General features: G+C 34.5%; 1 protein-coding gene across 2 annotated transcripts; it reads right to left on the bottom strand.

The window, feature by feature from the left end:
* Nucleotides 1-23457: 23457 nt before the first annotated feature.
* On the bottom strand, nt 23458-60143 carry LOC148956895 (uncharacterized). Of its 2 annotated transcripts, none has more exons than XM_089096686.1 (11): nt 59992-60143; nt 54252-54485; nt 47317-47485; nt 44521-44643; nt 42517-42636; nt 38527-38655; nt 34812-34969; nt 31661-31805; nt 29687-29830; nt 26593-26712; nt 23458-23634 (listed from the first exon to the last, which is right to left on the bottom strand). In XM_089096686.1, the coding sequence occupies exons 1-11, from the start codon at nt 60069-60071 to the stop codon at nt 23515-23517; spliced, it is 1542 nt and encodes a 513-aa protein (XP_088952812.1). In that variant the 5' UTR covers nt 60072-60143; the 3' UTR covers nt 23458-23514. The 2 variants fall into 2 exon arrangements, with proteins under 2 accessions (XP_088952812.1, XP_088952821.1); XM_089096695.1 differs by having other exon boundaries at nt 34848-34969.
* Nucleotides 60144-72089: the final 11946 nt, after the last annotated feature.

Raw genomic sequence — 72089 nt, 5'->3', positions numbered from 1 at the left:
ATAATCAAACACAAATTTTAAAAAAATTTACCCCTTTGTTCAAAAAAAGAGACCCAAGTCCTAAAATTGGTCTCAATCAGGAACCCTTATCGCTATCTAAATTCAGAAAGTGCAAAGATTTTCAAACAGAGGTGTTTATTGTTTAAAGTTCAGGAAAGATCTGCCCATTTCATATGAAAACATTGATTGAAAACAAAACTAGTCTTATCTAGGCTCTCCGCCAAAACAGGTAACTAGACTTTTCAAATATCACAGGAACTACAATCTGAGAATATAAATATCACGACGTGAAAAAAAAATGATAAACTATCCAGTTGCGGATCCAGAGGGGGGGGCGAGGGTTACCCCCGTAAAGTAGTCTAAAGTAGTGTAATTTACCTAAGAACCGCAAGTTTGCATTAATTAAACTTGCTCCTAACGTAAGTTTGTCGGATCAACCTACTTTGCGCCCCCCTCCCCTAAAAAAATCCTGGCTCCGCCCCTGAAACCATCACACCTATTCCACCAGTTATTAGAATTAAAACAAATTCCTTATTCTCACAAATTTCATCAACCCCCCGCCGCCTTTTTTACAAAATCCTACATAGGCCAATCATTTGAGTCCACTATATGTAAATAATATATTAACTCATAATTTTTATATAAATTAAGTCATACCTGTGAGATGGGACAGTTGCAAACCACTTGGCCGGCTCACCAAGTTTTTTTCTGCTTTTGCAATTTCGAATAATGCACTTTCTAACCATTTCTCATTGATTAACGCAAACCACAGATTAGATAATTATCTAAACTGTGACGCAAACACACTGATCCATAACTGCACAAAGAAGTGGGAGGAGCTTTTTGTTCGCACCGAGAACGAAGACCAGAAATGATCTGCGCTAAGCTTACTGGATAATTATCTAAACTGTGATTCTGATTAACAGATAATTCTCTTGGGTTTATTTGTTTCTGTTGCCTTTGTTAATGCCGTGGGTGGCATTTGCAAAATGCAATGCCGTGGGAAATTCATGCAAATGCAATGTATTGCCAAATGCAATATCGTGGGCGGCATTTGCATTGTAGTAAAATAGTTGCAGGCATGAATATATAATGATTTGGATCTAATGGGCTAGATACTGCTTGTGATGGACGTCGCCTCTTATTGATAAAAGACTATCACCAAATGTCGAAAACCATATGGTGACCAAAATGGGCCAGGATTACAAAAGCCTCCATTTAACTGCAAGTCCCATGGAATTCTTGATGTTCGATTCTAAGATTTACTATTCCCTGACCTGCAATGGTGGAACCAAATTCTTTTCCTGACACAATTAGTAGGAGGGGTCAATTGATACTGTACGTACAAGATTACAGCCAATTAGAGGCCTACAATCCCTGTACGAACAAGACCACATCCTCTTTCTAGGCCAATCAGGGAGTCGGAAATGACATCACTTGATTTTTAGGTATTATGCGGGACTCTAAAGAGATAGAAATTCCCTTTCAATAAGGCTTCATTTTCTTTAGGCTTAGCGATAAATTCAGAAATTATTATTTCAAAGCCTTAATAGTGTAACTAGGACAACTTAGATAATTTTCAGAAATTCAAACGAGATACAATGAGATTAAGACAGATTAAATATATTTAACGCAGGAATTGTTTCATGGAAATTTTAAATATGACAGTGCAGGGATGCCAAAACAAATGAACATTCAGAAATTACGTTTAGGGGATTATTTGGGCGAAACAAATTAATCGAAATTTTAGGGATTATTTGGGCGAAACAGTTTGAGACATTTCAGAGAATGATTTGGGCGAAACTGTTTGAGACATTTTAGAGGATTATTTGGAGTGAAACAGATTGAGACGGATTGAGAGAGATTAAAAGAGATTGAGAGATTAAGAGAAAGTAAAATCATGAACCTGCAACAGTAAAAATACCAAATCATAAGTTTCAAACAACACACACACGACATGAGAAGAAACATAGAACAAGAAGCAAGAAACGATGACTTTCACACAAGTAAAATCATGAACCAGCATATTTAAAAATACTAAAACATAAGTTTCCAACAACAGACAGATGACACGAGAAGAAACCTAGCACAGAAAGCAAGAAACAGCAGACTTTCACACAAATAAAATCTTGAGCCATCATGATAAAAATACCAAATCATAAGTTTCCAAAAACACACATACGACATGAGAAGAAACCTACCAAAGGAAGCAAGAAACAACAGACTTTCACACAAGTAAAATCATGAACCGGCAAATTGAAAAATATCAAATCATAAGTTTCCAACAACACACAGACGACATGAGAAGAAACCTAGCAAAGGAAGCAAGAAACAACAGACATTCACACAAGTAAAATCACGAACCAGCATAAGTAAAAATACCAAATCATAAGTTTCCAACAACATACACACGACATGAGAAGAAATATAGCACAGGAAGCAAGAAATAACAGACTTTCACACAAGTAAAATCATTAACTAGCATAAGTAAAACACCACATCATAAGTTTCCAACAACACACACACGACATGAGAAGAAACCTAGAAAAGGAAGCAAGAAACAACAGACATTCAAACAAGTAAAATCATGAACCAGCATAAGTAAAAAATACATATTCATAGGTTTCCAACAACACACACACGAAATGAGAAGAAACATAGCACAGGAAGCTGGAAACAGCAGACTTACACAGAAATAAAATCTTGAACCATCATAAATAAAAATACCAAATCATAAGTTTCCAAAAACACACACACGACATGAGAAGAAACCTAGCACAGGAAGCAAGAAACAACAGACTTTCACACAAGTAAAATCATAACCAGCGTAAGTAAAAATACTAAACCATAAGCTCACTTTTTAATTTTCAAAAGAGATTCAAGGGCAGACCCCCCCCCCTCCACTCTAAAAACACACACACGACATGAGAAGAAACCTCGCAATGGAAGCAAGAAACAACAGACTTTCACACAAGTAAAATCATGAACCTGCATAACTCAAAATACCAAATCATAAGTTTCCAACGACACACACACGACATGAGAAGAAACCTAGCAAAGGAAGCAAGAAGCAACAGACTTTCACACAAGTAAAATCATGAACCAGCGCAAGTAAAAATACCAAATAATAAGTTTCCAACAACACACAGACGACATGAGAAGATACCTAGCAAAGGAAGCAAGAAACAGCAGACTTTCACACAAGTAAAATCACGAACTAGCATAAGTAAAAGTACAAAATCATAAGTTTCGAACAACAAACACACGACATGAGGAGAAACCAAGCAAAGGAAGCAAGAAACAACAGACTTTCACACAAGTAAAATCATGAACCAGCACAAGTAAAAATACCACATCATAAGTTTCCATAACACTCATACACGACATGAGAAGAAACATAGCACAGGAAGCAACAAACGAAGACTTTCACACAAGTAAAATCATGAACCAGCATATTCAAAAATACCAAATCATAAGTATCCAACAACACATACACGAAATGAGAAGAAACCTAGGAAAGGAAGCAAGAAACAACAGACTTTCATACAATTAAAATCATGAACCATCATAAGTAAAAAATACCAAATCATAAGTTTCCAACAACACACACACGACATGAGAAGAAACCTAGCAAAGGAAGCAAGAAAAAACAGACATTCAAACAAGTAAAATCACGAACCAGCAAAAGTAAAAATACCACATCATAAGTTTCCAACAACACACACACGACATGAGAAGAAATATAGCACAGGAAGCAAGAAATAATAGACTTTCCCACAAGTAAAATCATGAACTAGCATAAGTAAAACACCACATCATAAGTTTCCAACAACACACACACGACATGAGAAGAAACCTAGCAAAGGAAGCAAGAAACAACAGACATTCAAACAATTAAAATCAAGAACCAGCATAAGTAAAAATACATATTCATATGTTTCCAACAACACACACACGACATGAGAAGAAACATAGCACAGGAAGCTGGAAACAGCAGACTTACACAGAAATAAAATCATGAACCATCATAAATAAAAATACCAAATCATAAGTTTCCAAAAACACACACACGACATGAGAAGAAACCTAGCACAGGAAGCAAGAAACAACAGACTTTCACACAAGTAAAATCATAACCAGCGTAAGTAAAAATACTAAACCATAAGCTCACTTTTTAATTTTCAAAAGAGATTCAAGGGCAGACCCCCCCCCCCTCCACTCTAAAAACACACACACGACATGAGAAGAAACCTCGCAATGGAAGCAAGAAACAACAGACTTTCACACAAGTAAAATCATTAACCTGCATAACTAAAAATACCAAATCATAAGTTTCCAACGACACACACACGACATGAGAAGAAACCTAGCAAAGGAAGCAAGAAGCAACAGACTTTCACACAAGTAAAATCATGAACCAGCGCAAGTAAAAATACCAAATTATAAGTTTCCAACAACACACAGACGACATGAGAAGATACCTAGCAAAGGAAGCAAGAAACAGCAGACTTTCACACAAGTAAAATCACGAACTAGCATAAGTAAAAGTACAAAATCATAAGTTTCGAACAACAAACACACGACATGAGGAGAAACCTAGCAAAGGAAGCAAGAAACAACAGACTTTCACACAAGTAAAATCATGAACCAGCACAAGTAAAAATACCACATCATAAGTTTCCATAACACTCATACACGACATGAGAAGAAACATAGCACAGGAAGCAACAAACGAAGACTTTCACACAAGTAAAATCATGAACCAGCATATTCAAAAATACCAAATCATAAGTATCCAACAACACATACACGAAATGAGAAGAAACCTAGGAAAGGAAGCAAGAAACAACAGACTTTCACGCAAGTAAAATCATGAACCAGCATAAGTAAACATACCAAATCATAAGTTTCCAACAACTCACACATGACATGAGAAGAAACCTAGCAAAGGAAGCAAGAAACAACAGACTTTCACAAAAGCAAAATCATGAGCTAGCACAAGTTAAAAATACCAAATCATAAGTTTCCAACAACACACACACGACATGAGAAGAAACATAGCACAGGAAGCAAGAAACAACAGACTTTCACACTAGTAAAATCATGAACCAGCATAAGTAAAAATACCGAATAATAAGTTTCCAACAACACACACACGACATGAGAAAAAACCTAGCAAAGGAAGCAAGAAACAACAGACATTCACACAAGTAAAATCATGAACCAGCATAAATAAAAATACCAAATCATAAGTTTCCAACAACACACACACGACATGAGAAAAAACCTAGCAAAGGAAGCAAGAAACAACAGACTTTCACACAAGTAAAATAATGAACCAGCATAAGTAAAAATACCGAATCATAAGTTTCCAACAACACAAACACGACATGAGAAGAAACATAGCACAGGAAGCAAGAAACAGCAGATTTTCACACAAATATAATCATGAACCATCATAAATAAAATATCAAATAATAAGTTTCCAAAAACACACACACGACATGAGAAGAAACCTAGCAAGGGAAGCGAGAAACGAAGACTTTCACACAAGTAAAATCGTGAACCAGCATAATTAAAAATACCAAATCATAAGTTTCCAACAACGCACACAGGACATGAGTAGAAACCTATCCAAGGACGCAAGCAACAACAGACATTCACACAAGTAAAATCATGAACCAGCATAAGTAAAAATACCAAATCATAAGTTTCCAACAATAAACACACGACATGAGAAGAAAAATCGCAAAGGAAGTAAGAAACACCATACTTTCACAAAAGTAAAATCATGAACTAGCATAAGTAAAAATACCAAATCATAAGTTTCCAAACAACGTACAGACGACATGAGAAGAAACCTAGCAAAGTAAGAAAGAAATAGCAGACTTTCACGCAAGTAAAATCATGAACCAGTATAAGTAAAAATACTAAATCATAATTTTCCAACAACAAACGCATGACACGAGAAGAATCCTAGTAAAGTAAGCAAGAAACAACAGACATTCACACAAGTAAAATCATGAACCAGCACAAGTAAAAATACCACATCATAAGTTTCCAACAACACACAAACGACATGAGAAGAAACATAGCAGAGAAAGCAAGAAACGAAGACTTTCACACAAGTAAAATCATGAACCAGCATATTTAAAAATACTAAATCATAAGTTTTCAACAACACACAGACGACATGAGAAGAAACCTAGCACAGAAAGCAAGAAACAGCAGACTTGTACACAAATAAAATCTTGAACCATAAATAAAAATACTACATCTTAAGTTTCCAAAAACACACACACGACATAGAAGAAACCGAGCAAAGGAATTAAGAAACAACAGACTTTAACACAAGTAAAATTGTGAACCAGCATAAGTAAAAATACCAAATCATAAGTTTCCAACACCACATACACTACATGAGAAGAAACATAGCAAAGGAAGCAAGAAACAACAGACATACACACAAGTAAAATCATGAACCAGCATAAGTAAAAATACTACATCATAAGTTTCCAACAACAAACACACGACATGACAAGAAGCCTAGCAAAGGAAGCAAGAAACAACAGACTTTCACACAAGTAAAATCATGAACCAGCATAAGTAAAAATACTGCATCATATGTTTCCAAACAACACACAGACGACATGAGAAGAAACCTAGCAAAGGAAACAAGAAACAGCAGACTTTCACACAAGCAAAATCATGAACCAGCATAAGTAAAAATACCAAATCATAAGTTTCCAACAACAAACACACGACATGAGAAAAAACCTAGCAAAGGATGCAAGAAACAACAGACATTCACACAAGTAAAATCATGAACCACTATAAGTAAAAATACCAAATCATAAGTTTCAAACAACACACACACGACATGAGAAGAAACCTAGCAAAGGAATCAAGAAACAACAGACATTCACACAAGTAAAATCATGAGCCAGCATAAGTAAAAACAACCAAATCATAAGTTTCCAACAACACAAACACGACATGAGAAGAAAACTAGCAAAGGACGCAAGAAACAACGGACATTCACACAAGTAAAATCGTGAGCCATCTGAATTTTTTCAAAGAAAAGAAAAAAGTTATAGTCCAATTCTAATTTTTTTTCAAAGTAAATAAAAAATCTCCGACTTTTTAATAAACATTCTAATCGTTTGACATGCTAATGTATCCTAAAATAATAGAAATATAACAAAGTAATGCATAAAATATTTTTATTGAAATAATAACATGTAGAATATTAACATAAAAATATGTTACAGACATTACTATACATTATTAACATCATTGAACAACTTTGGACATTTTGAATCTGTTCCATAAAATCATTTATCATGTTCTCTCTTGATACTAGAGTTACTCGTTTCTCTTAGTTCATAACCACTAGAATAATCATTCATCCATTTTGATTAATATACAATTTTTACTGGGATGTCACCTACTGGTTCAATACACGTTTCATCCTTGGTATTATTTGATTCATTGACTATATTATCTATAGTAGTAATAATGTTAACTTGTGCTTCATTTTCCATCAATTTATCTTTATATTCTTTAGTGATATTGTCTGCCAATGCTCTTTTTATTTTTCCCGCAATTTCATTGTCTATTATCACCATTATTTTTTACAGAGGTAACAGTTCTGGCACGTTTACAAGATATGATTGATGCGGCAGTAGGCCTTTCTTTTCCTCTTTGCTTTCATTCGAATGCTAACACTGGAAAGATGTCGTCGTGTGTTGTTGGAAACTTATGATTTAGTATTTTTAAATATGCTGGTTATAGTATTTTATATAGTATTTATAGTATTTTAGTATTTTTAAATATGCTAAAAATACAACATCATAAGTTTCCAACAACACACACACGACATGAGAAGAAACATAGCAGAGAAAGCAAGAAGCGAAGACTTTCACACAAGTAAAATCATGAGCCAGCATATTTAAAAATACTAAATCATAAGTTTCCAAACTACACACAGACGACATGAGAAGATACCTAGCAAAGGAAGCAAGAAACAACAGACTTTCACACAAATAAAATCTTGAACCATAAATAAAAATACTACATCTTAAGTTTCCAAAAACACACACACGACATAGAAGAAACCTAGCAAAGGAGGCAAGAAACAACAGACTTTAACACAAGTAAAATTGTGAACCAGCATAAGTAAAAATACCAAATCATAAGTTTCCAACACCACACACACGACATGAGAAGAAACATAGCACAGGAAGCAAGAAACGAAGACTTTCGCACAAGTAAAATCATGAACCAGCATAAATAAAAATACCAAATCATAAGTTTCCAACAACACACACACACGACATGAGAAGAAGCCTATCAAAGGAAGCAAGAAGCAACAGACATTCACACAAGTAAAATCATGAACCAGCATAAGTAAAAATACCAAATCATAAGTTTCCAACAACACACACACGACGTGAAAAGAAACCTAGCAAAGGAAGCAAGTCACAACAGACTTTCACACAAGTAAACTCATGAACCAGCACAAGTAAAAATACCAAATCATAAGTTTCCAACAACACACACACGACATGAGAAGAAATCTAGCAAAGAAAGCAAGAAACAACAGACATTCACTAGTCCATTCCAGTTCCATTCCAGTCAAAGAGAAGCAATGAAGTTGCTAAAGCCCTTGAATCCATCTTTGAACACGATTCGTATAAAAAAATTCAAACGGACCGTGGAAGTGAATTTGTTAATCCACATGTAAAAAAGGTTTTATTTAATTATAATAAAATACTCTATCATAGTCATAGTCCTATAAAGGCCGCATTGGTTGAACGTTAAATACGAATAATTCAACTCTTAATTTCAAGATATTGTACATTGAAAAATACGGCTGTTTTTATTCATGATTTAGATAAAATCATGCGAATTTATAATCAACGTCCTCATCAATCTTTGTTCAATAATAGCCCTATTAAAGGTCATCATAGTGACAAAACACATTTCCTTAAACAATATTCTAATGAAAAAGCGAGGAAGAAAAAATTTAATGTTGGTGATACTGTTCGAATCAACCGTACAAGAAATGTTTTTGAAAAGTGAAATTACTTGTGGTCCACTAAACTTTTTAAAGCGTCAAAAGTTTTGGACACTAAACCTACAAGGTTTCGGCTTCTTTATATGAAAGATGGAGAGATTCTTGGCGGTTTTTATGACTATGAATTACAGAAAGTTGGAAATAGTGAAATCTATCAAATTGAAAAAGTATTAAAGGTTCGTACTCGCAAGGGTAAGCGACAGTTTCTTGTTCGCTGCCTAGGATACAACTTTGATTTTGATTCGTGGATACCCGCTGAAGACGTTCATAATGTCAGAAGGTATTTATGTGACATTCATGACCAATATTTCTGATCCTCTTTGTGACGATTTGAATAGAACGAGCGATTTTTGGACAAAACTCCCCCCCCCCCTGACATTAAATTTGAAGGTAATGAAGTTACTCTTGTAGATTGTATTCTTAAAAATACATATGAAATCCTAAGAAAGGATTGTACATATGATATAAAAGTTAGACCACTCGATCGGCCAATTGTTAACAATTGGCCAATATGTATTTGAAATATGAATTGATATGAACAATATGTGATTGAAAATATCAATTGGTTTGAATATCCCTTTGTCACATTATCATATAAGGAGTTTGGGAGTATGAACGAATTGTGTCATGCTATAAACAAAAAAAATCATATCGTAAAAATGCTGCCTATCAGTTCAGTTATTCAAAGGAATATGGTAAAATCTATATTAGTTCATCCATTGACAATGAAAAGATTACTCTAAGCGATAATCTAAGAGAATTTATTAGTTTCAAGCATAATAAAATCAATGGTAAAAGTGCAGGAAGTGCTAGCGGCATGAATCGTGTCATTTTCCCAGAGTATCCAACCGCCTTCTCCTCGGATAGTTGTATATTTCTTTACGAATCCTTTGTCGAGAGATCAAGAGTCGGTAATACCAATGTCCCCTTCCTACTTCTTCTTGAACAAAAAATCTCTAATGACCATGTTCACCACTACAATATAAAGCACTTTCAATACGTTCCAGTCAACACTGCGTATTTGAAGCTCTGTCAGTTAACATTAGGAAGTGAATTGGGTGATCCTCTAGCAATAAAAAAGGTTTCACTGTAATTACAGGTAATTTTCGACCCATTCTGTGAAATTACTAATAGAACTCAGTTTGTTCGTCCTGATACTGATTGCTATGTTTCTACTCTTGGACCACGACAGTTGGGCCATGGAACGGACTATTACAGGGCTTGTTCGTCAATGTCCGGGTACGGTCTCGGCAATTGGTTTGCTAAGCTGTTTCGCTCTGTACTACCCTTGGCTAAAAAATATATTGCACCGGTTGAGACAGATTTTGTGTCCTCTACATTATATAATTGGGGCTCTGGGAAAGATATTCTAGAAAGTGTTTCGCAAAATCTCAGGTCAAGCGAACGATCCCTTAATGAGCGATTGAAACAACGCGGAAAAGGTTTAAAGAGGGTGCGAAATACCACATCACTCATCAGTCTCAAGTCATCCCGGAAGCTTAAAGCATCAAAGAAAATAAAAAGATCCAAGAAGGATTTCTTTTCCTAGGAAAAAATGTCATATCTATCACATAAAGACTCTCACCCTTCAGTCACATTATCTCTAAATCTTTTCGATACGGAGAATGTAGATGTGAGTGTTAAACATGGATAATATGAACAATTTTACCCGCAATAACCGCTCTTTTAAAATGTCCATTTTCAAATTTATTCCAATGAAGACTACTTGATTGATTTGACTTCAACATTTTTAGATTTAAATGTCATTGTTAAAAATCTAACAATGAAAAACCAAGTGCAGCCGAGGGATTGTCGTACGAAAATTGTGTACAATACAGTTTATTTCGACGGTAAGTGTCTACATAAGTAGAACATTGGTGAGCACGAGCAATAATCTTTCAAATTTTTCAAATTAAATACAATTCATGTTGATGACTCCAATTTCTTATGAGCAGTTGAGGGGACAAGCACGTGGTTATGAATATAAAACAGATACTGGCGTCACTAATATTCTTAGAGATGCGACAACTAACGATTTCCATTTAGTTGGGAAACAAAATCATGAGATATTTAATATACCTCAATGGCTGCCTCCCAATCTAAATATTGATATAAAACTATAACTTGCACCGTCCAATTATATTATGCGAAAAGTACTGGGCACTGCACCCGATATAAAAGTCTCTCTCACGTCGGCAATATTCCCTGTAAGAAAACAACAAGTTATGAGTTCTGTTGCCTTGGCAATTGAAAAATTAAGATCTGCTGAAAATAACATCAAATTGCTCGTGCCTCATACAATCAAGAACCAACGCCATATTGCTACAGGTGCGCGTACCTATACCGATTCTTCATTTTTCAATGGCGAAATTCCTTCAAAACTGGCATTGGTTTTTGTAAAAAGTACTAGTGATGTTGGATCATGGAAAGATTCCCGGCATAAATTTGAACTGTTTGGACTTTCATCGCTTGTGTGTAAAGTATGTGAAATCCCGCTCTACAATTTATCCTTTGATAAATCCTACAGAGCCCTAGATGAATTGACAATACAATCCCTAGATCACGATTTTCAATTATTCGAAAATGGTATGAGTGAAGAAATGTTTATTAACATTTCTTCACTTATCAGGGCATCATTGTATTGGATTTGTCCGGTATTGAGGATATGAGTATTGTCCGGCGGGTAATGTACGTTCAGAGTGTACCTTTGCCGAGCCATTGGAGGAAAGTATTGAATTGATCTCTCTAAATCAATTTGAAACCTATTGGCAAATTACCCCTGGCGGCAGTGTTTTATTAGATTTGGCAACATGAACACAAAACAAATACTCAATATACAAATACTCAATATTCAATATAGACCCCTACATGTCCGAATATAAATCGTATTGCATACCTTCATATATCCTAGACCATATTCAGCATGTTGACAATACCATTATTATTGTTAATAGCAGTCCAGCAACGGTAAAGATGGGGCATTGGTTATGCATCTTTCAAACGAGAAAGAATATAGAATTTTTTTTATCCGCTTGGTTTAACATATACATTTCACAAACCTGACATTAAAAATGATCTTGAGGAAATTGGATACTCTTATATTCAAAATCGGAAGCGGGTACAAGATCTATCAACGAAAAGCTACGGTTTTCATGCCGTATTATATTTTTTTTTCGGAGTTGTGGACATACTTACATGGAAGTCCTCAAGATTTATGGCAAGAATCCTCGATTGAACGACTTTCTTGTTGAAAATACGCTTTCCAATCTCTATAATATAAATTTCGGTGCCCTAATAGTATAGTGCTTTAAAAATGTATCTAAATTTGTTTATTAATAAAATTTGTGTGTATACAAAACATTGTGTCCTTAAGATTTCTTCTTCTACGTATAGATAACCATCAGAAACGATAAGTGCTAACAGCTCGTCAGGATTCAGCTTGTATTCATCTTGAAATGCAAAGTCATGGTCACATTTTCTACAATATAGTATCACTTTATTTTTATGAATTTCTTTATAAAGTCAACAATACTACTCTGATTCATTTAATAAAATTCACGTGTTTCAATTGACTTATTTGAAGCAATGTCACATACAAAATTCTCAAATGACGAATACCTGTCTGTAAAAGCTAAATAAAAGTCTATAGTATTATAATCAAAGCAGCCAGTATCTTTACAGCGATGTCGTAAAAACCAGACTCTTTTATTATTCCAGCAATTGTAGTGTAGACCAGGTTCTTCTTCCCAAAATAAATTAAAGGCACGACGATACCAGTCTCTTAATAATCAACTGAACTCACGCTTAGGGTTGTTTGCAATCAGGCCAGGGTAAGTATTTTCCCATTGATCACATTTATCATAGTGACAATTGGAGCATAAGTTTCGTTTATTATGAGTGACAAATCTCTTAAAGATAAGAATTGCAGTCTTTAATTTGCACTGCATATCCTCTATGCAATTTACACGGATTGCATAATTTACACTTTTCATTAAAGTCGTCAGCAAAGGTACAATTCTCACAGGGTGACCAGCTGCCCAATGTATACAAGCATAATGGGCATGTGTAAAAAAATTTTCAATGTTTACTGTCTGACTTCCAAAAAGAAACTGACTCGAGATCAATAAAAATGTCTCCTAGGAGCGTCACAAAACATATTTAGACATGTTAACACTCTCACTCTGTTAACTCTCACTCATGTTAACACTTTTAACACTCTCACTATCAAATACAGACTAACCGTTTTCTGTAAATTTTTCTCTTCAACATATTTCACCAGCGCATTTAATCCGTCTTGTAGTCTATGTACATGCACTATATTCCATATATAAGCCCGAAAGCATAATTGTTCTTCCGACTTGAACTTGCTTAATGTTATAACATATCAAGCATACATCTTGTCCCATTCTAGGGTTAGCCGGCAGTCCATTGTAATTTCCACCGCCACCTTAGGCACCCTAGGTCCCATCTCATCAACTCTTTCAATATTCAATAATTTGTAAGCATCCATTTCAATGTTAAGTGCCCCACTTCAAGAAAGAAACTGAATCTCGATCAATAAAAATGGCTGCTACCACCTGGGAAGGCATGTTTAGACAAGATTTTCCTATAAAATGGCCCTCTGAGGTTTTTAATAGAAAAACAACATGGCGGATACCACCTGGGAAAACGGCTAGACACCTATAGCGGGGGAAACACCTTTAAATTCGTCAATACTTGTATAAGGGAAAAAAAACATGGATGCTATCACCTGGAAAACAGGACTCTCGCAGAAATACAAATTGGTGTATCGTGACGAAACATCCGCTTGAAATACAAAGGGGTTTGTCGTGACGAAACATGCGCTTGAAATATACAGGGGTGTGTCGCGTGACAAAACATGAGCTTGAAATCCAATGCTATTTTCCATATCTGTGTGCTTGAAATCCAATACTATTTTCCCTGTGTTAATTTTCCTATTATTACTACTTTTCTATTATCCCAACCCCATTCCAAGTAATTATATTGTGTCATAACACCAAGGAATATTTCCAGGGCTATCACAAGAATTTTGCATAGAAAGAGGGATGCAGTGACGTCAGAGGGCATACGCTTGAATTCTATGGGAAAAGGGATAGGGATGCGTTTAAAATCCTGTGTTAATTTCCTAGGAATGCGCTTGAATATAATTTTTGTCAAGGACTTGATTTTTCTCTTCAGTTGTAGAAAATTTCTAATTGGAAAAAGTTTAAGTTAGGTAGCTTTGCGATGGAAGTGGATAGAAGACAGCCAATTTGCAATACCTCGCTCTTTTTGCTAATTTTTTTTTAGTACTTTCAAAAGAGCTATTTATTCTAATTAAACGGCTTTTGTGATTAATGGGTCATTCTGAAAGAATTGGAACAAAATTCGAACTTTAGGGTACAGAGCGAGGTGTTGACGAGGGGGCCAAACCCCTCATTTACGTAATAATTTCTGTTCGTTTTAAGTTTTAATGTTGCTCCTTGCTTTCAGTTGAAAAAACTGTTTTTTATTGTTTAATCTCAGGAAAGGGCGATGTTGGACAAAGTGAGTATTACAAATTGAGTATATATTATTTTTCAGTACTTTAGATTTGAAACTGTGAGGTGACATGGCTTTAAGACTGTATGTAAGGAGTGACTCGAGCTAATATCATGAAACTCTAAACAAAGGATTTTTTTAAACAGTATATACATAAAAGAATTATTTTCATGATAATTCTGGACATATAAAGTTCTTAAGCTTAAAGTTGCCTGGGGAAAGCTGCGAGTCTGAGATAATTAACCCGAGTTTAGAAGGGGGGAATTATAACCCAAGGGATCTAATTATCTTGATGAAGTTCATACTATCAAATTTAGAATTCCATTGTTAAGATATCAAATCCCTATTATTTTTATTTTTTTTTAATGTGGACTGTTGCTGGTTTTTTTTTCAGAAAACAGTCATGGATGCGTGTTCATTTGCTTTTTCTCCATACCTGAACATATCCAACCAATACTCCTAGAAAATCATGCAAATCAGCTACTCAAGATACCTTTTTCAGAAGCTGGAAAATGAGCCAGAATAGAGTTTTCTGCCATTTAATGGCACAAAACTTTAACTTTGCTACAAAGAGGGCAACCGAAAAGTGACGGCAACTATATCAGGGTGTTATGATTCAGGATGATAATGAGATTTAAAATTGATTCAAAATTACTGAAAACACACATATTGAGATTACCATTTTTAGAAACAGTAATATCACGCCTTTCATTTCCAAAAGAATCATATATTCTATATGGAATAAGTTGATTCACTAAGTTGACTAAGTTTTTAAGTAATTAACTAAGTTGATTCACTTAATATTTGATAAAATCATGAATAGTAATGTATAATTGGGGATTAGCTAATATGCAGGAGGGCTGGTAGGTCATAATTTTACCATAATTTTATCGAACCTAAAATGAATCTACTAGGTTAAATGAAGCTTCGGGAGGATTTCAATATTAACTGTTTATTTTGTATGGACTATGTGTACCAATTAGGAGCGAGTGGCCACCGCACAGCCTTCTGAAACTGGAATACTCAACATTGAATTTTTGGAAATTTAAAACTGATTGACGATCTTGATATATTCAATCAATAGCTTTGTCTCCTTCTTTCGGAAAAAAAAATGCTGTTTTATGCCACAAGATGGTTGAAAACAACACTTCGTTAGTGTGGCACAGTCTTTTTCGCTACGTAAAACGGGCACTGGAACATTTAAAATGAGCCTTATCACAATTTTCTAGCATCGTTGGTTTAATAGGATCAGTACAGAAAAAGGAAGATGAAAAAAAAAAGAAATTGTTCTGTTAAAAACGGATAAAAAAAAAATGAAAAAGGAAAATTTTCGCATTTTTGTGGATAGGAGCTTGAAATTTCCGCAGTAGGGTTTTCTGGTATGCTGAATTTTACAGTGTGAGTTTAATGATCACTTGTTCTTTGGATGTGTTTTTTCCCTGTTTTGAAAACCAGGCAAATTTTTAATAGTATCGAACTACACTTTTAGCTCTACCTTCTTGACTCTATTCTGCCTAAAGTTTGTATGTATGAGTTCAGTGATCATTTTTTTTTTTTCGTTTTTTGATGGGTCTGAAAAATGGGATGGCTCAGAACGGTTTTAGGTGGTTTGTTCTTTTGATAAACTAATTCTCACTTTTTTAACTAGATTTTATCTAACTTTCTTCATCTAAGAGGTGGTAATCAGTTCCAAGACCAACCAATGGCATGGGCACCCATAAAGGGGTAAGGGGGGCAGTCTCCCTCCCCCCTGGCTGAATGACGCTGCTTTATATTTAAAAAATTTTATTTTTTAGATTTCTGTTATACAACTAGACCCCGGCGCCATGCCGATAAGGGAAGGTCGGTGGTGGCGGGGGCAAAAAATAGCAGCAATAGCGCGCCGTTGCCGCGATCATTGTTGACCGAAAGCCTTTTTGTTTTGATCAGTCTTTCTCAAATCCCAGATTTGATTTACATCAGATTTGGGCCTATTCATGAGCTGGAAACTTTGCAAGTCGCTGGCTGGACGCTGGTCTTCTTCGTTATTCGTCAAGAGAAGTAGAAATCTGATAGAAACGAAATGGCTGTGGTATTTCAGAACCCTTGCATACTAGTTGAAATATCCAACAGCTTTTTATTATTACGTCAGCTGTATTAAAAGGTCGTCTGTGTGACTTCAATCTCTTTTTATCAAAACAATAAAGTGTATTATAGATTATTTTACAGGTAATTATAATTTAGAAATGATGAAATATTAGCTAAAATAAATTATATTAGTTCTGTGAGCTGGTAAAGACAGAAAGAGCTGCAAGCTGGATTGACATATGACGAAGAAGACAAAAAAATAACAGCCGTGAAAAAGAGGGTAATGTCAGCCAGTGGACAGAAAAGAAACGAAAATGACAGAAGTATATATTTTGTCAGAGACTTCCGCCCAGCCGTATTTAGTGCTAAAAAAAAGAAGGAAAACTAATTTTTTGACGTAAATCTAACAGAGCAGAAGAAATACTGAATCCAACAAACCAAAAAACCAAGCTAGATTAATTGAAAGACTGGCAGAATTATCTGTACTTGTTAATTAGCCAGAACACACTCAAGTTTTTTTCCTGAATGTAACATCCGAGAAAACCGGTTTCATAGCCGCAAAGACAAGTGACAGGTGACAGAATGCATTAGCAAGTAAGTATAACGGCACTAGAGGCTCCAGGCCCAAACCGGCGGTGCTGATCTCCGTTTCGTGGCCCTTCAGCCAGGAGTTGCAATTGGGTGGTGGCGGCCAGCCATCCTGTGCTTCCGCAAACCCCTCCTGCTTATCTTCCCCAGATTCCTCCAGGTACTTATTTAGAGCTGGGTCGCCTTTGACTGAGCTTACTGAATCACACCACTGACCTCCCCCCCCCCCCGTCTCAAACTAAATATCCGACCACGCCAGGGATCGAATCCCCCCTATTTTACCCTTGAAAAATTCCGGATCGTCATAAGAAGGGAAATTGTAATTTCTACTCTTCTTTTGAAGTCAGAGGCAATCGTATACCGTTACCTATAGTAAAGACCTCAAAGGGTTCAATGTATTGATATTTGTTCATTTATTTTATCCTAGAGGCACTTTATGTGTAAGGGATGGGCGAATAAACTTGGAGGGGGCTCAGTCAATTGGAAATCGAAAGTTCTAGCGCCCTTTTCTATGATTTAGCCTGATTTTCAACCGTTTGGTACCGAATGAGTTGTTACGGACTTAAGTGCCTTTAAGAAATTCTTATTCTAGTTTAATGATCCTTGTGTTTCAGCAGTTGCTTTGAAGGAATCTTCCATAGACATATAATTAGTTCTAAGAAAGAGACGACAGGAAATTGGAGACAAAAAATGATACATAATCCTCAGGGCCGTATCCAAGACTTTCGTCTGGAGGGGCTTTGGAACAGGCAGTCACCTAAATCAGAATCTGAGTCTGAAGGAGAGGAGCTAGACTTACCACGGTCTTGACTAGACTTACCACGTTGTAGACGGTCTTGATGACAATGAAAGTGACTGAATGTTCTGTTATTATGATCCAGTGCTTAGTTAATCAAAGTGTTACAAAACACTTTGATTAACTGTGTTTGGTGCTTTTACCAATACATGAAAAATAACATCGATATTTTTCATACTATCCTAATACTGAGGTATAACCCTAGGCACAAGATTACCAAAGGGATAAACTAGGCTGTTAATTAATTTGATGAAACTCTAGATGAAGGGATATTACCTTTGTTAAGCCCAGGAAAATCAGAATCATTAAAAAATTTCATTAAAAGCTGAAAGTGATGCATAAAAAAGAAATGCTCAATTTGTCCTTGTAGCTAGAGGGCAACTCTAAAACACCAATTTTACCTATTTCCTAGGAGTACCATATTTTACGCTATTTACCTTATTTTTACCAATTTTACCTTATTTTACAAATTTTACTTACCGAGTTTTCATTTTACGGTAATTTTTAATTACAATAATAGCCGCTTACTATATGTTATCTTAGCTTGCCTTTGCTTCTTATTTTCGCATTAAAAACAGGTAAATACCACCTAATGGATTACTATGACCAAAGGGTATAGTTTATGACATTAAAGAAAAATCAAACATTCACAAGATTAAGTTAAGTTCCTTACGGCTGTTAAAACAGCATTGCTTTTATGCTTGGACTTAAGTTCAGAAAGATAAAACAAAATTAGTCGGAGAAAATGTTATATTTTCAATTTCAATACATTAAAAACCAAATTCTCTGAAAAAAAAGAGTTAAAAATGAGTCATTTCACATAATCAATAACAATACCGAAGAAAACAGAAAACTAAACGTAATGGAAACCTTAGCACTAGAACGAATAAAAATCCAAAACAACTAACTCAACAGACAATGCGCCAAGAATTCGAAATAAGTTAAATTAAGATAATAACAGTTTATTTACAAATAAATTTTAATTTATATTTCAAGTTTCTTCCAATCTAATGAGATATTTTCTAAAAGTAAGTCTTTTTTCTTCGATTTTTTTAGACTATAAAATAGTTGAACTAATTTCAGCAGCAGAACACAGGCTAGGTGAAACACAAATGGAAAATATAAATTATGCCCATCAGTCAAAGAATTATTATAAGCCTATGGTCAGCGAGAAATAAAAACATAAAAATAAATAAATAAAGTAGCACTTCTATTTCGACTTTTACAATCAACAATATGTGCTATTATTTTGTGTGATTTTCCATTTTTTTGCCATGGCCCAAAGCGGCTTTTATTGCAATAAATCTATCTATATCTATCTTTCTATGGTTTTTGCTGGGTACGAATTTTTTTTCTTCAATTTTTTTTTCTCGGTTCGGTTTTCTGTACTCTTCAAAAATACAGAAGACAATAGGAAATTTTCGCCCCTTCTTGGCTTCCCTGTGCACTAAATTCATAACTGAAAATTTGATCCATTTCTTCACAATTTTTCCACCACCATGATTTTTCATTATTTTGTCTTCAAATGTCTTTAACAGACCACAAACATATCATTCAGTACATTCACATATTAAATTGAGACACATTGCAAAGGCAGATCATGCACTAAAATACAAAAGAAGAAAAAAATAATATCATTGTTCAAAGGAAAGAAAAGGGAAACAACATAGGTAAACTAAAGGACCGAATTTCAGTCAACCCTGGAATAGAAGAATACTGTAGGAGCATATCCTTAAAACAAGGGTACATTATTTGTGTCCGTCAAGCAAGAATGCAGTTGACAATTCGAAAAAGACATTCGAAAAAAAGACCGAAATTTTTACAATTTTCCATATAACTTTTTATATTATTTGCATGATTTAACACCTATAAAAACAAGAATACACGGATGTAAGCACATGAAGAGCGCTGAATCAACGTTGTTTTTGTTCTGTGAGAACATAAAGAAAAAGACATTAACTATCGATGCAGTTTCTTTTTATCTAGAAAATTATACGTAAAAGCACGCGGAGAAGAATTTCAATTCTAAAAATGAAAATTATTTTTATTGATGGAAAGCTAGAAAAAAATCAGAGTATATTTTTTCAGGACTTTGCTCCTGAACAAGACATAATAGTCAAAGTACTAGAAAGCTTAAGAGCAGTGAAAAAGTTTCGGCAAACCTAAAAGTTTGTTTAACCTAACATTAACAGGAATGATTATACAGACTTTTCAGGAGCCATCTATAAAATTTTTGTGCGGAAGAAACAAGTCAAAACACCATAGAATACAAAATAAAGGCAATTCTCAAGAATACGCCAGAATAAAACCAAAATTGCATTGCCAAAGAAAACTCGTTCGAAAAATCTGAAACAGGTTGCGCAGAGCTCACAAGTAAAGAACTCGTTAGGACATCAGAAGGATTCCTTAAAATGGGTTACCAGATATTCTATCTCGTGGCTCTTAAGTATTTCAGGGTTTATCAGCTCCCTCTACTAAAACCCAAGCAAACATGCTTACTAGATGTAAACACAAATGCAAATCAAGTATTATAATAAAAAGCTGAAAAGTAAGAGTCGTTCTGAATAACAAGTAGTCCCACTAAATCTTCCATAAGATGATTCTACTAAAACAGCTGGCCAAATTTAAATGGGCCACTACTCCAAAAACAGTAATTCATATTTGTAAAGGACATATTAGGACGAGAATAGACACATTCATTTATATTTTGGGGTACTGTAAAATACTGGAATCTATATTGCTATTGGACTACAAAAGGGCAAGTGAATTAAGAAAATAAGACTCCGGTTTAGACTATTAGTTAGTGAAGTAGCAAGTTGGTGCGTCTACATACGTCCTCGACCTGAGGCTAAGTATTTTTGCCCCCTTCTCCCCTTAAATTAGATGCTCCAACAGATCTTGACACTCCTTAAACGAACATCTAAATTTTCTCACATTCCCTCTGTTCAATTCATCTATTAAAAATAAATAAATTACATTATTGATGATCACATCCTTAAGGGGATACGATAAAGTTATTTGTAAGAATTCTATTGAACTTCTCCACATTCGTAGCCATATGAAATTAAATATAATAAGATCGCAGATCTTGTGGTTTACAAGGCAGAAGAAATTCCTAACCCAAGGATTTTTATGATCTCAAGTTTTGGAGTTGTATCTATAGCTTCTATACCTTTTATAGTTGTATCTATACAACTATACAACACGGTATAGTTGTATCTATACCTTCTATACCTTGTTTATTTATCATGGTTTTCTATATGCTCAATTTAAATATAAATATTGAACCTTGCTCTAATATAACTCAAACGCTAAGATTATTTCCCTTTTTCGGATATTAACAGGGGATTTCCAGCCAGAAACAGCAATCTATACTTCAGAATACTCATTGAAAATTTTTCTTTTCAATGAAATCACTTAGATGATGAATCGAAGTTTAAGATTCTAGAAATCCTTGTATTCTTTGATGTCTTTACAATTTATTCCTTGTTCCATGATGTGGAAGCAACGCCATCTAACTCAAATATGAGGATTCTGAAGAAACATCTTCCCTGCTTTCTTAAATGTGAAGAAGGGCTATTAATCCGCCCATCAACTCGAATTTATACAATGAAGTTTATTAGTTCGTATAACAGTGCTTTAAGAATGAAAATGATTCACAAAAAAACCCTACCTCTTCAATTTTTTAACAGGGTAGGGGTTGTAAAATCAATAATTTGTATTTTTACTACAAAAAAAAAAACTATTTAAAGGATAGTAATTTCCACGGTTCCTGAATTTCGGGATTCTAAAACTCCTTGTATTTTTATTGTTTTCATAATCTATCCCTTATCCCACGACTTGGAAACAACATAGTATAGCTCAATGATGAAGATCCTAATGAAATAACTTTATTGCTAGCATCGTATTCACTAGACTTACAAATGTTAAATGAATTCAAAAGGGAGCAAAAATGAGCAATAGACAATAATTGAGAGAATGAAAGATGAGAAAGAGGTGAATACCCCCCCCCCCCCCCCACCCGAGCACCTAGAAACCTTTTAATCGTATGAAAAGATCAAATCAGAATCTTGAATTGTAAATTTTAAATCTACATATGTACCTAAAACTTTAATTCCAGAATTGGGAATCTAAAAAAAGTCAGATCTAAAAAAAGGGTTCAAATCTAAAATCTTAATTAAAAAAAAAAGGGTTCGAAACTAGTAACCGTATTTATTTTCCGTTGTGTCTACGAAATGTTTTCCCATTCTTAGTGTTAAATAGCCTGTATTTTTTTTTTTATTATTATTCTATCCTATATACAAGATCCCAGGACAGCTCCTTTAAAGGTAAATTGCACATAACTGTCAAAACTTATTCAATTTCGTAATTTTTAAATACTTTGGCATCATGCTTAACGAAGTCCTTTTTTTCTTCGCATTTTTATAAAACATTTTGTTTCGCAAAAAGGTCTGCATAATAATCAGGACATTTGTCCAATAAAGACTAAAACAACGGAGCAGTGAAATATTCACAACGAATATTTTCAAAAATCTTCCCCGTTCAATTTAAATCATTGTTAAAATGGACAACTCTTAAATTTGATCAGTTGTCTTACACACTTCAATATTACATATAGTTCGGTTCATATAGTTATATATAGTTCATATAAAATTACATATGGTTCTGTAAAATAGTTCGGTTCAGTGGTTAAAACTTAAACTTATTCCTCAAATGTAATTAAACTAATTACATTTGATTCATGGTGATGCGACAGTTAGTATTTTATAATGTGAATAAAAGCTGGTATCTGGAACAAGTGCGTATTGAGGATTTTTGTTCCAGCGGCGAAGGACCATTTTTTTTTAAACACATTGAAAATTTGTTATGTTTTGAGTCGGACAAAAATTTTGAGGGGGTTCAAACCCAGTACCCCCCCCCCCCCCTTGGATACGGACTTGATCCGGAACTTATTTTTATGTTAAAAGACACATTTTGATATTCAAGTTGATGACACATTTATATGTTCGTTGAAACTGAAATTCTACAAAAACAATGATATCAATCTTAATGATGCAAAGGTATATTAGAAAGAAAAACAATTCTAAACCAACTTTTTTTTACGGGAACTTCCTAAGTCATTTATCTTTTTTTTCGTCTTTATTGTCGGTCTTTGATGACAGCTTCAGAATACGAAATCACAATAGCATTAACATAAGACACACAAAAAACACCATTTCAATCAGTGACGTACGCAGGGGGGCCTCCGGGCCCGGGCCCCCCCGAAATCTCACGATTTTTTTCATTTTCCCATAATTTTCTGATTTTTCTCACAGAATAATGGGTTTGAAGGATTTGCCCCCCCCCCCCCCGAAACAAATTGGCCCCCCCCCCGAAACAAATTCCTGCGTACGTGCCTGATTTCAATAAAACATATACCTTTTTTCAAATTAAAATAATTAGATTAACTTAAAGAGCTAAGTAGTTCGTCTCTCCTTTCCATTATATCCATTTCTAAGTGATCTAACTCAGCCAAGGTCATATCCTTTACTAGGTATCTCGCTGCTGTTAGTGTGTTCGATGCCTATAAAGACAACAAACAAACATTATTGTCGCATTCGCTTTTCGAACATTTCAGAACATAGCAGAACAGTAACAGAACATAGCAAAACCTTAATAGCAGAACAGTCTAATCACTTGTCATAGGATAACGCAAATATTTGTTGAATTTTACATTTTATCAAGTTTAATATTCTTTCATACCACACAACTTTCCCTTGTCTTGTTCCTAACAAAAGAAATCCTTGCAAAAATATGTAGCAACAGAAGTATGTATTTCAATTATTGCTGTCGACTTTAAGCCATTTAGAGCATGAATCGGGGTTCACAATACAATGAGAAATATTGTCTTTTAAAAATAAATATTTAAAATAAAATTTTTATATTAAATGCACTATGTAAATATAGAACGCAAAAAAATTGATTTAGAAAATGGTTGATGAATATTATCTACTGCAGATCGTTTGCATGTTAAAGAAAAAAAATTCCCATTTTCAGAATACATCCTAATAAAAATTATCAATGTTACATCCTACCTCACACGAAGGGTCAGTTGTTCTGTTGTAATCGGAAGGCGCATAATGGAAGACCGCTGCAGATTCAAAATAAAAAAAAACGAGAAGCCAAGAATGAATCACGTCATTTTGATCTGTTCAAGTGATTTTAGAGAGATTTAACATTTTAACAAATGAAACCAAAAAAGTCTAAAATAATCAGAGTGATAGCCTAAATTTCGAACAGAGAAAATAAATTTAGACGAAAAAATTGTAGAATTTTTTCATGGCCTTCAATAATTCAATTTAAAGTTAGATTCAATCAGATCTCAGAATATACTACTGAATTCCAGCTTGTTCCAGCTTGAATAACGCGAAAGCAGAATAGAAAGTCTGAGCATGTTTTGCCAATAACATGAATCAGAGTATGGAGAGCCTTAGTTGACATAAAGAAGGAAATAAGAAGTTTAAACACAGAGAGATCTGGATTGCAAAGCAGTAACAGTGATTCAAAAGGTGGTACGGTAGACGGCATAAATTCTAAGTAACTCTAGATGATTTTTTTTTATGAGTAACAAACCACTATTTCTATGTTTAATAATACTTTTTTAGAGTATACAACATAAGATAACAGACAAACTGATGCCAAAGATTGCCATTCCCAAATTTTTAGCAACTGATAAGATCCTCAATGACTCTCCGCTCACCTCTAGCTGAGGAAAAGGTCTTCATTACGATAGTAATTATATGAGGGTAATTGTAAGTAATTATATGAGGGTAATTATACCAACATAAATAAATATAAAAATAAATATATATATATATATATATATATATATATATATATATATATATATATATATATATATATATATATATATATATATATATATATATATATATATATATATATATATATATATATATATATATATATATATATATATATATATATATATATATATATATATATATATATATATATATATATATATATATATTTATATATATATATATATATATATATATATATATATATATATATATATATATATATATATATATATATATATATCAAAATTAAAAGAAGAGAAATTGGTAAGCAAAACATCAGGACTAAACAATCTAATTATACATTCAGCAAAACAAGCGTAATTAGAAATGTTTTTAAGTGATTAAAAGTGTCTTTCTAAAACAAATCCCCAATCCATTTTTGTTTTCAAACAAGAAACATCCTTTAAAAACATCGTTAAAAATTGTGGTACAAAACGAATTCTGTTTCCGAGCTAATATCAAAAAAGTTTACGTGTTCCCAAGCTACATTATTGTAGCTTGGTTATTTTTAGCTATGTTATTTTTTTCTATTAACTATGTTATTTTATTTTAAGCTATGTTATTTTTTTCTATTAACTATGTTATTTTATTTTAAGCTATGTTATTTTTTTCTATCAACTATGTTATTTTATTTTAAGCTATGTTATTTTTTTCTATTAACTATGTTATTTTATTTTTAGCTCTGTTATTTTTTTCTATTAACTATGTTATTTTATTTTAAGCTATGTTATTTTTTTCTATTAACTATGTTATTTTATTTTTAGCTATGTTATTTTTTTCTATTAGTTATGTTATTTTATTCTATTAGCTATGTTATTTCATATGTTATTTTATTTTTAGCTATGTTATTTCTAGCTATATTATTTTTGCTATGTTATTTTTTCTATTAGCTATGTTATTTTTAGCTATGTTTTTTTTTCTATTAGCTATGTTATTTTATTTTTAGCTATGTTATTTTTTTCTACATACCAAAAGGAGTGAGGGGATAAGTGAGGGAGTTCAAGCCTTGTAACAACTTGGTATGGATATGGTCTTGTGAAGCATAATAATAAAGCGTTTAATTTAAAAATCCAAATCGATTTTTCGGTACCATATAAAAATTTCAGGTAAAAACAGGGTCCTTGGAGCATATAAGGTTGCAGTATCTTATTAAAATTATAACTTCGAGTACAACATTTTACACAAGGATCCAAGTCTTTAGCGACCAAAATTTTTTTTATGGAAAATTAATCATGTGTTATTTTTTTTGTTCTCTACATACTGGAAGGGTGAGCGAGTCCTTTGATTTTTGAATTAAGATCAACTTGGTGGAAGTGATGAAAGACTTGAGAGCCATGGCTAATTGGAGTACAGCCCAGACAAATAATCTCAGTGAGAGGCAAAGCTGGCTTAACCTTTCTCAGAATTGTAAAAAAATGATTAATTTCAATTGTTGATATATAATAAGTGCCGAATGAAGCGCCATAGTTAAAAAAAATCTTATGAGTCGTCATTACGATGTCTTACACGCATTATGTGAATTGAACGATAATAAAACTGTGAAACTTTAGTAGCAAATCAAGGATCACAAGAGAACATTGTTCAGTATAGGAAAAATAAAGGTGCTACCCTTCAATAAGTAAAGACATAATTAAATAAATAACAATGTTGCTCACTCTTTTCGTTGTATATTGTTTTCTTGGTGGTAAATTGACAAAGCGAAGGTCATGTGGCATTTGATATCTTGGTGGACAGCGATCATATGGCGACTGCTCGTTCCGCTCCCAGTTGTCCATCTATAAAAAAAAGTATTAATAAAATCTTAACGCTAAAATAGGGTAGTAATTTCTCTTTTTTTATCACAGTCTCAGAAAGCTAAGAGACAAAGAAAAAGTAAGGACCAACATAGAATATATCTGCTGAGTTCAGATTTCTGCTGAACTGGTCCCAGTTCGCTCCCAGTTCAGATTTCTGCAGAACTGGCCCTAGAATTTATTATTGGGACAAATGTCGTTGCATTTTAGTTAGCATACTCAGCTACAGAAGCATGCAACATTTCGCAAAAAGAACAAAACCATGGAATTGACAGATTAAAAGTTATATCGACTAGATCGAATATATGCTGTATGTGAACAGAACAAATATAAATAAAAAAAAAAACAGACTAAAATGTACCAAACGTTTTATTATAGTTTATGGAGTTTACAATAAAAAAAAATTATAGCCTTTCTTTTATTTCATCACTTTCACTTTTAGACTTTCCTTTCTCTCCAACTTGACTATAGTTTTATATTACCGTCCTTTTCTTTTCAGTTCGTATTTGTCTTCTTTTAAATATGAATTCGGGTATCCACATCTTTTTGTCCGTGATCTGTAAATACCCATGCTTTCTGTCTGAAGTCAGTCTATAGGGAGTTAAACTGTTAACGTAAGCTGTAATATTTTCTATATATTCATTTCTACCTAAACTAGGAATTTAAATGTTAAGGGATAAACTGGAATTTGCTGAAAACTAAATAAAATACGACTAGAAGAAGAGAGCTTCGTGCAATTCACGATCCAAAAATTGTTGGGAATTAAATAAACCAAGTTAAAAAAAAAAAAAAAGAGAACTCCCCCCTTTTGAGCAGGGTTGTCCCTTCACTAGACTGAAATTTACTATATTGCAGGGAAAAAAATCAAAGAAGGAAAACACAATCGTCATAAACATTTTCGTGCAAAAGCGATATTGTCGGAAAATTTTGCTTTGTTAGAATATTCTTTATGATAGTGATGGCCCATACAGTCGTTATTTCTTTCGGTAAACAAGAGGGCAATAACAATAACATAACAGTTTTAAGAGTCTGAAAATTTCGCAGCTGAAGCCAAGTATAGCTTCGAGTTCTTGAAGCTAAGTATAGATGTAATCGCCGTTTTCTAAATAATGCATTCTCCTCGTTGAGATTTCCTAGGTCCAGTCAATTTTCAAGAAAAGTTTCACATCAATCAAGCCAAACAGTCTTTGATGACACATATCAAGTCAAACACATGAATCGATACAGCCCATAATCATTCAAATAATTTTTGTCCTTAGGTTCCTTTGGAACAAAAATATTAATTCTAAATGATTTGTTTTCTGAGTAACAAACCACTATTTCTATGTTTAAAAATACTTTTTTTCGTTTGGAATATTAACAGAAATATTAACCGACGTGGATAAAATGAATTTCGTTACTATTTTTATTTCTTACACCTCTGTAAAAAGTTGGAGGTGTAAAATGGGGATTAACAGCAATACTAACAGATTTTCAGCTGTATTGTTCGCAGAAAGCACAGTTCATATATTATCCAGTATGCTCATTCTCTATCTCACCCATTATAAAAACCCTGACCGGGGTGCGAGTGCTCCGGAGAAAGTTTTTGATGATATAAACATAGGCGAAGTCAGATTAGCGGGAATATAGGTTAGTCTATTTCCGACTGTTTCCATCAAAGTGCATTGAAACAAACGGAAATAAGGCTAATGCAGAAACAAGCTAATGCAGAAATAAGTGGGAGGAGCTTTTTGATCATGAAGACCAGAAATGATCTGCGATAAGCTTACTGGTATATTCTGTCTACTGTGGCAGAAAGATAGGGGAAGATATATATGACAGGTAAAATTTAACTAAGAAATGGGCAAAAATTTTTGTTTCTAATGGCAAAAACCAAACCGGAGGATTCACAAGTAAAAGAAGAAAAATTCAAATATTCCAAATCTCCTCAGTGGAAAAACATATAAAGTAACAAAGGCGTGTATATACGTATTTATGTTTTTTAATGCTTTTAGAAATCACAGCTCAAGAGTTTACGCGGAGTGCTGCTTGCATAGATGTTGCTTGCAGCGGCATAATGGGATAATACAATATCCTCATAATGCTTGGGGATATTGTTTGACTTCTAAACTGTTTTTTACGTTTTATAGAAAATATCATATACTTATTAAATATCAAAAAATAGAATTATTCACTAAAAGAAAAAGGAATACACAAAATACTAAGACTAATTAGAACGTCCAGTATGGGCAGCGGCGAAAGAAATTAACTATCCCTAGTGCAGAATAAACGTTTGTCTCCTGAGCTTTCTTATAATTCCTTCTTTCCCGTTCTTCTTCATCCAACTTATATTTCTCTCTCTCTCTCTCTCTCTCTCTCTCTCTCTCTCTCTCTCTCTCTCTCTCTCTCTCTCTCTCTCTCTCTCTCTCTCTCTCTCTCTTTCTCTCTCTCTCTCTCTCTCTCTCTCTCTCTCTCTCTCTCTCTCTCTCTCTCTCTCTCTCTCTCTCTCTCTCTCTCTCTCTCTCTCTCTCTCTCTCTCTCTCTCTCTCTCTCTCTCTCTCTCTCTCTCTCTCTCTCTCTCTCTCTCTCTCTCTCTCTCTCTCTCTCTCTCTCTCTCTCTCTCTCTCTCTCTCTCTCTCTCTCTCTCTCTCTCTCTCTCTCTCTCTCTCTCTCTCTCTCTCTCTCTCTCTCTCTCTCTCTCTCTCTCTCTCTCTCTCTCTCTCTCTCTCTCTCTCTCTCTCTCTCTCTCTCTCTCTCTCTCTCTCTCTCTCTCTCTCTCTCTCTCTCTCTCTCTCTCTCTCTCTCTCTCTCTCTCTCTCTCTCTCTCTCTCTCTCTCTCTCTCTCTCTCTCTCTCTCTCTCTCTCTCTCTCTCAGTCCATGCACTTAACCTCATGAAAACTACGGGTTATCTTGCCTTATTTTTCTTTTAGTCTACCTTTATACTGTAAAATTAGAAGATGAAGCTACTGTTCTTACCGTCACTGAGGATGGAGAGAAATGCTGGCCCTCTGCCCAACTTGACCTATTACTCAGTCTGCTCCGAGGAGAACTAAATGTATTTTGGTTGACTGTTTCGCCAAAGCGACCATTTGGGCTTTCATATTCATACATGAGAGGTCTCTGGAAAAGAACAAGCTCTTATCCAAGGATTAAAAGGCGAAGAAAACGAAAAAGAACGTAGAGCCACAAAACATATAATTCGATCATGATGACAAGCTTTCCGGCTCTCCCATTCTTTTTTCAGTCCATTATTGAATTAAGACCTTAATTAGGCTCGAACCTGATAGGTTCACAGAGTCATACCATTTACCGTTAAAATATGCCGAGTTCTAGGATTTTTTTTAGAACCTCTCACCATGTTTACACAACTCAACTGATTTAACAAATAGTTATCTCCCCCTTGAAAAACAAAATAAGACATAAGCGTCTGACTAAAATAAATGATTTTTTCTGAAGGCAAAAATGAACAAAGCTTCGAACAAAAATGAGCAAAAACTTGAACAAAATTCCCACATTTTTTTTGAATTTACTTTTTAGCTGTTTGGTTGACTTCTTCTTTTTTCCGCTCATAGAAGTCTTCACACCAATAGTTTCTCTCTCTCTCTCTCACTCTCTCTCTCTCACTCTCTCTCTCTCTTTCACTCTCTCACTCACTCACTCACTCACTCCCTCCCTCACTCACTCACTCACTCACTCACTTTCAATCTCACTTAAGTATAAATTTGGTCGGGGGATAGAATGATACTGAAAAAAAGACTAAATCAATCAAATAATTTGAATTAGGTGGCTAATTAAAATTTGGTAGATTAAATATAATGCAAGACGTTATTCCATAACTTTTGACAATAATTTATTCGAATATTGTTCACAATTAGCGTTGACTGTGCCTCAAAAGCCAAGTCGAGCATACGCAAAAAAACAAGCAACAGAGAAATGAATACTGGTTGTTAAATTAATATAATATACGAATACACCAATCCCCTTTTGGAGGAAAAATCCACAAATTATTGACGTTGGAAGAGGGAGAATGAGCTTAAGTAAATGTTTCCTTTTTTCTTAGTCAAGTTAATTTCTAAATATTTAATATTGGATCCACCAATTAATTTCCATAAATTGTTTCGTAGAGATTCTTATTGCGAAAAAATATTCTAATGAACCTGAAGCTTCAAACCATAAAACAAAATACTAAGTGAATTCGACTCCTGCAATGCTTAAATGGGAATGGAAAACTTAAACATCATATTTTAAGCAAACAAAAGACTGATTTCAAAACGAGGACCAAATTAGTATTAAATAAAGTTACACATTTTACTATTTCTATCTCCCCCATCCTGATATTAGCAATCCCCCCCCCCCGGAAAGCTTTGGATGAGGATAAATGCAGTTTTTTATACACTGTCGATTTCAGAATTGCTATCTAAAATTTTTAGTCCTAATTGGCCAGAAAAAAAATTATATATCAGAAAACAGAACTTTAATGTGGCGCAATCTATTTTATGACTTAAAAAGGCACTAGAACTTTTGATTTCCTTCAAATAAGCCCTCTCATGATTATATATGACCTCGGGTTTGATATGACTATCCTTTGATAGAAAATAAACAATAGACACGTTATTCCCATAAATGCACGAATACAACTTTCTTGTTGGTCAAGGTGGGGCACTTTAGCCCAGCTAAGAGGTTTTTAAAAAGGGCAATTTCAATAGTCTACAAAAATGATGTATGTAAATGAAAGATATTATTTCCAAAACCGTCTTACAGGGATAATATATGCCACTATACAAGTTCCTTCAAAACTTGTTTCTAAAAATATTTCGTTTTCATAAACTTGTTTCAGTTACTATTGGATGGGTTTGTTCATTACTAAACTGCAGCTACAGCTGACACCGAGATAACCTTTGTTCCAGCAAGAACCGATGATCAAAAGGACTAAAACTAAAGAAGATGTACCTGATAATAGGGAACGTCCAAAGGATACTGCCGCTGGGATGATTGTTGAGTAGTTTGCTGGTATGAATCTGAATGGTACAAGTCAAGCTGTTGAGAACTCAATTGCTGCTGCTGCCTTGACTGAGGTCTAGGTAAAGCTGCATTGCTAGAAATAAAGGTTATACAACGTAAGTGAAATGTATTATTTTTAATGTTTTCTTTAATTTTCGAGACTTGTAATTTAGAAGTCTCCCAGAGTTTCAGATACATCTGCTTGTTTTTATTACTTTTTCTCTTTTTGTCTAAAATTTTAATTAGCTACAATGTCACATTTTAATTCTTAATTGGGAAAACGAAAAAATTGGGAAATTAACAAGTATAATTATAGATATATACAATTTACCAGCAAGAAATCCGAGGTTTATGGGCCGGCCGCCTACATCGTAGCCTACATCATATTTAGGTTAAGCCTGGGCATGATTTGAAAATCGACCGGAAATTAAAATTTTAAAAAATAATTTTTTTTCAACTAAAAATAAGGAGCAACATCAAAACTTTAAAAAAAAGAAATAAATACCTAAGGGGAGATACCCCATCCTCAATCCCTCACCCTTTACCACTCAAGTTTGAATTTTCATGCCAATTCATTAAGAACCACTACTGAAACCCATGGGTCATTGATTCGGAACAAAAAGCTTTTTAAAGGCATTGTAACACTTAAGCGTAACCAAAAGTACGTGCCTGCGATTTCGTTGCAAAGAAAGGCAATTTCATCACTGCAGTAAAAGAACTAGCACTTTATCAGAAAATCTTAAGACAGCAACTGTCAGATCGTAAATTCATAATTTTTGGGGGGCAGGCTGCTCTCCTTCTCTTATTAAGGAGATCTTTCTCCATCTCTTCGTTCATTTTAAGTACAGAATCAGAAAGATTCCAAAGACAGTGTTTTCAAATTGGCTTAAATTATTACTTGTATCAACAATTTCATCCAACGTTGGTGTCAAGGAAGTAGAGGAGACTGAGCATTTACCATATTTTTGAGTTTGATCAAAAATATAAAAGATATTGAAACCTTGTAATAGTCAAATATGAGTTCGAGCAAAGCATATAATCAGGAGCGTCAATGCACGAAATTGGGGGGTGTGGGTAGAGGGTAAAGTATATTTTTCAAAATCTAAAAAGGAGGGGAAAGTATTTTTCAAGAGGATACTAAAAGAAAGGATTTTTCAAAATTTGAGCTATTCGAAAGAAATATACTAATTTTCAGGAAGAATATGAAATATTAGTTCAGCAGCATATTGATAATCCCAAAAGCTGTGAGAAATGATTGAAACTTACAGTAATGGATTAAAATACAAATTACTGTAATACGTCTTGTCAAAAAAAAAATCCCTCCTCCTATGACAGGTCAACTTAGAAAAAAAAATTCAAATGTGGCTTGGAGTCTACTTTCCTGGGATATGGTTGCTCCCAGGATTCAAGCTGAACATTCAGCCAGATTTTAATATTTGAAGATTAGGACCTATTTTCATCAAAAAATTTAAGCTGTTAGTCCATCTAAAACCTCTACTCATCAAGTACAAAAATCCCTAGCTTTATGAAAAGTCCCTGTCCCGGACGGGCGAAGCTACTTGGTGAACAGTTTCCCTGAATGTTATTTATTTATTAGATTGAATCCAGGAAGTTTTATTCGTGGAGTTTCAATCCTGTTCAGTTAACACAATAGTTTCTTAAGTTAGCAAAAGGCTTTTAAGTGGCAATTTTTCCCAAAACAAAGACAAGCTGTTGAATAAAGTATTTTTCCACGAGTGCAAAAATAATCTGGGGTCATCCCGCTCAAAATACAATAGTACCTGTTGGCATCCATGTAGCTGTTTATGGTAAAATATTGATATATCATGCAGGTTGGTGTGATCACGATGGTTATCTATAGCGAAAAAAAATCTATGTCTTTGGTCAAAAGTAGATGTTCTTGCCACAGGCCGATTTCCTGGCCTAACTACCTAAAACGGGACTAAAAAGCTCCACTAATTTTAACTAATGGAGATCACTGACAGCCTCTAAAATTAATTAGTGGAGATCACTGAACACCACTAATTTGAATAGGGAAGGATAGAGTCACCCCATCCAATTCTGTGTTATATTTGGGCCCTTGTCGTTTTTGACACGACACTCCAATCCAACTTTCCTAAAATCCTAAAAAGCCTAATTCTAAACTATATTAGGTTCTTGTCGTTTTTTGACTTGACATTCCAATCCAGCTTTTGTAACATCAGAAGTAGCTTTTCGATATCTTATCCAGCTTAGGCAGAGGCAGCTATGCTGGTCTCAGGTGGCTCAGTCCCAAGATAAATCATCAGTTATAGTACTATTACATTACAAGATTAAATTAGAAACTTCCTTTCCAAGATTTGGGACCAATATGATGTGGATTTATTATGGAGCACAGTTTATAAAGAAGTCTAAAATCAAAATTTCATGCTCTCTTTTTTCTACAATCTCTTAATGTGTTACTTTTCAATTGGAAACATAAATTGTATGAATAGTGTAACAATCCCAAATTGATAGGAAAAAAAACCTAGAAGTGAGAGAGAAATCAAATAACGTTACTTCCTCAGAAAAAGAAGGCGCAATGAACTTTTGGAATGAAAAGATTTTTTTCTTCTTTTCTTACAGCCATCCGTTTCATTTTTTCTTTTCTAGGAATAAACCTACATATTTCATGCAGTTCTTATATTAAAAAAATGATTTCATGTTTATAGTTTGTTTTTTTTTTAACTTTAAAAGTAAGAAAATGAATTGGTTACATCAAAGCAAAATTCATTTCTTTTCCACCTCTTCTTGCCACCAATTCCACCCACCCTCAAGAACCGGTGAAAAAAACTCATAACAAATACTACATACTAAAAACCCCAATCTGCCAATTGAATAGCTAGATTTCCTCTTGAAAGGGCTGCCGTCCCACCAAATGCTTACAAAAGATACATTTACTATTGAATGTGAATTTCTCATTGGTTAGTAGGATAGTGCGGGGGAGGAAGGGGCCAAACGAATACAAAAGCACATCTCATGCAGCAATAAGTAAATAGCTATAGACACCTATGGTGTTCCAAAAGAAAATAATAATAAATCATAAAAAGCTAAAAATTAAACAAAAGGAACTATAACATACTGTATAGGACAACTACGTGCATTTGCATGCTGGTACCTGCTATCGCATCCTTGCAATTCCGCAACACGTTCAATAGTTTGTTCATTCAAAGCACCACATTCTTGATCTTGAAGCTCTGGGTGAAGCTCTGCTAGGCTTTGACGCCATGAAGAAATATCCTAAGAAATCAAAATAGTTAAAAGCACTTTACGGAAATATAAAGTATGTGGACATCCAGTTGCCAAGAAATTGCCCGTAACCAGTTGCCAGTTGCCCAGATATTGTCCAGTTGCCTAGATATAAGTATGTGGTCACCCAGTTGCCAAGGAATTTCTCCATGCATAAGGCACAAGGATAAGAAAAGATAAGAGAAATGCATAAGTAAGAAGTAAAAATGTGGAATAATTAAAATGCATAAGAAAGCAGGCATTTAGGTCTAGGCATCCAATTCCAGTAAATACTATTCAACCAAAGATTACTTGATTATGCACCTATTAGACATAGAAGTGCATAGAAATGCATATTTTTCGTGCAACTATTTGAACAACGGGTTAAGTGGCTTAGAATACATATTTTTGGTCAAGCAAGGGAGAAGAGTCCTAAAATACTATGATAATGCAAGTGTAGGTATGTGCCAGCACTACAGAATTATATGAGGTAAGCTAAAAGAAAAACAACGAACAATCTGTGATTTTGTCAGGTACGCATGATTTGCTACTTTTTCTTCCTAAATTGATTGTCTGTGAGCAAAATACATAAGGAATTTTTTTTAGTCACATTGAATAAATTGTCTATTCATCTGTCATACTTGGAGTTGCTCAACTTTTACAAAGTAATTCTTCAGATACAAGAATAAAACTTATGCCTGGGTTGGTCGAGATAAAAAGATTATGAGACAAAACATTCTATACTTTTTTGTGTATCTTGGAATGTTTAAGTTATGCCTTCTGAAATTAAGAACTAATACTTTTGTATAAGATTTCACTCGTCTTTCTTTATTTTGAGGGGGGGATTGTTAGGCAACGAATATCATGATTTTTTGAAACAATTTAAGTTACTACTTGGGAGGGGGCTTATAAAGTTGAATTTCCATCATATTACTTGTGAAGTTTAATGTTTTTTCACAAATATTGATTCTGAAAGAGAAAAAAAACCTATAGGATATAAGATTTATCAGAGGCAACGCTCAAGCGTTCTTTCAACTTCATATTCCAAGCCGTTAGTCCAAGTAGTAGTAATAGTGTAAGTAGCAGTAGTAGTAGTAGTAGTACTAGCGTGCACACATTGCCTTTCTGTCAATTGATCATCCCCTTCAGGATTCCCTGAAAGTTCCAACTGAATACCCTAAGCCATTCCTGAGATGCGTCCTTTTGACAACCCAAATGCACATAGTGTTCTTTGATTTGGTTCAACACTCCCCTCAAAATTCCATGAAAGCTTTGCCTGAATTCCCTTGGCCTTTTTGGTAAAAGATCAAACCTACCCCTCTTTCCAAACAATAGATACTACATGTAAATAATGGGAGACTTGTATAACTTACACAACTTGCCCCAAGGACTTAGGAGGGGGATGGTGGTGGCACTATAGCTTTCAGTTTCCCATCGAATTAGCCCCTTCCGAAGTTTCTGCAATAAGTCCTTGCATACGAAATGATTCAGTGAAAAGACACTAAAATTGATTATTTAAGAAAATCATCACGATACCTCATACCTACCCGGAGGAACTTTCCAATATTATTTATATTTAAGTAAGTCCTACTTCTCAAAATTTCCAAAATCCAATCTCTCCCCCCGACCTCCCTACCAAATATTTCCAAGCGCAACTCCCTCAACTCCCCTAAACAATGATGCAAAGACTCATCGATCTTTCCACACATAGGACAACTGTAAGGACCATTCCTCAATCTAGCCCTCCCTAAATATTTCCTACGTACTCCAAGAGGCATAAAATTTCCCCTTACATACATTACCCATTTCAAATCTTCTCTAGCCAATCCCAATTTTAAATAAATTTCTTCACCCCTGTTCTCCTCGACCTCCGCATATAGCCCAAAGGACGGCGAGGTGGCCTTCTCAGCTTGCCAAGCCTGAACTTCCTGAGACTCTAGCCTAGTAGTAACTAACCTAGATACAGTCCCTACCATCCCTCCTATCCCTTTTCCCTCGTTCCAGCAATTACCTAGCCCTGCACGGTCTAATACATTCTTCACTTAATTTGGCAAAGAATCCATCCTCCTATCTTGAAACATCATTAAAAACGCTTCTTTAACTAACCTATTATCATCTATCGATGAAACCCTTTCTCAATATATAACCATACTAATCAACCTACTCTGTCTCATACACTTTATTCCTATATCCTCTTTCAGCACTAACCCATTAAACTTATTATCAAAGCCTAACATACGCTTAAAAAATACGCCCTGCCTATGATTTTATTATTTAAAAATATTTTAAGAGGATATAAAATATTACTTCTAATAAGATCCTAAATCCTTACCCATCCTCTCTAACAGGAAAAAAAGATGTTGTATCCATCCATAATGTCGAACCTATACTCAACTATGCTTTTGAATAAATGACAGAATGCGAGAACAAGTATCAGGGACAATGATGCAATGGAAGACTGAAATTTGTCTCACGTATTGTCAAAAAATATTTTCTGTGCAGTTTTCCCAAAAATTACGGAAAACACACTTGCAAATAATGGAGTGTTCTACCCTGAAAAAATACATGGAGCTAGATAAATCAAATCCTAAAATAATATTAAAAAAAAAAAAAAAAAAAAAAAAAAAAAAAAACAGAGACAAACGAAACTAATAGCATCAATAATATAAAGTGAACTAATGTTCAAAATACAAAAGGAGCCAAAATAGAATGACAAAATTGAATGGTTATACAAAAAAAACGATCGAATGAACCAGAAAAGGCCTGATCACCAGTAGCACAAGCACGGATGTAAAATAAATAACAAAAATACCCAATCAATAAAACACTCAAAGGTATCTATGCACGTGGTTTGACACAAAAAATATAAGCTTGCAGATAATGCATTAAGCGAGCTAAAATACAAACGCTCGTTTTAGAAGAAACGATTGTTAATGTTACCATTGAAATATTCGTGAAATTACATGAATGATCAGTTGTACATATGAACAGTTGTACACAGATTTATACTCCAGCCATTCTCAGGATTGAGCTGTTCAGTCGCAAGTTCAATCAACCAGCTTTTAATTTCACAAACAGACCAGAATCATTTTGGTTAGAAAAAAAAACAGGTTGTTTGAGAGTAAGGTGGGGATAATTTTGCGAATAAAACCTGCCAATAGTCACTGTCACTCAATATTCATAGTCCTTACGATTTAATCCTATTTGAAAGAAGATATGATAGTTTTCGCAGATATGATGGAACATAATGGCAAATGTATAAAATGGATGTATGGTAATGGCAAATAATTTTACTTCTGTGAGGCTAATCCCATTCGACCAAATGTCAAATCCAGCACTATTAGGCTACCAAAAGAATTCGACTTAATACCCCAGAAACTATCAAGTGCAGATACACGAGATCCTATCTTCTAAGATCGGTGGATAAATTTTCCTTTCCAAATTTTAACATGTCCTACTAGAGACAAACGGCTTTATGTGCAAATCATGATATTGAGCTCAGGCCAAGGAGTTTTCAAAATTGCAAAGAGAAAAGAAGCCAAAATATTATAAGAGTGAATAAAACTTACTTGAGCTATTTGTAAATTCTTGGATTTCGAAGGCGAGCTTGATTTTCGCAAGGGCACACCTTCGTCAGGAATCGTATTCTGTGGGCGACTTTTCAGCTCTTCTGGTTCTTGAAGACGTTTTGAACGGACCTAATAAGATGCAAAACAGTCACTAATTTATTGCAGTAGGTAAAAAACCGTGAAAAACTGTGTAAAGCTACAAACAACACGGTGTTGCCAATATCCAGAGTCACTGCAACGAAAATCCCCAAAAATACTGCCTAGCAGGGACTATCAGCAAGCCAAACGAGTGAGTTTACTCTATGCATGTCAAGGTTGACGAGCTCATCATAACAAAGCAGTCATATTTAATGCTGTCCATCTGTACGCTGAATGTGAACCCATTGCAAATTTTGAACAGCTTTTTAAAGGAAAATACTAAACAGTCTGAAGAGAACTACTATTGTACATGTCAGGAGCTGCAGAGAGTATTACGTTTAAACTTCCTGGCCCATTAGTGGTACTACAATTGAACTAAATCAAAATAGTTCACATTGTGAAAAGGACATGGATGCAATATCTCAGGAATAAGAAAAGATAACAGAAGAACAAGAATAAGAATAGCATAAGAATAAGAAAAGAAGAAAATAAGATAGCTAAGGCTTTATCAATCCATCATAAAAAAGACATTTAAAATCAAACATTAAATACATCAATAAGATGAGAAGAAAATAAGATAGCTAAGGCTTTATCAATCCATCAAAAATAAGACATTTAAAATTAAACATTAAATACATCAACCGCGCGATAAAAAACAATAGAAGTAGACAAATAAAAATTAATTTTCCAGGTGTAAATATGTTTTTACAATTATTATAAATAAACCCAACGAGTGACACTTTCTAGTCAATCCATGTAAAGGATTCCAGGCAGGCTGACGACTGGCGGTTTGAAATCTGATCTGACTGATAAGACTGAATATAATCCGAGCATTATCATGATTACGAAGATAACTTGAACAACGGTGAGAGACAAGAGATGATACAGTTTTAAGGCCGCAGGAACATCACGGTGTAATTGAAGAAGAACGAAAGACAAACACGAACCAATATAAAGTGAATTCAAATCAAGAGCCAGGTTATTAATAGAACTACTTGCTTCAAGGATAAGTTACCTTGCTTGTCCATTTACCCTTGAGAGTTGTATTACAAGGGGGGAAATGTTGGCATTAATACAAAGGGGCAATCAGAGACGAGAGGCGGAATTAAAATATAAAGCTAAATTTTTATAATTGACACAGGAAAATATGTTTGAGCTTTCTAAGAACTCCGAAATTCCTCGGTATCTTTATTTTAATTCAACTAATATAATACCCAAAGGAGAGATTCCCATCAAGAAAAATAACAGGAGTAAAACATTAAAATCACTAGGTCTACCAAGAGAACCCCATGAAAGATGAATTTCAACAAGTTGGGGGCAGTCCTGAGTAATTCGCAAGAAAATCAGGAAGCTTGACTTAATGATACTTATTGCCAGGCAATTAGCAATAGAGTCGCATATATCGGGCTCCGTTCTAACACCAGAACCCAGGGTACTGTCAGCAAAGGCAAACAGAATGCCGTCACCAGTTGATGTAGATCTATAATTGTGGGCCAAGAAAGATTCGGGATGACCTGGACGAAAACAAACTGTTTGTTTTTGGTTTATAATCGCAAAAAAAAACTAAATCATTAACATAAATCAAGAACAGAACGGCCCTAAAACTGAGCCTCGTGGGACTCTAAACTCAACCTGAGACAGCGAGCAAAGAACCAATGGAAATTACCCTTCGAGACGAATCAGAACCAAACCATGCACTAGCATTCCCTCTTATAACATCATGGGAAAACTTAAAGAGCAGAATTTGTTGGGTCAAGGAATCAGAAGGTTTTCAACATACCGTAGCAGCAGAAATCAGACCAGAATCAAAAGCAAATTGAGGAGATTTAAAAGTGTAACACAAGCATGCTCAGTTGAGTGCTTTGCTCAGAGGCCAAACGAAAAATCCCGAAAAAAATCTTTACTTCTAAAATAAGGCAGAGGGGAAAGCATAGCCTTTCCAAAAGTTTGCTTAAAACAGACAATAAAGATATATACAGATAATTAGCTGAATCACTCCAAGGTCCATCTTTATCAAAACAATCATTCAAGGTCGCTTAAGTAACCTGGGAAAAATTCCTTTCTCGAAAGATAAATTTACAAGTCGTCACGGGAGATATAACTGAAGAAAGAATGAAAACCACTACATTGGTGCGTATGCAATCAGGATCATAAGACGCTGAACCTTCTAGTCTATTGACCAAACCTATTAATCAGCCTCAGAAACTTGCTCCGAGGCTGTCAACTTTAAGCATGCTTGACCAATATACGAATTTAAATAAGGTTTAGAAATCGAGAGCTTACTAAAGTAGCAATTTTTTCTGACATTTGCGAAATGAGAAGTAAATACCCCTTGTACATTAAGTTCACTCAGAACAGCCGAGCCATCGACAATTTTGAGTGATACAAAGAGGAGGAGACAAATATTTTTGGAAAAAATTACTCACTTGCCATGTTTTCCCCATGCTTACTTCTGCAATTTGAAAATTCTAGAAAACAACAAAAGCGCTTAACCAGCAGCTGCATTCCATTTGACACAACAGATTTCAGTTCCTACCCATATCTAATGCAGCAGCCAAACAGGTACAATCTTCCAAGCTATATCTTAGAGATGGGGTGGGGGACAGAGGGTGTATCCCCCTTTCATTAAAAGTAAGGTAGTAAGGTATGTGGAACTTCAAACGTCACCAATATCTCCAGTAACACGCTCCAAGGCATCTTCAGTGCCTCACCTTTGGCTGAAATTAGTAAAGAACTGAGAGCGAGAGATGAAGGCGACTCCTGAGATAACTCATCTGGATTTCTTGAAATAAAATCAGTGTTTATTTAGCCGTCGATGACAAACAGTTGTTAAGTAGTAAAAAAATTCATAATGAGATAAGAGACATCTTGCCATTAAGTAAAATTCAATTAAGTTGGAAAATTTCCTCTCAATACACTTTTTCATACTTCAAACTACCCCTCCTCCTCAATAGGTACTTTTACAAGCTCTTCTTCTTAACATCTGGTGAGAAAATATGTGATTCAGTCAATGAAGAAAAACATTACTTTGTACAGATAGTTTATATGTAGTCGAATATACCATCGAATGGAAGTATGTCTTCATAAACAGAGAGTTAGTATGAACACTTTCTGACAATTGGGAAAGGACTAACTATCGCCGGCACCCACTGGCACTGTGGCGCTATTGTAGCTAAATGATGGTTTGCTGCAGAAAATTACCAAGAATGCTAGTTTGCTGAGGCCGGATATCTTATGCTACCCAAGAACAAAACTAGACATTTAAATTCGTGTATGCTTAAGGATTACTGCACTGATGTTCTATTAATCCCAATTTTCTTGGAGGGGGTTGGCATATAATTGCCATAACGGCATTTACTTTTCCGCAGCATCTTGTGCTACCCAAATTGATGTTAAGAATTTAAATGTAGGTTCGAATGATCAGTCTCTTAATATTTTATAGCTAAAGTTTGGATTTAAATAAACATTGTAGTTCTAAATATTTTTCAAAAAGTTCCCTGGCGAAATAATTTAATTCAATCCTCCCATTCATATCCATTTAAAGAATTCGGATGAGTCCATCATATTCTCTCATGTCCCTACATGTCACCGTTAACAGTCCCTTTCCTAAAAACACTTTTATTACCCTAAATATCCACGAGTTTATAGTGAATAGAGAAAAAAGAGAGGAAGGGGGAATACAGAGAGAGAGAGAGAGAGAGAGAGAGAGAGAGAGAGAGAGAGAGAGAGAGAGAGAGAGAGAGAAATTAAAATAGAGACAGAGAGGTAGAGAAAAATAAAGAGAGAAAAAGAAGGAAAGATCGCATGATAGAGTGACAGAGAATATGATAGGTAAAGAGAGAGGCAACTCACCTGGCCAGGGGAGATGAACATGGTCGAAACCTGTGGCAATGTCTCCTTGGGAGTTATATCATTTGTCAGGCGTATGGAATCGATTTTTAAAGACTCTTGGGCGTCTCTGGAAATATCCGACTGAAATAATGAGGCCGATTTATGATACACATACTAAAATGTAAAACTTGTACCTTTTATTAGGTCAAAAAGTATATTTTTAACATAGTTAAAAAAAAAATACATAAAATGACAGTTGTGAAAGTTAGCTAATATACACAATTTACACATACCCTACTAATAAAGGCCCAGTGTATGCTTTGGCTAAACCTAGGTAACAGCATTCAAAATCTAGTTGCCAAACTATCTGAAACCATAAGACGGAGTATTAGATTTTGATATCAAACAACCGAAAACACAGTTCATGGTTGTCCATATTTCTATATTAATTACTATATACTATACTACTATATACTTTATTTACTATATGCTATAAACTAATATATACAATACTACTATATATATGATAATATACTATATATTAAGTATCCACAAAATATAATATATATATATATATATATACTATGCATTACCATATATATAATTATTATATATTATTACTACAATTACTATATTACTATATTTTTATATTAATTATTCCTTTTCCATGGCGTATTTTTATGTGCTGCGGCCATTATTTCAAACATGTATAACATGTAAATTACCAAAAAAAATTTGTCATCTTGAACTTCACTAACTACAAAATATCTCACAATGCGCCGTATTTTCAGAATGCTGGATATCTTAATTGGATCCTAGTTGGCCATCTTGGCTTGCCACCCGCTATTTAGACACAAACCATAGGTGGCTCAGATGACACCTTACCTTAGACCTTAGTTCCTCCAGGGTCAATTGTGGCACATAGGGGGTCTACAAAGCCTCGCCAGACGTCTCGGAGAGGAGCTGCGGCAGTGACGTCCTCAAATTGCGGTCGGGGCGACAACTCTGCTCTCCCTAGGTCTCGGTCGTACTGTCGTCTCAGGGTATGTTGTTTCGGTCGACCTCTTCTACGCCTCCTCTCTGGGCGCCACTCGTATACAGTTCTTGGAAGTCAGTCCTCAGGCATTCAAAGGACGTGACCAAGATAGGTCCATCTCCTTCGCTTCAGGAGATCGGCAATAAGAGTCTGACCAGTTCGTTGACGAGCTTCTGTATTTGTGGCCTTCTCCTACCAATGTATGTCCAGGAGTCTTCTGAGGCATATATTCTCAAACACTTCTCAAGGTATATAAAGGCCCAGATGACAGAAGCTTGATATACCTGATATGTCTTTTATTAGGATTAGGCCTAACACATAAAATATAACTATTAGAAAGAAGTTCAATTATCTTAATCTGAAATATTAAAATAAACTCTGAATTTTAACCACTAAAGAGATCAAATCAGCTAGGTGTGTGGAGCTTCTATGGAATAGCAGAAGATTTTATAAGTCCTTATTTGAATTACTATTCCTTATTATCCTTAATTTTATACGGTGATATGCATAAGAGCACTTCTTTCAACTCTAGATATTTAAAAATTATCTGGATTATTCCAACGCTATCAATGTCTATCGTAATATTTGTCGAGCTACTTATAGGGTGTTGAGAAACTAAACCGCTTCCCGGAAGCTTAATTTTGAAAGCGATAACTTAGAACAACATACTTCTTCGAAAAAAGAATTCAGCGCCTATTTTAAAAGAGCTATAGAAATAGATATGGTTTAGAATTATTTTACATCTCTTAGCAATCCAAAAATCAGATATTCCGATATAAATATTGTGCTATCTTAACAAAAAACACATGAGATATTCAGGCAAATGAAAAAAACAACGAGGAATAGAGAAACGTAGAAATGAAGTGAAGTGAAAAATAGAGGAATAGAGAAACGTGCAAAGAGAAAAGGACCTGAAGAGGGTAACAGAGAGCGAGGGAGAAGGAGAGAGAGAAAAAAAGAGACAGGGGGGGGAGAGAGATAGAACTCACCTGTGTTGTTGATATCGAAACAGTCGAACTTTGCAACAATATTTCTTTAGAATTATCTGCATCAATTAAAACTCGAGCAGCATCATTCTTAGGCGTTACTTGAACTTCTTCTGGAATATCTAGCTAAATTAGGAAAAAAAACATAATGTCAACAAAAAACAGATCAATAAAGATAAGAGTAAAAGATTATCCATATATATATATATATATATATATATATATATATATATATATATATATATATATATATATATATATATATATTATATGTTACTGTGAATGTTCAAAATTCCTTTTTCTCTGCTTTGATTCAATTAGCTATGCAAGTCAGCTTTTTCAGTGTTATGCAACCTATAGTTTTCCTTGATTATTCAGTCAATTTCTAGTTATTTTATGATTCATTTTTACACGCATAGTAGTATCCTATATATTGATTTTCGTGTGATTATTTATTTTAATTTCTGTTCGTTTTACGTTTCATAGTTTCAGAGTTTCGGGATTTATATATATACATCCGTTTTTCAGAGTTTCAGCGCTCCTTACTTACAGTTCGTTACCACGTACTGTTTGATTTTATTTCTGCTCCTTTTGTCTTGAGGGTGGGGGGAGAGATGTTTCTATACATTTTTTTTACACTAAAAATACTCTCCCAATCTTCGCACAAATGAACCTTTTTACTCTTATCCAATAAAATTTTGGAAATGTAAAGTACACTTTTTCGTTTACGACTGTATACTATGATTCACCTTGCACGCAATAAGAATCTACTTTTTGTGAATCCATTTCATCTGAATCAATTATTTTAATCTGTCACTTAATATGTGCTTTAAGTAGATCACATTATCAGTTTTTTGAAACATTTTCCTTTATAATAGACTCTTTAGCAAAGGTTTTATGTTAAATTTTTCGTCCCATTCAGGTTGCCTTTTTCATGACTAACTTCTTTTCGCCAGGAAAAATAATTAAGAGCGAATGCTTCAAATATTTGCCAAAAAGACTATATTTAGTAAATTACTAGACTAAAGGAAGATCTCGTTAAAAAATGATGGGACTCGGATATCATGTGGTCTCACTTTCCAGCATTAGATTAAAACAATTAAATGAAACAGAATTCATACTGAGTACTCCACTGTCAAATAGTTTGTGGGAACGAACTGTAGGAAAGTAGCGACTCGGCTTAGTAGTAACCGAAACTCTAAGAAACAGAATTTTGGTAAAAATATATGGATCAAAAGAATTAGATTTTCATGCTGATTCTAAATATATAAAATCCATTAAGTTTAATGCTAACCATCAAAAGTTACAAACCTGATAGAATTTACCCTATTTTCAAAAAATTGGGTAAAGCCCCAAAAAGCCAAGAGAATTACATATTCGGCTATCAGAGAACCCTGCTATAAAGGTTTCAAGGTCATATATAAAAGAAAATGCCAAATTGTGCATTTTTTTTTACCGGATGCGTGTTCATTTGTTAATTAGTTTGTTTTGTTTTTTTGTTGTTGTTTTTTCGGGGGGATCGCATCAAAAAAGTGATTCTAGAATATCGAGAAAGGACTCGTTTGGACGGAAATCAAAAGTCCTAGTACCTTTTTCAAGTGAAGGAAAAGATTGGAGGGCAACTAGCCCTCCTCCCACGCCCCTTTTTCCCCCAAAGATATCCGATAAAAAATTTTAGATTGTCATTTTGTTCAGCATAGTTGAAATATCCAACAACTACGCCTTTGGGGATGACATGACCCTCCATAGTCTCTAAAGAAAGGGCTATATGTTACGTAATTTGCATATTGTTCACATACAGTATTTGTTATTGCAAAACATAAGAACTTTTTTTTGGAGGGAGGGGGGGTATTTTCTATGGGGAATACTTTCCATAGGGAGGATAAATTCGGGGGGAAATTTCCCAAGGGAAATATTACACGGGGAGAGGGGGGTGGATTTCTGGCATGATTTGAAAAACGGTCAGAAATTAAATTAAAAAAAACAAGTTTTTTTAACTGAAAGTAAGGAGCAACGTTAAAACTCAAAACTAACAGAAAAATTTTGTATATGAAAAAGCTGCTCCTTCTTCAGCCCTCGCTCTTAACGCTAAAGTTTGACTATTTGTTACAATTTTTTATGAAAGACTGCTCAAACACAAGGGCCGTTGAATTTGACTGACAAGTACTTTTAAAGAAATTTAAGACTTTAGCGTAAAGAGCCAGGGTTGAGGAAGGGGAAGCCCCCCTCGTATGCAGAATAATTTATGTTTGTTTTAATTTTAAATGTTGCTCCATACTTGAGGAAGCTGAGGTAAAGTCCATAGAACACTTAAACGATAACTAACAGAAAACGGAACGACAAGACAACAGAAATGCAAAGGCCGCTAAATTTTAATGAGAGTTATTTAAAAACAACTTTAAGACATTAGCGTAAAGAGCAAGGGTTGAGAAAGGGGCATCCCTCATAGACTGAATAATTTCTGTTCGTCTAAAGTTTTAACTTCGCTCCTTACATTGAGCTGGAAAAACTTGTTTTTGTTTATTTATTCCCAGTTTAGAACAAATAGATGACTTAAAAGAAATACTGCCCGTACTTGCGCATAGACTACCAGCATACACTTAAAAGCAATTGTCACAAAGAGGTTATACCTCACGTCCATCAATTATGAAGTCATATAATCACTGCACGGCAGTACCTTCAAATACATGTTTTAAGTACCTATGTTAAGAACATAGTTCTAAAATACATCCCTTAATAGCATAATAGTTGAAATCATTAAAAATGAACAATTCAGTAAATTAGTCAATTTAGGTTTACCTCTTGATTTGGCTTCGCTTGGGAGGGGGGAGAATTTTCGTCACTGTCCTCATCGGGCAATTTCAGCTCCTTGCCCTTAGCAAAAGCTTCTTGAAGTTCATGCTTTTGCACTTGCACATCATCCAATACCTGAAGCTGAGGTAAAGTCCTTAGAACACTTAAACGATAACTAAAAAAAAAAAAAAAAGACGACAACGAAAAAAACACAACAAACGAAGATGGCAGGTTCTACCAAATTTGATTCACGAATAACTAAAAATTTATTATAATACAACTGAAAAGTCAGACGGTAATTGCAGCCGTGTACCTGTTGCATTTCTACATACTTGAAAAGCTGTTAATTTCACTTGTGTAATGAAAATCAATCAGTTGGCTAATGTAAGTGCGCCATTTACTATAAAATGCGCCATTTTTTTTAACAAATGCGCCATTTCATGTAATATGATCAAGTTCCGACTGCTTCAACGGCTTGTGAGCTTTGGAAAATCACTTTTTTGCTGCTGATTGGTTGATCAGTTAAAATTTTAATATATAACATAATTAAATTCCGATTGTATCCAAATATTTATGAGCTTTAAAAATCATTTTTCCCGATTGCAGATCGGTTATTATTTCTATATATGATGTAATCAAGTTCCAACTGCTTCAAATAAATTATAAGCTTTAAAAATCACGTGTTCTGACTGCTGTCACATTTTCTTTCTTCTCACAGGTGATTGGCTGATCAGTTATTTTTATGTAACTGATTAAGTTACATAAAAATATAATATAATATATAGGACCTCTATATTACCTTATATAACCTCTATATATAAGATAGAGGTTATTATAATACATAATAACCTCTAAAAACAAGACATTTTTTGCTTTCCTATCCTATAGGCTATAATTATATTTCTATTATTATTTATTAATATTTTTATTATTTAATATAATTTTGTCTTTCAATCCTATATAAAGTCTAAGGAATATTGTGGCATATATCAAAATTTGGGGCGGAAGTAAAGGGACAACTGATTTTTTTTATGCTAAGCAGATAAATGCAATGCAAAATCCAAATATACAGTCTATGACTATTAGCAAATGGTCAAAGGGTTGGGGCGTTGAACTGATAGTTGTGAAGTCAATTAAATATATAATTACTGAACATAGAAAAATTCCTGTTTCCATTTAATTGATGAGCTTATAAAATGTACTTCAATTGAATAACCTTTTACAAATTCAAATTCTAGGAATTTTATTCTACGATAAATTCTAGGATATTCTAGAACAAATTCTAGGATAATTCTAAAATTATCCAGGGGGAGGAGGATAGAGATCATTGCATTTTTATTTTTTTTATTAGCCGACAGTTTATCCTTAACATGCAAACTCTGGATTAAGCCAGTTTATTAGATTTTTACGAAGACGTCATTTACCAAAAATTTTCACATTTGCTTAGAAAGCCTGAAGAAATAACCTTTGCAGTTTGACCTAAGGAGCACAAGGAAAAAAGAAACTGCCATCATAGTTATCGTTTTGACCAGATCAGAAAGGCAAGCAAAAGTGCCATAAGAAAATCAGGAAGACACATAGCAAAGAACTAAAACCCAAAAAGGATTAGAAAATCAAAACATAAACTGTTTTGAATATACAGAAAATCAGTTTCATTTTCTTGATATCAAATTCCCCCATAGGGATAATCCCTCCGCATGCAGAGGAGCATAGGAAATTGATACGAAATATCCTTTCAAACACTGAAACATAAAAGCCGTATAATAATTTTCCCTTATTTTGATTCCTCTTCCACTGGTTGAACATTATATTTGTGTGATATAGGTGTGGTATCACACATTATAAGATAGATTTTTTTTAACTGTTTCCCAAAAAATCGCATACTTAACCTCTTTTCCACAGAATGAGTTACCTTGTCCCATAGTAAGAGCAGGTGGAAGGAAAAAAAACTGATGAAAAATATAACTCATGGGAAAAAATCATTCTCATAGTGTATAGCGCGCAAGATGTTTGATATACAATATTTAAAAAAAGACAGCCAGCACAAATAATAAGGTTAAAACGTGTGTTCTAGTCCCAATACATATCGATCGTTGGAGTTAAGTGCAAATGAAAATGAATGAATTTAATGTAGGTGAAAAATTAAGCTTTTTGCTCTTATTGCAGGGAAATATTTGAGCTCCAATACAATTTTCTATGGTAAAATACACAGGTGAAACCCTTAAAGTGGAATAAGAAGGTGTGTTTATATGGGAAAGAGTCAAAACATGAAAGGATCCAAAATTACTATTTAATCAAGGTAGGAGTCATTTGGGCCAATTTGAGACAAGAAAATTCCTTTTTAACCTCTTCCTTCGGTTTTGTAAATATATCAAGACAAAATAATCGCCTAATACCCCCCCCCCCTCCGACCTACCGAAAAATGTAATAGTTGGGGCCTCACTCATCCAAACAAAGGAACAAACGTAGGCACAGGATATTTTAAATAATGTTTCATTGTTTTCGGTATTCGTGAAAACAATAAGAGGAGAGTTTGATGAAAAGATGTGACTAAAAACGGTAAAAGATTTTATTGTACATCTAAAATTTAGATTTGCAAATTTTTCAACTAGAAAATGAGGATGGAACTGCCAAATACAAATAAAGATATACATTATTATTATGATAAACTATGCATAATAATATATTATGTTATTAATTAAATATAATATGTTATTATACATAAAATTAATATATTATTAAATATAATAATATATTATGTATAATCATAATATACATAATAAAATAATAATATACATAATAATAATAAAATAATTTATTTTAAGAAGCTTGTCACTAGTAATTATTCACTGTAATTGTTGTAGTCTATAAAACTTCATAATGAGAAGCTGAAGTCACACAAAAGTATCATTACTTATTTTAAGAAGCTTAAAAGCTTACATCTTAAGGTAACAGGTTGCTTCAGGTGCCTAAATATATCTGAAATCTGTTGATAACCATAAGGAGTTATCAAGGGTCGAAAATTTCAATTTTTTTTATAACCTGAAAACTTATCTATGCCAAAATACAGGGGTGGAGCAAACTATATGATTGGTGGAATAATAGGAGCCTAACTTAAATTTCCCTACTTGTTAATTTTGTTACCTTTGTTCTTAGCTAATATATACTTCAACAAATCCAATGGATACGAATTGTGATCGACAGTCAAGTCAACATGGATAATTTACCCGCATTCTTTTCTCTCCCATCTACCTGCCCTTTTTCGAAACAGTACCAATGCATACAAATATGACAAGTCATACAATGGCCTTGGAATTCAGACGCCAGGAACTATGAGCCCTGTTCGTTAGAGTCTACATTCTCTAGACTTTGTCCTTCAGTGATATTTCTTGGATGCATAACCTGACACGTTTTCTTTGATTCCTGTTGATTTTCAATTTTTGTGGCAAAAAAAGAGAAGTCGTATGATACTATTCAAAAGAATATTTTAGTGTGCACCAAACAGAAAATAAAAACAGTTCAACTTCACAAAAAATTGAAGCAACTCAATTTCAACATTAACACAACACCCCTTTTTGGCTTGAGCCCGACGAATGCAAGCAGAAATTTGGCATAAATGTGGCAACAATTGGCTGACCAGAAGGGGATCCAATTCAGTCACTGAAATATGTCCAAAATTATTTAGTATTGAAGGAAAAAACCTAACGCAAAAAATTCCAAAAAATAACATATAATAAAAAGGATTTAATTTATTGAAAACAGCTGGTGACAGCAATTGCTAAGAAATGACAATACATGTGTTTAATCCTAAGTGCATTCATTAGACGAGTTTGTTGTCACAACAATGTACCTAGAACAAAACGCCTTATGGCTCTGTTAGGAATTGATGAATTCCAACCTTTATTTGCCAACTAGGCAAATTTCCCACAAATCCTATTAAAGCAGTGATGAAATCCAAGGAATATATAAGAACGCCAAATTGTTATTCAGTTTGTTGTAAGAACAGTGCACCTATGTCAACAGGCCTCATGGCTGTGCTAGGAGTAGATGAATTTCAACTTTTATTGGCCAACTAGGCAAATTTCCCACAAATCCTTTTAAAGCAGTGATGAAATCCAAGGAGGATATAAGTACGCCAAATTGTTATTCAGTTTGTTGTAACAACAGTGCACCTATGTCAACAGGCCTCATGGCTGTGCTAGGAGTAGATGAATTTCAACTTTTATTGGCCAACTAGGCAAATTTCCCACAAATCCTTTTAAAGCAGTGATGAAATCCAAGGAAGATATAAGTACGCCAAATTGTTATTCAGTTTGTCGTAACAACAGTGCACCTATGTCAACAGGCCTCATGGCTGTGCTAGGAGTACATGAATTTCAACTTTTATTGGCCAACTAGGCAAATTTCCCACAAATCCTTTTAAAGCAGTGATGAAATCCAAGGAAGATATAAGTACGCCAAATTGTTATTCAGTTTGTCGTAACAACAGTGCACCTATGTCAACAGGCCTCATGGCTGTGCTAGGAGTACATGAATTTCGACTTTTATTGGCCAACTAGGCAAATTTCCCACAAATCCTTTTAAAGCAGTGATGAAATCCAAGGAAGATATAAGTACGCCAAATTGTTATTCAGTTTGTCGTAACAACAGTAGACCTATGTCAACAGGCCTCATGGCTGTGCTAGGAGTAGATGAATTTCAACTTTTATTGGCCAACTAGGCAAATTTCCCACAAATCCTTTTAAAGCAGTGATGAAATCCAAGAATTATATAAGTATGCCAAATTGTTATTCAGTTTGTCGTAACAACAGTGCACCTATGTCAACAGGCCTCATGGCTGTGCTAGGAGTAGATGAATTTCAACTTTTATTGGCCAACTAGGCAAATTTACCACAAATCCTTTTAAAGCAGTGATGAAATCCAAGGAAGATATAAGTACGCCAAATTGTTATTCAGTTTGTCGTAACAACAGTGCACCTATGTCAACAGGCCTCATGGCTGTGCTAGGAGTAGATGAATTTCAACTTTTATTGGCCAACTAGGCAAATTTCCCACAAATCCTTTTAAAGCCGTGATGAAATCCAAGGAAGATATAAGTACACCAAATTGTTATTCAGTCAAAAAGGTAAACACGGTTTTCATTTAGCAGTTGTTTCCTTTTTAGGGTCAAGCAAATTCTTATTCAGTTGGTACTATTTAGCCCTCTTCTTTTTGCTTCACTCTGTGGGCTACAGAGCTACTGTCTTGGTTGTCTCTTATTTATTAGATATTCTCAGATATCTTTCAGTAGATCTTTTGACTCAAGGAGTTCAAATATAAGATGATAGATATCGATTTCTGTGCTCTGTGTGCAGGTATAGTTGGCTAAGCTCTTGACTGATAGTGAGATTTTGTGGTGTTTGAAGTCTTTTATCAGTTTACAAAGCAAGGTATGTTGTGCTGACGTCAGCATATTACATTCAAATAGGCAATGGTCAAATGTTTCATTATTCATATTACATTGCCTGCAAAGAGGGGACAGGGGAATTGAACCACTTGAATTAGAAAGCTTATATGAGAATGCAAGGAAATTTAGTCCATTTGTTCCAGAACGAATTCTATGATAGATTTTAGAAAGATACTTATTGGGAAAGGGGGAAAGGATAGGATTGATCTTATTAAAATTAATATCTGATAGCCTCCATTGGAAAATATCTCTAATTGGGATTGGTCTCCCACTTGGCTGGTCAATATTTATAGCATTTTTAGCTATTTCATCAACCTGATGATTACCACTTATGCCAGAGTGGCTAGGAATATTCTGAAAATAAGTTTTTATGCCACTTGAAACAAGATTATCAATAATACTGAGACAATGATAAATGTCAATGTCCAACTTATATTGAGGAGCTGAGACCAGCAACTCAAGGCTTGATAAAGAGTCAGAATAGATGATAATATTATTCGAATTTGCAATCAAAGGTTGTTTTTGCTTAAGGTGTTCTAATGCCATGATTATGGCATTTAATTCAGCAGACATTATAGATAAATTATTAAATAATCTCTCGCCCATTGCAATTTTCAGGTGAGGACGGAAAACACCACTTGCAACCTACTCATTTATTTTTGACCCATTAACAAATATTTGGAAGTGATTTTTATAGGTAATTGTGTTAAGTTCTGCAAATTTTTTCTGGACAAAAGCAATGGGGGTTAAATCTTTATTCCATTTTGAAAATTCAGTATTTATAATGGGAAATGACCAATTCCATGGAGGGGAACGCATTTCAAACAAGAAGAAAATAATGCTTTGAAAATTAGCACCAACACTTATGAGGATTTATAAATATTCATAGACAATGTTTAGACAAGGAAAAACAATTGTAAGTAAAAACCTTAATAAATATAGGCAGACTGCATAGCCTACATAGTACTGAAAGAAACAGAAAAAAAATGGGGCAATAAAATATTTGCCACAAGAAATAAAAACAGGTCCCAAGACCCTAAGTTTTAATTGTACTTAACAACTCTATGGTAAGTATTTAGATCATATTTAGATTTTAATATATTAAATGCTAAAAGTTTATAAATTTTTGAAATACAATTTCCTCATGAACTGAGGGATGATCCAAAGAAAAAAAGAATAGGATATAAAATTAGATTATAGAAAACTTAAGAAAAAAGCTCAACAAAAGAGTTTATCCCAAATTTTAAGCAAAATATGAACAAAACAAAACCCCTGCAGAATTAAAATTGCTTTGAAAAATCCTCTTTTTTTAGTATTATCTGTACCAAAAACAGAATAATGCATATTTATTATTACAAATATGCTAAAAAAATAGCATATCCAATAATATATTTATAAAAATTTTTACAAATATATTATAAAAACAAAGTACAAAAAAATTGAAACTGAGCCAAATCCAACTAATCTCTCTTTCAGGTGCTGTTGTTTAACTCACCTGTTGGTTTCTGCACAAGGATTGTCAGCAAGCCATAGATTTTTTAAATGCTTCAAATTTTTCAAGTGGCAAACTTCTCTTAGATCCTTGATATTATTTTTTCGAAGGTATAGTTCTTGTAAGTTCCGACAGCCTTTGAGGTCTGACAGAGATTCTAGATTGTTGACACTTAAAGCCAAAAGTTCCAAATTTGGCATCATCATAAAGATGCTGACATCTGTCAAGCCACCACCCCTGTAATTCAAATAAAGAAAGTGATAAGTTCTTTTTATTATTTGTCAGTATCCTTTTTTTTTTTTGTTTTTTTTTTTGAAAAGTTGGAACTACAGCAACAATGGTGATTTAATTAATCTTATTTTGTTTTTTTTCACTTTCTTCCAATTTCCCTGAGGCCGATTCAAGAATATAATTTATTAGTACCAACACTTGGCTTGCACTTATTAAGGCCAAACATATTTTTCATAGAAACCACTGACTGGCTGAAAAATTCCAAAACAAATTATGAATGACTTAAGTTAGTACTAGCTAATTCTTGGTATTAGTAAAATTTCATTGTAAGTGGGACATTGAGCATGGTTACTCTCATTTCCTTTCTAGAAAGTTTCATTCACACCAAAAGTAAAAGCTTTTCAAGGTGGTCTTTTGGTTGTTTTATGCATATAGAGTATTCCTTCAAAAAACAATCAGCAACATTAGGGAAAACTCAGGTCCTGAAGGTTTCCATTGTGCAAGCCTTTGAACATAACACCAAATAATTACTATTTTAGAAGTTATTGACCTTTGAAGCATATTTTTGAAAAAACTCTAATTGAATCTATGGGCTATATTTTGGCTTTATGTTAAATGAATTGCTCTAGAGTCACCATTTATTTCAGAATATGTTTCCCTGGTAGACCTTAATTTGTACTTTCTAAACATATCCTTAAATTTAATATATAGATGTATTTTCTTTAATAATGAACATAATAGTTTTTCAGAATTGCTCCCAAAATTATTCCAAAGGATATTTGAAAGAGGGACAATTCTTCTAAATGTCTGGACATAGGAGGAAGTGAATGCAGGCTATTCACTTTTACTTTAGCCAAATTATACTGTTAATGACAAATTTACCATTCTTTTATTATGTTCCCTTATGTGGGGACTAGGCTTGCTAAACTAATTACTCATTATTTACCCCAACCTGGGTTGTGTGCATTCCATAGCCAAGGGCTATGGTAAGAAACCAGTATCCAATTGAGCAAAATTATGTAAAATTAAAACCCTTATGCCTTCTTACCAAAGAGGAATAGAGAACAATTGTATATATCAATGAATAGCTAAAAATCTAAGCTATGCATCAATATGGTTATTATTAAAATTATTTTAGGTCAAATACTAGAAATTATTAGTTTATTGACTTACCTACAAGGAGCTCTTTTTGGAAGTATCAATTATCATATTTTGATGTAAATATCCTTTCAGTGTTTCAGTTTTACTCACATATTAACAGTAAGCTGATTTTCTTCTGATTCTAAAACCGTAACTTCTTTTACTTGATCTTTATTCTATAAATCATAAATATTAAATACAATTTTTTCTTTTCAATTGCTAGTCAAAATATAGACCGCTTTTTTAATTTATGCTGCAAATTATTGGTAGAAATTTCACCTAGAGAGGTGGGGCTCTTGTTACTACCCTCACATTGTATCATGCTGTAGTAAAATAGGGGTGTTCAAAAACCAGTCTCTATATTTCCAGAATGCCAAAGAAAAGTGATATTTCTCTCCTATCAATTGAAAAAAAGCACTCCCATGACATCTACCAAAAACAGCCAAAAACACTTCCATTCCTCATAAAGGATACAAAAAGAATAATCAACAGGAAAGCGCCATGGTGCGCCTGGAAAAGGTACAACAAGGAGAAAACACAGGAAAATTGGAAAAGGTATGCAAAGGCTTGGAATCTTGCCTCCGATGTAGTTAGGAAACTAAAGTCTCAACATGAGAAGAAGCTTGCTATAAATATCAAGGCGAACCCCAAATCTTTCTGGAAACATGTTTCTGCTAAAAATCTTAACCATCACACCATTTCTGACCCCAAACATAATGGCATAACACACTCACTGCCTGTAGATATTCAAACTTAATATGTGATCTAATGGCCAAATTATCAATTACCAAAGATATGGTCTTGAATAGCCTGGATAAACTTGATGATAATAAATCCAAAGAATCAGATAGGATACAGCCAAGGCTTTGCAAGGAGTGCTGAATTGTTCTCAGTTCTCCCTTGTGTACTCTTCCTGTTGTCTCTATTAAACAGAGAACTACTGTCAGATTGGAAAACATCCTACATCACACCAATCCACAAAAGAAAACCCAAAGATCATGCAGAAAATTACTGTCCTATCAGCATCACTTCTGCAGTTGTAAAGGTGCTAGAGAGATTTGTCAACAGAGCTCTAATTCAGCACTTGGAAATTAACAGCATCCTCACTTCCACTCAACATGGCTTTAGATCTTTAAGATCTATTGATACTAATCTAATACACACATACAAGTATGTTACATCATAGTTGGATAATTATTTACCTGTCAACATGGTGCTCCTGGACCTCTCAAAAGCATTTGACAGGGTTTGGCATGAATTCCTCATCACCAAACAAAAAGCAGCAGCTGTTGATGATGTTATTGTCCAGCAGATACAGTTTCCTTTCAGAAAGAACACAAGTTGTACGAGTTCAGGACTCTCAAGGTGTCCCTCATTTCTCCTCATCTACAACTGTTTCAAGCAGTGTTCCCCAGGGGACCATTCTTGGGCCAAGTCTCTTCAACTTACATACTAATGATGCACTCAATGTTCTCTCAAACCTCCTCACTCATTATGCTGACAATTCAAAAGTTGTTGGTAAAGCAGCCACAACCTCTCACCTGCAATCTATCCAAAAGGACCTGGGACATTCTTGGGACTTTGACTCCTCTCTTTCAATGCTGATCCATGCCATGGCATCCACTTCAAAAATCGTAATACACATCAGCAGTACCATTTCCAAGGTAACCACCTTTTTGCAGTCTCTGAAGAAAGAGATCTTGGAGTCATTGTTGATTGTCAACTTAAGTTCAACACCCATCCAAAATCTGTATTGTTGTCTACCCTACAATCTCTTGGAATGATCAAAAGAACTATCTCTAGCAGATACCCAAGTGTGTTTATGAAGCTCTATATGGCACTAGTATGCCTGTGCCTAGAGGTTGGAATGCCCTGGCATCACCCTATTTCAAGAAGAACAAAGAAATACTTGAAAGATACTAATGAAGAGCAATGAAGAAATACTAGAATAAAGAGCAACCAAAATGGGGTAAATTTCTAGGTGGCACTATAATTTAGCTAGGATAAAAGTGAAAATGTCATTTGATGCTCTTTTTATGCTTTTTCATAATACAATAATTGCTTCTGGGGCTAGTTGCATCTTGAGCCCTTAAAGGGGCCCCAAAGGTATTTCGTTTTTGTAACCACACAAAGAAGTTATCAACACTAGTTAAGTTATTGAAAAGTGGTTAAAAATATATCACTAGTTTATAAATAAGTTGTTCAAGAGTAATATATTCCAAAAATACTTATTTATAACAAGCCAAACCTCATTTATTAGGTAACTCAAATATAGACCATTTTCCTACTGTTTCAAAATTGTTGAATGCTGTTGACAATTCAGGGTATATTCCAGTTCAGGATATACATTTGCACATTAGGGGGGGAGGGGGTTGTAAAGTTCATGGTAAATTTTCAGTGTGTCATATAATTTAGCTAGGATGAATGTGAAAACATCATCTGATGCTCTTTTGTAATTCATATAAAGTACCTTTGGGGCCCATTTAAGGGCTCAAGATGCAACTAGCCCCAGAAGAAATTATTTAATAATGAAAGAGCATAAAAAAGGCATCAAATGATGTTTTCACTTTCATCCAAGCTAAATTATAGTGCCACATAGAAATTTACCCAAAATGGTGGAAGGCCTTAAACAAATGCCTAACAAAGAGCATTTCCATCACTTGAAGCCTCCTATTCTTGCATACCAGAGAAAAATGTGGTGATATGATTATGGCCAACAAATTAATTTCCAAAAATGTTCTCCCTGGTCTCCATGCCCCCCAGAATGTTCTGTGACTAGAGAGCATTCTAAGAAAATCTTCAAGAAATACTCCTTAATCCAAGAAAGGAGGGTAAATTTGCAGGGGGTACAATAATTTAGCTAGGATGAAAATGAATACATTACTTGATGTCTTTTCTATGCTCTTTCATAATTCAACAATTGCTTCAGTTGGAAGTTGCATCTTGAGCCCTTAAAGGGGCCCCAAAGATAATTCATTTTTGTAACCACACAAAGACATTATCAGCAGTAGTTAAATTTTTCAAGTTTTTCAAATGCCATCAACAAAAATAGTGCTGAATTTTGCAATTTGAAAACTTTGCTGTTGACAATTCAGGGTATATATTTGCACATTAGGGGGGTGGGGGTGGGTAAATTTCATGGTAACTTTGCAATGGACCATAATATTTTAGCTAGGATGAAAGTAAAAACATTCTTTGGTGCTTTTTTTATGCTCTTTCATAATTCGTATAAAATACCTTTAGGGCCCCTTTAAGGACTCAAGATGCAATTTGCAACAGAAGTGATTATTGAATTATGAAAGAGCATAAAAAAGGCATCAAATGATATATTCACTTTCATCCTAGCTAAATTGGTAAATTTCTAACAAATCATATTATTGAGTAAGGACTAAAGTGATTACACCATTTGATGCCCTTTTTTATGCTGATTACAAATATGATAATCATTTCTATCGGAAATGAATTTCAGCCCCCCCCCCCCTATAAATGCCCATTCTGGGGTAGGTATATATAGGGGGGGGGGATGAAATTCATTTCCAATAGAAATGATTATTATATTCATAATCAACATAAAAAAAAGGCATCAAATGGTGTATTCACTTTCTTCCTAACTCAATAATATGATTTCATAGGTCTTTACTGCTAAATTATTGTGCCACCAGCAAAATTACTAAAAGAAGATGTTTCTTCAGCCAGCAAGTAGCAAACTTGTGGAATCAACTCTCTGAAGATACAGTGACTGCTGAATTTGACAGGTGCATTCAAGAAAATTCTCAAAAAAGATGGCTACAGGTGGCTACAGCAAGAATTCTTGTATAACTGGGAAGCTGTTGAGTCCTCAGCCCAAATGTAGCAAACAAGCTACACAAGTCATAATGGAGCATTACAAGGATGGTAAATCCTTAAATTTCCTCCAAGCTGCAATTTAAGGTAGGTAAATTTAAACATACTACTCAATACCTTTTTAATGCTCTTTCTAAATATAATAGCCTAATAAATTTTGTTGGAAATGAGTTTTACCCTCACCCCTAGCTTATGTATAGCAATTGAGGGCATATATTTGCACATTAGGGGAGAGGAAGGGACAGTTTAAACTTACTTCTCATTTGCATCAGAAATAAACTTTAAAAAATTTACCTTAAGATAATTCAAGACAAGAGGTCTTTTACCCTAGGCTAGTGCTTCTTTGAGGTCAACTGAGGAATAAATAATCCATATAAGCATTGACTTCTTGTTGAGCCAGTTACACTGATTTAGCCTTAGTTAACCAGTCTGAAGTACAGGGTAGCTCGTCTTTTTAAGGTACACTTAGGCTAGAATAGGCCTCAGCAAAACCTAAGAACCAAAAACAAGCAATTAAAAAAAAAATTACCAGCAATTCAGCTTCTTTACTTGGCTTAAATCTGATTTCTTTGCCTTGCACAAAATCATTTCCTCTGTTAGTTTTGTCATTTTTTTTAAACTGGCTTAATCTTTCCTGACAAGATTGAATACAATTAGTTTTTCATCCTCATCTTCTGCATTTTCGCGTCATTAGTCACTAGAAGCTGCGTTTTCATATACCGTGGGTCTCAACATGGGTTGGACGCGCGTAGTGCAACAAGTAGGCACACGTAGCCGATTTTGAAAGAAATAGGCATCGATTTGAGCTTGAAAAATTTTCTAGTTTTCGGCACCGATTTACAAAATCAGGGCTGATTTTCACCATGATCATCACAAAAAAATAGGGATACAAATAAATAGTCAGCCAGAGGTATCTGTGGTGAAAGACCCCACTACTGAGCTGAGAACTAAGCTGAGATCAATCAAGCAACTATTAATAAAGTCCAGTTGACTATTGGCGTCCATGATTTTTTGTTTTGAAAATTTTGTGCAATAAATTTTTCTTTCAACAAATTTTTCTTACCGCTATCGTTTGTCTACTGATGCTGAAATCGGTTCCCGAAATCAGCTACGTGTGCCTAGCCCTTAAGATCTTACATCTAATCTCACATCTTTCTGCACAGATTTCCGTTCTTTTAACTCATCTTTGTTATGAGATCTTACAGCTCACTGATGTTAGCAAAAAGTGTGAAAGACGCCATCTTTCTGCCATATAGAACAATGATGAGAGAACTTTGAGGACATACTCATCAATGTTTTTAGACCGCTGATCAGAGCAGAATGATGAAAGGCGTTAGCAAAAGAACTTTATAAGATATAAGATCTTTGTATAAGAAGCGTTCTTTGTCAAAAGATGTAAGATCTCAGCACAAAAATGAGTAAAAGAACGGCCCTAAATCTTTTGATAATGTTGGTTTCACAGCCAAAGAACAAGGTTTGAACCCTCTCTTCTGAAAATGCCTTATCGTCAAATTGAAGGGAATAATAAGACAATCGTACAAACTTTTAAACCGAAGTGACTCTAGTAGCTTTGAGACTTAAGAAGAAAAAAAAACTAGATCAAGAAGTACAAAGATATTTTTTCGTATGTTATGCTTCAGATTTTCGTTGATTTTAATGTTTTCCATAAATATAATTCAAATTTTATAAGCTGTTTCTATTATTGTAAATTAAGAGTATCTTGAAGAAATGTATGTCTTGGTCTTATTGTGAAAGTTTAAATTTACGGATAGTTCAGCACAATGACAAAAACCACAAAAAATTGAACAACAGATCCTAATGACCAAAGTTCATTAACTGTAAACCCAGGTTTGTGGTTCATTTTTAAATTTTAGTGCCAATAACTCTGAGCCCCGTGTTTGAAACTGGTATTAAAGCAGGAGCGTATTTTCACGTCACCCACATCCAACGCAAAAGTTCAGAACGGGTTGTGCTGGTTTTTGTTTCGACTTACATACTCAGCACTGGCAAATGTCTTCTCAGAACCCATGTTCATCCTTGCTAAGCCTTATTTTCAGGCCACCCATATCCAACATGGAGTTTGACACGGGTTGAGCATATTATTATTTTGAGTGTCGTGTTCAACATGGGTGAATGTCTTCTCAGAACTCATGTTTAACCATGCTATTACGGCGTGTTATAATTTTGAGGATCACTTGCCCAACACGCTTTGAGCCCGTAAGCTGAAAACGCTTTAAAGTTTTGCTGGGTTGAACAAGGAGAACCTGAAAATGATTTCGTCAAACCCGCTTTAAACCCTATAGCTGAAAACACAACTCTATTCTGGAATGTTAAAGTTTTGAGAAATCTGTGTCCAACACGCTTAGAATCCGTAAGATGAAAACGCTTTAAATTCTAGCTGGGTTGTGCACGAAGAACCTGAAAAGGATTTTTGTTCAACCCGCTCAAAACACGCTTCAAACTTAGTGCCAGAAAAAACAACTCAGGTTCCATATTTAAGGAACCCGAGTTTAAGCGTGATGACTGAAAACGGTTGATAGCAGACTCGTGTAGAACCCAAAATTCTGAAAACGCCTGGTGCAGAGGTGGGTTTTAACTTGTGATTGGACACAGATGTCTATATGCCTTAGCTTACAATTTACAATGTTAAAAAAATGTCGGGTATCTGGGCAGCTTTAAGCTATGTATGATGGTGGTCATGCATGCTAGAAATCTGAGAAACTATAGATAGAAGGGCACAAGCTCTAATTCATCGGTATCATAAAATTGGTATAGTTGGACTTCGGCATTACATACATTTTGCCTGAGTGCTAGATTGACGCGTATAGCCTGCTAAAAGTGGAAATCCCTTGGGTAAATCAAAGCCTTTGGAATATACATACCTATGAAAGATACAAAATTTAGACAGGAATAGTTTGAAAATATATCTTAAGATATTGCTTCTCCACAGAAGGTATTACAAAATTATAAACAAGAGGCTGCACTGGAGCATCAGTATCCACAACTGACTCGTGGCTTTGTTAAATTGATGATTAGGTTCAGGTGTTTTAAGAACCTGACATTCCCTGTCCTCCTGATTGCACCCGAAAAAGACCATAATGATGAAAACCAGGCTGAAGACCCACGAGTACCAACTCTGTCTGAAGGTGCTCTCCTACTACGTGACCTTTGATTTCTCATTGAAGAAAAAGGGATGGGTCGATTAGAAAAAGAAGTAACCAATTTCAAAGAGGCTTTTCGTGCAAATAATAAGACTCATATAAATAAACCTGCTAATGTATGTTTGTTAGAATTTATTTTAGGTATACTGGTTTTTTTTCGTGCCTGAATTACCATTTTTATCATACAGGATAAGCATACAACTAGTTGAACTCAGTTTATGCATAAACAAATTGGTATTTTTGGCTGATTCGTTCAAACTGCTTGGTAAGGATAACTCGAGAATTATGAAAAATTGTCCAGGTTCTTGAAGATTCTATTTTAGACAGGTTTCACTGTATTTAAAGAAGATTTCATTTAGCAATTACACACTTTTTAGCAGGGCTGCTGGGAAAGAACCTAAGCTTAATTTTTGTAATATCTGTTACAGCAATTGATTTAGACAATATTTGGTCTATTAGAGTATATGAATCGATTCTGTGTAAAAAAAAACTTTTAATTATGAAGTGTTGATACTAACAGGCACAAAAAGTTTAATATCTCACTGTGTCATCAAGGTTTTCAGTCAAAGTGGGTAGCACAACAGGGAAATCTCAAAGCTGCCAAATCGCTCAAATAATATTTTTCTTTACCTTATATTTTCGTGTTTTCCTAGTAAGTATGCTAGAAAATTCAAAAGGGTTATCTTTTAGTGAAACTTAAGAAGAAAATTGTGCTCCGTTTAATAACAAAAAAAACACGCCTTCTAATGATGCAAGTCTCATTAAAACTAAGTATCTCTTTCCCTAGCTTAGAATAGGAGAGGTTAAATGATTTTCTAAAATTTCTGGGTTATTAGATGTCACATCTTAGTTTTCTATTGTTTATTTGGATCTCTTATCCATGCTCTCCAAATTATGGCAAAACCACCATATCTGTTCTGAATAGTTTTGCCGCACAAATTAAAGAATCTATAATGGACAACTCAGAGTTTTCCTTGGAGTTGTCGAATCCCCTTAACACGGTGGAATGAAAACAGGCTTTGACCAAAGAAAATTTGCTATCGGGGAAATCCCTTCGAAAATCATATAACCGTTTAGAGACCTACTGGGCTTAAAGAAACTGGTTTAATTTAAACAACTGAGATTGTCTTAGGCTGAGAGCTATGAAGAAACTGCGTAGCTTGAAAATTACCCGTACTTGTACTTAGAAGTTGGAAAATCTGAAACGAACTATAGGACGAGGAAAAATGAAACAAATAGTCTCTAACCAAAACAAGCCTTTGTACCGTGAGTAAAATATGATTTATTTAAAATACAAAAAAATAAAGTTCCTTCTTTCTAAAGATAATTCCGACTTCCTCTAATTAAGTTTAAATCTAGTTTCAAAAAAAGAAAAGTCATTAATCAGCAAAGATAAAAATTGCATTTTAACCTCAGACAAAGAACGGCACTATCCAGTTTTGGATTTCGCTAAGATAGTGGGCAATAAAAAAGATGCTACACACAATATTTCTCAGGAAGTTTAAATTATAAGAGCGGTGTGAACGTTTGAATCATCAGAAATATTTAAAACAATTTATTGGACGAAGGGTTCGCATCCTTGGGCCACTTGGGCCAATTATGAGCCAGCTCTTAGTGCGCAGGACAAAAACTATGTTTGATAGTGGGGTAAAAGTGCTTTTTGGAAGATTATTAAGATCAGAATTGTTTCGGCACTCAGGCAGTACAATTCAGTCATTATTATTATCTCTGCTCCTATTTGTCGTCAATTGAAGTGAGCATTGCTGTACACCTAAAATGTAAGTTACAATAAATCTATTGCTTTTTTATTTGTGTTTATTTTATTTTATATGTCTGTATCTATTCACACGGCAGGTAATTAGTTCGTATGCCTCCAAGGTAGCACTCCCAGGGATCTGATTTCTACATACTATATCAGGTAATTGATTTTGAGATAACCCAAGGAAAGGAGGTTACATTTATATAATTACGTATTTTATTTTCTCGCTTTCTGCGAGTGGTGCGATCGATACACCGACTTAAATCATAATATTACATATGGTGGAGTCCTTAGCGCTATAAGTGGCTCTATTGGAGAACTTATAAGGCGTAAGTTCATAGCTTTAAAGCCTAAGATTATATTTGACGCGGTCAATCTTTATGACCACAATTAAGCCCAGTCCCATAAATTTTTATCGCTACAAATGGCACGGTCGGAAATTGGAGAAAATCATGCGAACTAATTAGGCTATAAACTTTGTAATTTAAATTTAATTATTGGAGAGGTACAGACATCTAATAAAAAGTAATTAGGGCTATAACCGCTAAGCTATTATAGGAAAACCCTTGATAATATCTCATAGAAGATAAGAGCCTCCCCCGAAATAGGTTAAGTAAAGTAAAAAATTTATTTTGAGTTATTCAAACGCAAAATAAAATGTCAGAAGAATTAAGCGATTTATTAATGGTGCGAAAGTTGGTCGCAAAAAATATATAAATAGCAAAGTCTATCTCGCAGTACAATGGTCAATCAGATATCGAGGAATTTAATATCCAATTGGCCCAGTTTGAAGAATTAACAAAAACAGAGCTAGAACCGTTAGTCGACATGCTTCTATTATGATAAAAATGCCAGGCCTTAACGTTTCTCAAGAAAATTGAACTTACTATAAGTGATGACGCCAACTTGCCAGTAAATATTGTTGACAAATTGTTAACGGCATTTAAAGATAGATTTATTGTAAAAAGTTCTATAAATAAATTAAAACACGGAATGGTATGCTTTGACCATTCACAAAACATAAAAGAATATCTTGATAATATACGGATTTCAGTAGAAGCAAAATACGGAAAAGGTTCAGGTGAACTGTAAGAAAAAGTCATACTAAATACCTTTTTGCAAGGGCTACCCCCAAAACTATATAGAATGGTAATATCTAAAAATATTCAGACGTTGGATCTTGCAGTTCAGGAGGTAGAGCGATTGATCTAAGTTGATATGATTGTGGCTAATCACGGTAAAGCAAAAATAAATAGCCTAGGCGATTCAAACGCGAGCCTAACCTTCAAGGGCGATCAGGCGTATCCCAATTTCTTTTCAAGGGATAACTCCCCAGTGCCACAAAGAAATAAAACGCAAGAACCCGCTAGACAGAAAACAGTACGTTTTCAGCCTGCCAAACAATTTAGTTATGAAAATAACCCTACAATAATAAGATACTATATTTGTAATCGACCTGGGCACATCGCGAGGGAGTGCCGTTATGTCCTCAATCGAACACCAAGAATTGCTGTCGGTAGTACGCAAAATTATGGCAACCATTTGTTCGGAAGAACAAATTTTAGCGCCAGTGGTGCACTAGGCTATAGCCAGGGAAGATTGCGGCAATCAGTACCTTACAACGCGTACCAACCAAATTTGTACAATCCTCCCCCGATAGACAAATTAGTTACCGATTTGAAAACCCAAATACTCGCCAAAGCGAATATAATGCGAGAATACTATATAGAAATCACGAATACTTGCCGATGGGAAATGAAAATTTTTCAGGCCGACGGCAAATAGTTAATTGGCCAACGGAAATGAAAATTTTTCAAGCCAATGGCATTGGCAGTCAGCGCCAGCAAGCGGCACTGACGCAAGACATCCAAGTTACCATAATAATACCTGGCGAAGGCAGAGAGATGTAAATCAATTAGATATGCCTACGGAATCTCATATGTCTGAATCTCTATTGCAGACACCGACGTACGAAATAAATCCTCAGGGAAACGTTTCAGACTCCTCAGAAATATAAATTGGACCCAGAGGACACCTAAAATATCTTATAGGTCCAAACTGATAGTAGTACCGCCTTGTAGTGATAGTATTAACAAGTTACCTATATTTAATGATTTTTATGTGGCAAACGTTTACTTTAAGGCTTTAATTGACAGTGGTGCCACGGTTAAAATTATAAGCTCATGCGTATTTAATATGTCGCCTCTACATATTGGACAACAAAGAAATTTTAATAATCCCAAACTAACTAGCGTGACAGGGCATAAATTGGATGCAAGAGGTTCAATTCGCCTGCACGTAAAAAGGGATAATAGAATTTTTTCGACGAATTTCATAATATACGATAACTTTCCGTATGAAGCCATTATCGGCGCAAATTTTTTATGGTCTAATAGAGTATCATTAGACGTAGCGAACGAAAAGCTTGTCTACCCGGCTAAGGTAGGAGAAGAAATTTCTACCTTAAGAATCGTAACAGAGGTTACGAAGACAACGTAACAATAAATAAAATTTCTGGTGGTAAAATTTCACAATCTTTTGAACCTCATGTCTCGCAAGGAGGACATGGCATAACCAGAAATTTTTTCAATTATTCTGAGAGACATCGCAGAGATGAAGTAAATTTAAACAATAAGTGTATTGAATCTGCAAAAATAAAAATAGGAGATATGCGGCAGTACAGGTCAAACGAAATCAAGAAAATAGTTGAATTATGGAAAAAAGTAGTGAACCCCAATGCAGTTCAGTCACAGCCAATGCTATTGACGGATAGCGCCAGTCTAAATTTAATAGACAATGAAAATAAACAAAAATATAATGGATTCGCAATACGGAAAACAAAAGTCCCTCCCAAAACGATGCAAAGAATTCAAATATCACAGATGATGGAACCAGTGGATATCAAATCTGAAAAATGGTTTGCGACCCCAACAAATGAGATTCCTGAAAATCTGTTATGCGAGGAATAGATCATATCCTACGACAAAGGAGAAAGTTTTATTTTGGTGACTAATAACCCCGAAAATGACACAATTACAATAAAAAAGGGGATGTGTTTAGTCCAAATTCAAGTTTTCTCGGAGGATAATTTAAATAGATGGGAAAATTCTAAAAGAAACCTAGTTAATGGCATTAAAACCTCTAATAACAAATACCCTCTAACTAAATCGCAATTCTTAAACAAATTTAATATGGATCATATTACGGACTTAGAACTTAATAAAAACTTATGCTATTTATTATGTAATTTTAAAGATGTATTTTCCGCATCTGAAGATGATATCGGACTGATACCATTTTATGAACATTCAACTTTAACGACTGGTGGTCCTGTCGCAAAACAGCCATATCGTGTGCCGTATAAGCACAAAGAATGGTTAAAAAATAAAATTCATGAATTAGAAAAAAATGAAATTATACGCCCCAGTATAAGTCCGTATAGCGCACCAGTGATCTTGGTACCAAAAAAGAACGGTGATCTTAGACTTGTAGTAGATTATAGAGCCCTCATCAAACAAGTAGTTAGCGATAAATTTCCTTTACCAACAATAAATGAAATTCTTGACTCTATTTCAAGCAAAAATACAATCTTTACTTCTTTGGACCTTACCCAAGGCTACCACCAAGTGAAATTAGCCGAAAAAGATGTTCACAAAGCTGCATTTTCAACAGCTGACTGTGGTTCATATGAATATTTAAGAGAACCATTTTGGACTTAAGACAAGTTCAAGCGCACTATGTAGACCCTTATTGCATCTATTAAGAGGATTAAAAAATATCATTCATTTTGTTGATGATGTCATATGCGTGGGAGAAAACGCTGAACAACACTTAAAAACATTAGCTAATGTGTTCGAGAAATTCAGACAGGGCAACTTAAAATGCCGGCCTGAAAAAGTTAATTTATCTCAACCTAAAATTAAATTTTTAGGAGTAGTAGTAACACAAGGAGAGATATCCCCAGACCCAGACAAGATAAAATGTGTTGAAAACCTCAAACCCCCTAGAACTATGAAAGAATTAAGAGGAATTTTTGGTCTTACTGGCTACTTTAGAAAATTCGTGCGCAATTATGCCCAATTTGCAAAACCCCTCACGGAATTAACTGAAGGGAACTCCCAAAATATTACCTGGTCCCAGGAAGCTCAAACTTCCTTAGACCATCTCAAAAAGGCACTCACTTCTGAACCAATATTATCACTGCCTGATTTCAAAAACGGACAATTCGTGGTCACAACCGATGCTAGTTCAAAGGGCATTGGCGCTATTCTTTTGCAAAAAATCCCGGTAAAAACCCTAATCCTCTAGAGGGAACGCCTGAACAAAAACAATTAGAAAAAGTTATATGCTATTCGAGTAGAACTTTATCAAAAGGTGAAAGTAGTTATTCCGCCACAAACTTAGAATAATTATCTATAATCCACCATTTGGACAAATTTAGACACTATTTAATTGGAAGAAAATTTATGCTACGATCAGACCATTAAAGCTTGCAGTACTTGCGCACATTTAAAAACCCCACGGGCATTCTAGCTTGATGGATTATGAAAATCCAAGACCTAGATTACGAATTTGAATATTTAAAAGGTAAACAAAATGCAGCTTGTGACTTTTTGAGTAGATACCCAGAAAATATTCCGTCGGATGCTGAGGAAAATGAAGTTAACGCTATCAATACTAAGAGCAAACATAAACGTAAGAAAAACAAAGACAATGACACCGTAAAAGAAAATAAAGTTAACTATTGTCCCTTATCTTTAGAAAATATAAAAAGAAAGCAAAAAAGGACGAAATCTGTGTAGCACTTATCAGTTATTTTGTGAATGACGATGCGTTACTAGACAAATTAAAAACTCTTAGAAAAGAGATAGACAATTTTTACTATTATCTTAATGAAGAAATACTTTGCGGAATCTTGACTACTGAGACAAATAGAAACCAAACCTCAATAATACCTGTATTACCACAAAACTTAATAATACCTGCCTTTAAATATTTTCATTCAGATATGGGTGGACACTTAGGAGTAACGAAAACTTTCCATAAATTAAAACAATGTTTTTACGTGCCGTCGAGAATAACAAAACTTAAAGAATTTTTAATTACATGCGAAGCGTGTAAATTAAGAAAAAAACCCCAAGCTTATCCTAATCCTCCAATGAGAAGGGTCCCGGTAGCAAGGTATCCCTTCGATATTGTCTCATTTGACTTATATGGAACCAGCGGAGGCTTGCTTGTTTCCAACAGAGGCCACACTTGTATTCCTTCAGTTATAGATCACTTTTCTGGATTTACCTTTGCGAAAGCATTAAAAAGTCAAGTCGCTTACGCCACAAGTAAAGCGTTAGCGAAATTATTTTTAAAATTTGGCATCCCAAATAAAGTTATAAGTGACAACGGAAGCAATTTTGTTTCAAAATTAACAAAAGACTTAATGAATTTTCTTAACATAGAAAAATGGTGACATCCCCATATCACCCACGAGCTAATGGTAAAATATAAAATAGGCATAAAATATTTTCGAATGTGTTAAGCATTTATACAAAAGACAACAGGAACGATTGGGATCTATTCTTACCCTATTTAACCAACGTAATCAATACTGCTTATTCAGAAACAACTAAAGACAATCCATTTTATTTACTTTTTGGTCGTGATTTAAGAAGTTCCGTATGATGAGATTATTGAATCTCGACAGCATTATAATAGCTCGGAGTATTACAAACACGAATTCATAAATAGGACGAGGAAAACTAACAAAATAGTTAATCAAGAGCTGGAAAAATGGAAAATAAACCAAGAGCTAAGAAACCAACCCAAAGTCAAGGAGAGCATAGATTTCAAAATGGGAGACTGCGTCTACCTAAAGAACGAGGCAAAAACGGAAGGCAAAAAACTTTCCAACAAATATTCTGGACCGTACAGAATAGTCAAAAAGTACGATAACGATTATACTTTTAAAATGGAGAACCCCGATAGTGGAAGAACATACAAAGCACATGTCAGCCGAATAAAAAGAGCAAAATTTCCGGAAAGATGGGTATCACGTCCCTCCTCTACTGATTCGTCTGATGCCGAAAATGAGCCCCCTAAATCAAGATTGGCAAAGCTAAAACCCTTTAATTTCAAGCAAGACTATTTCGGGGATGAGAGTGATGAGGAAAACTTTGGAGAATTTTTAGCTATGAAAAATCTAGTTATTCCCAAGAGAAAATCGCTAATACAAGAGAGAGTAAAAATGCCAAAAGATCCAAAAAGTTCATCATCAGAGAGCGCGGGAGAATTAGATTATACAATATCTCCAAAAACCCAATTTTTCCCTGATAGAATTTCGACCCCTTGTCCCCCCAGAAGATTTCCAGACGATATGGTTTCCCCGGCAACACCAATAGAGAGGCCCCTGTCATTGCACGAAGAATTGAACAGAGCGGTAGAAACTCCGGGTATTACTGTAAAGAAAACTCCTCCCAAAGATTCAACTAAAACAAATAGGTGAGAAGCTTTGAATTTAATAAATATCCCAATACAAACGAGTCAAAGTACATTGCCTAAGAATAAAACTCCCGGGGATGACCGGCAAGGATAATATTATGATATAACTGTGTCCAAGCCTAAACAGTGGACTTCATGGAGGGAAATATTAGTGCAAAGAATGCCCCATCCCCCTGAAGACATGGCATTTAAACAGTGGAGGCACCCCGCAAAAACTTTTGATTCCTCTCAAAGCTCTCAAGAATCTTTCAAATCTTCCGAGTTGAAAACTAAAGTGAGGACTTAGAAAATAAACCATTTAACTCCAGATGAGTAGAAATTTACGCAGGAAGGGGAGGTGATACCTCGAAAATAAGAGGTGTAACTTAAAAAACCTATAATACATTAGAAACTAGTTCCAAAGAGTCTGACAGTGAATCAGACCATAAAGTAGTTAAAGAAATAGGGAAATCAAAACCGACTTCAGCAGCCGCACACGCGAAAGAAAAAAAATTAAAAGCGCAAGAATTTTTGAAAAGACAATACAAAAAATTTGATCTTATTTCGCAGGCAGAACCGAAAAAGAAAAAACAGCAAGAAACAGAGAAGAAAATAACGACACAGTCAGGTAGAACGGTTAAAAAACTCGATTGATGGAACTACGTTTAGTCAGTATAGGATTAAGAGATTTTAATGGATAAGCGTCAAAAAGGAATAATAATTTAAAAACTATGAGTTTATGAGTAAAAAATTGTACAATTATAAAAATGCTGTAAGAAAATTTTGTTCAACATATATCATGGATTCGCATAAATCAAAACCGTCTGATACCGTCTGTTCAATATGTATCAGTTCCCGAAAACAAATTCTAATTAAAAAGTCACATTGCAAATAATTAATTCGAATAATTTTCTTTAATATAAAAAGTCTACCCGTACCATTCCAGTACGATGTATCCAGTCCAACTGAAAGAAGCCGTGATAGGAAGTACTAAGCGAGAAATATTCATACACCTTAGAAATGATCTTTGGTTATTTTCTGTTCCAAGAGAAACTGTAGGAACTATGTCTTGTTACAATAACACAGAAGGAACAGACCCAAGTTACAAAACAGAATTACTGTTACAAGATGTGGGTACGATAACCATAAAAAAAGGATGTCGACTCGTAACTAAAGAGTCAACTGTTCGAACGCCGTTAATTACCACGAGCACAAAGATAATAAGTCCCAAAATAA

Source organism: Artemia sp. Qi Xiang Cuo, chromosome 1 (genome assembly GCF_049724085.1).
Source record: "Artemia sp. Qi Xiang Cuo chromosome 1, ASM4972408v1, whole genome shotgun sequence".
Taxonomy (NCBI): Eukaryota; Metazoa; Arthropoda; class Branchiopoda; order Anostraca; family Artemiidae; genus Artemia; species Artemia sp. Qi Xiang Cuo.
The sequence above is the reverse complement of the archived record's forward strand: the minus strand, read 5'-3'. Positions and strand labels throughout refer to the sequence as shown.

Bases quoted from the DNA above. Each gene is read 5' to 3' on its own strand.
- LOC148956895 (XM_089096686.1), bottom strand. From the start codon at position 60,071: ATGACAAAACTAACAGAGGAAATGATTTTGTGCAAGGCAAAGAAATCA. The intron at 54,486-59,991 runs GTAATTTTTTTT...TTTGAATTACAG, and splicing joins GTAAAGAAGCTGAATTGCTG to GGGTGGTGGCTTGACAGATG. The intron at 44,644-47,316 runs GTAAACCTAAAT...TTCCTAATTTAG, and splicing joins AAGCGAAGCCAAATCAAGAG to CTAGATATTCCAGAAGAAGT.